This window comes from Myxocyprinus asiaticus, chromosome 40, assembly GCF_019703515.2.
Source record: "Myxocyprinus asiaticus isolate MX2 ecotype Aquarium Trade chromosome 40, UBuf_Myxa_2, whole genome shotgun sequence".
Classification (NCBI taxonomy): Eukaryota; Metazoa; Chordata; class Actinopteri; order Cypriniformes; family Catostomidae; genus Myxocyprinus; species Myxocyprinus asiaticus.
In genome coordinates, this window is record NC_059383.1 from 22,502,021 (window position 1) to 22,571,227 (window position 69,207).

The 69,207-nt window shown below is 38.9% G+C and overlaps 2 protein-coding genes across 4 annotated transcripts; one reads left to right on the forward strand and one right to left on the reverse strand.

The window, feature by feature from the left end:
* The first annotated feature begins 574 nt into the window (after positions 1 to 574).
* LOC127431108 (rho GTPase-activating protein 22-like) lies at positions 575 to 19,609 on the forward strand. 3 transcript variants are annotated; one of them, XM_051681369.1, is made up of 8 exons: positions 575 to 824; positions 8,385 to 8,501; positions 14,755 to 14,962; positions 15,917 to 16,049; positions 16,235 to 16,308; positions 16,427 to 16,548; positions 16,686 to 17,721; positions 18,875 to 19,609. In XM_051681369.1, the coding sequence occupies exons 1-8, from the start codon at positions 716 to 718 to the stop codon at positions 19,110 to 19,112; spliced, it is 2,037 nt and encodes a 678-aa protein (XP_051537329.1). In that variant the 5' UTR covers positions 575 to 715; the 3' UTR covers positions 19,113 to 19,609. The 3 variants fall into 3 exon arrangements, with proteins under 3 accessions (XP_051537329.1, XP_051537328.1, XP_051537330.1); XM_051681368.1 differs by lacking the exons at positions 575 to 824; positions 8,385 to 8,501 and adding an exon at positions 12,424 to 13,283; XM_051681370.1 differs by lacking the exons at positions 575 to 824; positions 8,385 to 8,501 and adding an exon at positions 13,316 to 14,417.
* A 2-nt stretch (positions 19,610 to 19,611) lies between these two features.
* Positions 19,612 to 59,543, reverse strand: LOC127431115 (mitogen-activated protein kinase 9-like). The gene is made up of 12 exons (XM_051681380.1): positions 59,294 to 59,543; positions 40,227 to 40,378; positions 38,110 to 38,239; positions 37,525 to 37,583; positions 36,947 to 37,085; positions 36,246 to 36,411; positions 36,086 to 36,157; positions 28,652 to 28,834; positions 27,902 to 28,026; positions 27,703 to 27,766; positions 27,411 to 27,482; positions 19,612 to 24,463 (listed from the first exon to the last, which is right to left on the reverse strand). Exons 2-12 carry the CDS (start codon positions 40,340 to 40,342, stop codon positions 24,324 to 24,326), a joined length of 1,266 nt encoding a protein of 421 aa, XP_051537340.1. The 5' UTR covers positions 40,343 to 40,378; positions 59,294 to 59,543; the 3' UTR covers positions 19,612 to 24,323.
* Positions 59,544 to 69,207: the final 9,664 nt, after the last annotated feature.

The following is a 69,207-nucleotide window of genomic DNA, read 5'->3' on the forward strand; positions in this document are numbered from 1 at the left end:
AAGGGATGTGTAAAGTCTACTGAAAAGGCCCATTCCTCTTGCCAAATGAAGTGAGCCTCTTTCATAAGGATCAATATATGCTTGAGATCCTGCCAGGCTAGGAATCATAAATCTGGCTTGCAGAGAGAAGGAGAGAGAGGGAAGATGGGAGAGAGACAGAGGAAGAGTGGCTCCTCTCAGCCTAATGGAGGATGGTTCAAAAGTTTAACATGCCGGCCATGCTCACGTCTTTATAACCTCTTTGAATCATTGTGTGCGGGTGAGGGCCGATCACGTCGATGGCCATTAAACCAAATGCTGGGCCAGTCAGCGGGAGGGAGGTGTGTTGGGTGGGGTGGATGCATTAGGGAAATTGGCCCTGCCTGCCTGATACAGTATACTGTACTGAAGTAATTATAGTTGCTGGAGGGATGCTGAGGCCAGGCTTCGCCTTTGCGAAAGTGTGTGTGCGCGTATCAATGCTTGTCTCGAATAGTCTGCCGCAGAGGGTCCATGCCCCGCCCTCTCATCTCCCCCAGCAAAGTGGCTGCCTACGGGATAGGGCTGGGGCTGTATTGATGAGATGGATAAGAAGGGAGATAATGGTAGAGAGACAGATGGGGCTCCGGTCCAGGCCATGGAAGTGCTGGGGAGCCTGCGCTCAGGGACGCCACCAGCGTGGCAAGCCTCCACTGATTAGCAGCCCCAGTAGCCCCAGCCCTAGCCCTGATGATGCATGCCCATAGAGGGTCTGACCTCGGCTGAGGCATCCATTGAAACATTCACCTGCAGGATGGGACTCACCTGCTTCAAGTCTTGGAAGTACAACAGCGCTGCACAGAAAGGTAAGTGAGTGGTTCACTGCTTCCTACCAGCATGTGAGTCCTTCAGGCTCTCCATATGTCAAAAGATAATGATTAACCTGTATAATGAATCAGATATTGTAAAGTTTTGAAAACTTATATTTTGTAAATTATTGCAGCATTATTGTACACCATAAAGATGGCAAAAATGTGTTAATCCAATGCAATCAAAAACAATAATAATAAAAAAAATCAATTTCCTATATAATTATATAATTGTTATTATAGCTTATATTGTGAGAAACTATATACACAATATATATATATATATATACACAATATATATATATATATATATATATATATATATATATATATATATATATAAACAAATATCAATATGATTGTGCTTGCTGAGATTTTAAATAGTGAAAATGATCAGTTGTAAATGTATTATACACCAATTGATAAGATATAGGTAAGGCTAAGACATGACCTTCTGATAAAGATTCTGCATTACATTAGTGTGATGCAAGTTGGGTGGAGAGATGTCAATCATCAAAATTACGACATACCATTTATTCTGAGCAGTGCTCAAAATCGGCTTCGACTTCATAGACATGGTTTGTAGAAGTTTGTGGTTTAAACGATTTCAAGCGCTTTTATAGTGAGAAGAGTAGCAAGGGCGGACTCAGTGCTCTTTTGACCGTGATGTCACTTATGAATGTTAAAACTGAGAAATTATGCTTTCAAGGCAAGGTTGGTATTATGTGTGGGAGGGGCACTCTAAATAATGAGCTAGAAAAGACTTGGGTGAGACATGCAAGCGGAGTTACATATTGCGATTGTTTGGGACGGACTCCAAATCTGCTCGAATTTGCAGGGAGATGTGAAACTAGGTAGACAAAGGATAAATTAAATCCAGAATTATGGCTTTAAAGGGATAGGTAAACTCATTATGTCACCCAAAAATAAAAGTTCTGTCATCATTTACACACTCTTATGATGTTCCAAACCTGTATGACTTCCTTTCATCTGTGGAACACAAAAGGAGATGTGAGGCAGAATGATTTACTCAGTTACCCCTATTACATCTTTTTTGTTTTTCCAAAACAAACAAAACAAAAAAAAGTCAATAATGACTGAGGCAAAATTCTGCTTAACATCACCTTTTGTGTTACACATAAGAAAGAAAGTGATATGGGTTTGGAACAACATGAAGGCAGAATTTTCATAAATGATGACAGAATTTTCATTTTTGGTTAACTAACCCTTTAATACTGGGATGAAAACACAGAAACAAGAGTTAAAGGGATAGTTCACCCAAAAATGGAAATTCTCCCATCATTTACTCACCCTCATACCATCCCAGATGTGCATGACTTTCATCTGCTGAACTCAAATGAAGATTTTTAGAAGAATTTCTCAGCTCTTTTGGTCCATACAATGCAAGTGAATGGGTGCCAAAATTTGAAGGTCCAAAAATAACATAAAAGTAATCCATATGACTCCAGTGGTTAAATCAATGTCTTCTGAAGCAATATGAGAAACATTACTTTCACATTGTTCTTCTTGTGCTTTTGGCGATTCACATTCTTCTTCTTGTGTTTTTGGCGATTCACATTCTTCATGCATACCGCCTCCTACTGGGCAGGGAGAAGAATTTCTAGCAAAAAATACTTAAATATTGATCTGTTTCTCACCCACACCTATCATATAATTTCTGAAGATATGGATTAAAACACTGGAGTCGTATGGATTACTTTTATGATGCCTTTATGTGCTTTTTGGAGTGTAACATTTTTGGCACCCTTTCACTTGCATTGTATGGACCTACAGAGCTGAAATATTCTTCTAAAAATCATAATTTGTGTTCTTCAGAAGAAAGAAAGTCACCCACGTCTGGGATGACATGATGGTGAGTAAATGATGAGAGAATTTTCATTTTTGGGTGAACTATCCCTTTAAGGTGAAGAACAGCTTTGTTATTTTGCAAGACTTTACATGGGAACATAATTGAACAAAAATGAGTCATGAGTTCTGGTGTCTTCATCATTTCAAAGAATTGTCTGAAAATATTACCTCCTTTACTTAGCAAACACAAAGAGCAAGACTAGGCTGTTGGTTTTCTGCTGTATGACCACCAGTAGGATGCACTTCCCATTTATTAAATTACTCAATTGTCAAAACAGCATACCTACAGCCCACCTCCCAGTTTTTATTATTTACAACATTCCTTTCTATTAAACATATCTTGTCCATGGTTCCACCCCTTAAAATTGCTGATTCATTACCTCATTTCTGAAGCTAATCTCTTTAATTTCCTTGCAGTTTAGGTACTTCACTTGAGTTCACATTCTTTCCCAGTATCTTTGGATAGTCCTGCTTGCTCCCTTCTCAATGATTGTCATAAGGGCTGGTCCAGACATGAAAGAGTGGAAGAGATGACATTTGTTTTGCTGAGAAAGCTGTAGGATTATGGGTTACTCACACGTTAAATGCAAGATCAGCATTGGCGTGCATTGTGGCGTTCTCTGCTCTGAATCTGTGAAATGCCCTTTCATGGCATTTCAATGCTATCCTTTTAATATCATTATTACAAAGGCCAGCCTTGACGAGCGCTTGGTATTGATAAACCACTTAGCTGGAATTTTACAGCTCTCATCTTGTTGCGGGAATTGTCCTCTTTGGAATTAATTACTGCACTCTACCAGCAAATGTGATTGGAATCTGGGGCATGCTTTAATTGTGATCGAGACCCATCCAGTGATTAATATTGTCTCTGAGAAATGTATGAAGGAAAAAAATGGCAAGAGTTTTAATTAAATTATAAAAATCGATGCTCTCCTTTTCCCTTGCTGAACTCTTGCGGTGCTTAATGATAAGAAATGATCATCTGATTCTTCTCTGGCTGTCTTCCATTTAGCTCACTGATGAACTTGAAGGACACAGTGACCATTAAAGACTGATAGAGATTTTTTCTCACACTATACAGGAATACTGACCTCCTTAGTTAGCATGACTGCACTAATGAGACTCATACTGTATGTGCATGCAGTAAAGCAGACTTGGACCCAGATTAAAGAAAAATCTATCATAATTTACTCACCCGCAGCTTTTTCCATTTCTCTGTTTGATTTCCAAGTACTCCGGTTCAAACAAATAAGGCTGGGCATAGAAATGGATCGATAATTCGACTTCAAACTCTTCAGACATGTTTTGTAAGTTCTGTTTTCTAGTTTGTGTGCAGCTGTGTTGTGTTTTCTGTTGTTAACATCGCTAAGCGTAACTGCTGCTCTCTTGCACTCTCATGAATGCTATGGGCTATGGACAGCTATGGTCGGTGAGCATTTTCACTAAATAATACATTAGTGTTTTTGCATGTTTCTCAGCAAACCTTATCATATGTCTTCAGAACAAGGCATGAGTCACACTGAATAATTTATTAGTCTTCTGAATTATACTTGTGCATCCTTTTGAATCTTAAAAAGTGGTCACCATAAATTGCCATTGTATGACATCACTGAGTACAACATTTTTTCACAATTTCTGACTTTGTATTGAAGGAATATTCTGGGTTCAATACAAGTTGAGCTCAATGAACAGCATTTGTTGCATAATGTTGATTACCGCAAAAATTTATTTAGACTTGTCCCTCCTTTTCATTAAAAAAAATAATTAAAAGAAGAAGAAGCCAAAACCGAGGTTACAGTGAGGCATTTACTAAGTGAATGTGGCCAATTTTTTGAGGGTTTAAACACAGAAATGTGAAACGTATAATTTTATAAAAGCACTTACATTAATTCTTCTGTTAAAACTTGTGTATTATTTGAGCTGTAACGTTGTTTAAATCGTCATTTTTACAGTTGTTTTAGGGTTTGTTGACATTACATTGTCATGGTAACATAGTTGTAAAATTGGCAATAGTTTTACACAGAAATGGTTAGTAAGCGATTTTATCACACTAAAATCATGTTTACACGTATATCCTTTATGCTTTGTGGCTATACTTTTTAAACAGTGAGTATTTTAACATTCAAAAATTGGCCACCATTCACTTCCATTGTAATTGCCTCACTGTAACCTCAATTTTTGCTTTTTTTTTTTTTTTTTTTTTTAAGAAAAGGAGGGATGAGTCAAAATAAGGGATGGAACGATACAATTTTTTCTCTTCCGATCCAATTCCGATACCTGAACTCTCAGTATTGGCCAATACCGATCCGATACCAGTGTTGTTTTTTTCTTAATGAGTTTAGAACATCTATAATTCACAGTGTGGAACTGATTGGGAGTACTCTTTGAGTAAAGAAACAAAAACCTCTAACAATAGAGTATTTCATTATAAAATAGGAAAACAAAAAACAGTTACATAACAGCTTGTGCAAAATTTTTTTTTTAACTAGTCTGCAGGATGCAGCAGTGAAAATAACAGTAATTCCAGTGAAAGTCTTCAGTAGAAAAGACATTTTAACTTGTATATGGACTTGAAAATGGTTTCAAATCTCTCTCTCTCTCTCTCTTATTTCATTTTAGTTTTATTAGTAGCCTATATCAGTCCACTTTTCAATCACACAGTAATTTTTGGAACCCAGTTTGTTTTTGTTGTAATTTATAATAATAATAATATTAATAATAATAATTTTACAATACATTGGTTATACATTTCAGTTGTAAATTCTTAAGGCTTTTATTTTGAAAGTCCGGCGCTGAGAGCTCCAGGAAGTTTGTGTTTGAGTGTTTGTTTGTAGGCTAATTTACAATAGTGTAATAATCTCATTGAACATCTGGTAAAATGCTTGTCCGTTCTCAATGCATGTTATAGTCATACCGAACTATTGATCATCTACATGTGAGATGTAGTTTGTGTGGAGCGACCAAATATTGCGCTAAGCAGCGCAGCCTCTGCACATGTTTATGTGTGTCCTCAGAGCAGCGCTGGTTCAGTGAAGCGTGGTGCCAGAGACTACTTAGCTGGGCATGCTGACTGTATATTTATTATTAAACACAGCCTTTTGCAATTCACAAAGCTTTTGGATGACTGTAAGAGCCTGAATAAAATGCACTTGGTATATGGACTACTTTAATGGTGATTTGAAGGTTATTTATGTCGTTATTTGAGCTTGACAGCAAAGTCAATGACCAACATGTGGTATCGGATTTGGATCGGGCTCGTCGGACCGATACCAGATACCGACCGGATCGGTGCCATCCCTAGTCAAAACACAAAAACATCTGTAATCAATATTATGCCACAAACGCTGTCGATTGAGCTTAACATGTATTGAACCCGGAATATTCCTTTAAAGCTACACTGTGTGTTTTGGCCTTCTAGTGGTTTAAGCATTGAACTGCAACTTACTTGCGGAGGAACACTGTTATGGTAATTACGTCAGTCGGGCTTCGGCTCTGCTCTTCTGCGCGGATGAATCTGATGGTTTGAGGAGAACTGGTGTAATCATGGATACAGATGATCAACTTATCAGAGTGAATGTCACTGACGACAACAAAACTCGCCCCCTCCCTTCAAAAAATAAAATAAATAAATAACGAAAGGAAGAAAAATACGGATATCCGAAAAATATGTCTTATTAGCGGGTAAGTAGCATATCTTCAGCTGTTGTTTTGACTAATTGAAAACAATTGTTTCAAAATAAATAACGTTACAAAAGTTAGGTAACGATGATATTAGACAACGATTGCTAGTCATATCAGATAAAGTCAAATGGTGGAAACTATTATAACTTAGCTAGCAGGCAGACTATTTAGAGGTTGGCATTATTACCAGCATAATGTTTTTTTATTATTATTATTTTTTTTAAATTATTATTATTATTATTATTATGCTTCTTCAAAAATGAAATAAAGCACTGCAGTACCACAATCCATAATAAAATGCCCCATTAGAGTGGCTAACGCTATCTAAAAAAACTACCGCGCTAATAGAGCTACCTGGCTCACTAACGGTCCAGTAAAATATCTAACCTGTCGAGCAAGAAAAAGTAATCTCTGGGTCGGTTTTAAATCCTTTCAGATCTACGAGTTGTCGCCAACACTGAAAAAGCTAAGCCAATGTTGTGTTTTATTTTTACGGGCTCTGTTTCTTTCCCTTTTTGCTAGCAGACTCTTCTCTGTTCGAGATTTCTTTATTTTGAAAAACGGGTGATTCCCCAGAGGGTTGCCTTTTTGACTGATCCATGGTCAGTGTTGCTCATTTGTCGTGGCTACAAGCTTTCAGCTTCAAACTGCTACAACACCAATCACTGCACATGCACGCGCAGTAGTAGCTCCGGAAATTATTTTCTTTATTTACGGACATGACGATACACGCACTGACGAATGACAGAAGTATGTAATTTCCCGACAAATCTGCCCCTACAGCTCTAAAATGCTGTTTAATTATTATAGGCTTACCACAGTGAATCAGGGTATAACAAATACATTGTTTGGAAGACGGATTGTAGGTGTAATTGATCATTAATTACATTGTGTTAAAAAAAAACGGGGGGAATATTCCTAGGTCTGGATTGCGGTGGAAGTAAATGTCCATTCATGTGTCTCTGAACAATCATAACCAAAACTGCTTGTATTGACAAGAAGGATAAAAATACAGTCATCATGCTCACAAGTTAACATACCACTTACGGAATATGTAAGCATTTTGCATTAAAAAAAAAAAAAATAATAAAAAAAGAGCAATTGTCTTTTTTTAGTAGTTCCCTGAAGAAACTGCAAAACAGATATTTTAAAACATTTTCCACAATGCAAAGTAAATTAAATTAATCAAAGTTACCCTTCCTCTTACTATTGTGTGTTGCCTCTGAGTATCAATCAAGGGCGATACTAGGTTTGCAGTCTTTGGTGGGGCACTTGTATCTTTAAGGGGGGCAACGTTAATTGTTAGTCCGGGGGTGCCCTTAAACGATTCGCTGTCACAGGCCAGGTTCCAGATCAAACTCTCTGAGGGTGCTTCTCAATATTTTGGGGGTGCTCTAGTAGTTAAGGTGAAGATGCAATAATGCACCAACGTTGTTCGATTGAGAGTTCTTTAACGTCTGTTTGACCTCAAGCACCCCCGTAGAATCGGGCCTGCACTGTCAGTCAGGGCGGGGGCATCGGGGGGGGGGCTTTAGACCCAATCATGGTATCAATTACTCCTTCCTCCATTGTAATATTTGTGTATGAGTTTCTCAATTGTCCTGAGTGGCAAAGCTGGCTCAATATCATTGAGCTACTGTAGGGGAGAGCTCAAAAGCTCAAAATATTTGTGTATGAGTTTCTCAATTGTCCTGAGTGGCAAAGCTGGCTCAATATCATTGAGCTACTGTAGGGGAGAGCTCAAAAGCAGAACATCAAGCAAACCAAACATACAGTACATGGAGGCTTCTGTGAAGTCAGTGGACAGCTTCTCTGCCCAGAATAAATCAAGGACTCATGCCCTGCACAACCATCACAAAAGGCTACAACAATCAAGACTGAAGATGCTCAAGAAGGCAACACTCTAATAATGTTCTTTATTAAAAACTGGAGTGTTCGGACAGTGTGGGATAAACAAACTAACTTTTTTTTCCACATATTATATTTTTCCTTCTGTCTCTCAATTAGGAGAAAACAGGGATGTGCTGGTTAGTCCTGGCTCATATTTCTTCCTATCAAACAGCTGCGGTCAGGGAGAGGAGTGGCTGAAGAGCCTAAACAAGGGCATCTGGATACCTTTTACAGGTACACACACACACACACACACACACAAACAAACACAATTAAACATTCAGTAGTCTACGGAAAAAATATCCAGTCTAATCTCACAGTGAAAACGGAAACAGTAGGTTTTAGTTTTGTTTAGCTAAAATCAGTCTGTGCTTACTGAAATGCAAAACACTGCCCCCAGTGGCCAAAGCAGTTAATTGTTGTTGGGCATAATGACCTCCATTTTCTGAGTGTATTGTCCACGGAGGGGCGCCAAAATTGAGTTGTGAAGCAAGTTGTTTTCAGCTGTACAGGCCATAAAATGGTGAGGAGGAATGTATCTTTTTTTTAAACTGAACCACCTAACCCAAACCTAAACCTAACCATCAGTGGAGTTAAAATGTAATGTTAGAGGGAAAAATGCAACCTCCGAATCGCGGTCTTCAGTGATTATGCGAGTGCCATTACTTTCTGGTTTCAACATGGGATCTAAACCCAGGTCTCCCATGCTGCTGGTACAATGCATTTCCTGTCACGCCACAGTGGAAGGTAAATACGATGGAGCCAATACAAAAATGTCTGATAGGAGATGGCTCTTGTCTGTGTGTTGTAATGATGTGGCAGCTCCTAGGCTACTGGACTCTTGAAAACAACAGGCTGACTTCCCATGTGATCACGCTGGAATATCTGACTAATCGTATTTCTATACTCAGTGGTCTCTTGGAAATCTAGGCTTGTGCATGTCATTGTCACACTTAATTTAACTTTCAGTGTGTCTTCAGTGCCTTAATACGTTGAACGTTGAAATTGCAGATCCAGTCCGTCTTCGGGGCTTCAGCCAGTCAAAACAACCCACACACAATACACAAACATTCCAGTCATTTCCAAATCATGGGCCATGCATTACACACTGTAATAACTAGTCTCTTCACAGACTTTGCTTTGTCTACGATGGCGCAAATCTTTTAAAACTCAGAAAAAAACATGCCTCTGGGACTGATGTCATTCAAAACAGCAAAAATTGAGAATTCTCAAGATTTTTGCTAGAAAAACAAACTGAACCGTGAAGGGTGGTGTTTTTCAGCATTGCCGCCTCAATGTCATTGAGAGTTCATGCATTCTAATCTCCTCTATGTGTACTGGAAATAAACCCCTTAGAGATAAACAGTAGATTCTGGATATATTTTTTTTTCTCATGAACTCTCTAGTGGCTCAGTCCACCTCTGAAAATTTGAACCCTTGTCCCTCTCTGCTTCCTCTACCACCTACAGTGTACACTGGAGTAAGTGTGTGAGGAGTTGTAGATGGCTACCCTGTATCCGTCTTGGCAGTGCGCCTGGTTATGATGTTAGTACACCTCGATTTTCTCAACAAAGCCATCAACCCCCATCATATCTTCTAATGCCATACAATAAAGTGGCTTTGGTAGTGCAGGACACAGAGAAGCTACCACAAACTTCCATATAAATCTACTATAAAGAAATAGTTTACATACAAACTAACATTCTGGGTGAGTTGCGTGACGCCGTGCGAGGAGCAGACGTGTGAACGGTGAGCTCTGCGCACTTTGCTAGTTTTAACACTATTTGTGTCATAAACCGGTGAGATTCGATACACCCTGATTCTTAAATGTTCTAGGAAGACAGTATGTCAAAAATTAAAGACATTAAAAGACACTTAAGTGCTCAAGCTGATTCCTCGCAGCGGCAGGCCAGAAGCCCCGGACTCCATTCGGATGGTGAACTGAAAGAAATCCGGCGTGAATTGATGGAACGTGTCGGCAATGCTGACGAAAGTTTTTGTGGACTTGGAGGATCTTGCTGTGATATGTCGATCGATCACTTCCATGGAGACGAAATTCTCTGAGTTGGTTACAAGAGTCCAACTACTATGTTGCTACTATGTTGCTCGGAACTGCACCCAAGAATTTCACACACTATTGCACTTGTGTATATGGTTGTGTGACAATAAAAGTGATTTGATTTTGATTTGATGTGAGATTGTCGGATGTAAAAAAAAAACGGATCAATTATCTGGAGCCATCGGAGAGGGAATTAGCTGCTAATCCACTAGCGACCAAGATAGATTTGCAACACGTTTGGGAAAAACTGGAGGATTTGGAGAATCGTAATCGATGAAACAACGTCCGAATTGTTGGAATTCCTGAGCATGAGGAAGGAAGAGATATGGTGAATTTCTTAGACAAGCTCTTCCCGAGTCTACTCAACATAACAGGCAAATCTAGTGAGCTCACAGAGTTCCGGCTTGGAGACAGGCCCTGATCAATTCTGGCCAAGTTTCTGAGATCATCCGATAAAGATCTTGTGTTATGTGAGGCGAGGAATAAAGGAACTTTCTTGGAAGAACCACAGCATTTACTTGTTCCCAGACTTTGCGAATTCGACAAGAGAGAAACGTGAACGATTCAGGAAATGCAAGAAACTCTTACATCAAGGAAGATTGCTTTTGCTCTGATGTTTCCAGCCAAACTGAGAATAAATACTAAAGGATGGACGTAGAGAATTTACATGCCCACAGCAAGCACGGTCCTTCATAAAAACATTGGCGTGAGTAAGCTATTTGGTGATTTTCTGAGCGGGCATTTTTTTTTTTTTTTTTTTTTTTTGCTGGTTCTGCTAGTGGCTGGAGCTTGTTTTGTTTTGTACCGAACACACCTTCTAGACAATTAAGTGGATGAATCTACATGTTTTATAGATTATCTACTGTTGTGTAATTCTGTCTTAGAAATGTTTGTACAGAAACACCGGTCTTGAGCAATTCAACGGCAAAGTTGTCGCAGGGGCTCTCGTAGGCATACATGGACTGTTTGAGTTTAGAGGGATGGACGCTGATTGGTGCTGTCGTGCACGGCGTTAATGCGCACGTTTTTCTTTTTTCTGTTTTTTTGTTCTGGGGATGTTCTGGGTTTTATTGTTGCACCAATGTGGAATGTGGTCTTTATAATTTCATTTTTGACACACAATTTATTTTATCTTATATGTCAATATGTCAAATGTTAATATGAGTGGATTGCCTCTCTCCACGTGGAATGTGAATGGGTTGGGGCACTCCATAAAAAGAAGGAAGGTTATTTCTTTTCTCAAACGTAAGAAATATGATATAGTGTTTCTTCAAGAAACACATCTTTCCCCACATGAAGCTGAAAAATTTGGGAAGATATGAGGTGGACATGTTTTCTTTAGTGCTGGCTCAAGTAAGAGCAGAGAGAGTGGTCAACCGAGAATAGCCAGACTGGTTCGAACTGACAAAGTCTACGGTAACTCAGATAACCGCTCTTTTTGTGGTGAAAAGAATAGCATCTCAGAATGCTGTTTTGAGATGCGGGTTGGCGCTGTTTTGGCGGCACGAGGGGGACCTACACAATATTAGGCAGGTGGTTTTAATGTTGTGGCTGATCAGTGTGTGTGTGTGTGTGTGTGTGTGTGTGTGTGTGTGTGTGTGTGTGTGTGTGTGTGTATATATATATATATATATATATATATATATATATATATATATATATATAAAGTGAAAAGTGACTCCAGTCTGTCAAGCTTGAAAAAGGACAAAAAAAAAAATGTGATGAACGGAAAAAATTTAAGTCATTATTCACTCTCGAATCAAATCGATAACATCAAACCTCATTGGTTCTTATTGCGTCTCATGACGTCATACCACAAGAAACAATTAGATTTGACGTTATCGACAAAGCCGCCATTAATTTACTAATTTCTTAAAGATTTAATTTGAGAGAGTGCATAACGACATAACTTTCCCTTTGTTCATCACACAAACTGTATCGATTCAAAAGACTTTTAGAGTATGTGCCATATAGATTACTTTTACTGTGGTTTTATGGTGTTTATTTGTCCTTTTTCAAGCTTGACAGACCGGAGTCACAAATCACTTACATTGTATGGCAAACAAACCCTTCCAAAAACTTTTTAATTTCACCTTTGTGTTCCATGGAAGAAAGTCTTACGGTTTGGAGCGATATTAGGGTGAATAAAAAATAATAACAGAATTTATATTTTTAGGTGAACTACTGTTATTTAATGCTCTAACCTGATCTTATCTAAAAGGCATTATTCTACTTAAGTGTGAATTCTTGGGTGCCATTAGAAAGTATTTGGGTCAATCGAAGTAAAACCTGAGCTGAAGGCTAAACTAAAAGGCTGAAGAGTCCATGTTGCTGCTTATATCGCAGGAGAGATTACCATTCCCAATGAATTCCCTATGTTAACTCTCAGACATAACTCCCCACAGCCTGAGACTCCTAAAAGGTGAGAGATACTCCTTTCAGATAATACACAACCACATTTACATTCAGATGCACTGAACACTCACCGGCGTTCCCAAAATGCTGGGCAATGTCTTAGGGACCGTTTTAGACTGGGATTCTCATCAGGGGCCAAGTTACTAGGCACAGATATATAAAAAGCATTGAGGGGTGTGCTCAGTTGTGTCCAATGGAAAATTATTGGATGCAAGCCATGGAAGGTGCAGGAGGACAGAAAGAAAGACAGAGAGAAAGTAAGGAAGAAAAGAGAGATGGTAAAAGGCAGAAGGTTCTAGCTCATTTATTTTTAGTCAATCTGTATATTGTGGTGTTAATGATTCATGGTAAGGGGGCAGAGATAGTGGGAAAAAGAGGGTGTTTGCGCCACCTTGGCCATGCTCCAGTAAGTCTGCAGTGGAGTAGTCTGATACAGGAGAGAGGTGGGAAAAGAGGGACAGAGGAGACAGGCAAAGACAGAATTAAAAAAAAAAACAAGAGAGAAGACAGAAGACAGTCAACAGGATTAAATAAGAGACAAGGTGAGAGGAAGACAGTAAGACATATAGTGAGTGTTTTTGTAAATGTTTAGGCATACAGGGAGGAAACAATCCTAAAATTGAACCACACGGAGATAAGGAGGTGGACTTAATTTGACAGTAAACCAAGGAGGTGCTGACTCACGTCACTGGAAACTTTGGACAATTAAATCCAGACAAACATAACCTCCCCTTGCAGGCGAACAGACATGTCTGTGTTGATGCCACCATCAACAATGGCATTTAACTGAGACACCCACTTCAAGAAGCAGTGTCAGGAACATCCGCTTGTTACTGCACCTCTGCTTTCTTCTTCATTGGTGTGCTACCTGCAAGAATGGATGGAGGAAGCATGTCCATAACCCTGACACTAAGGACGCCTATTGATGTGGGGAAAATGTAAACTATTTGCTATTTTTACCAGGATTGTGGATACCAAAAGTGAACACATTTTGTTATTAGAGAAATCTCAAAGAACGTGATCTTCCACCTTACGACTTCAAATGGATTTGACTTTAATTTGAAACAGCTATGTTGTATATGCATGGATTTCTCTGCATTCTAATTAAAGGAGAATTTTTGCAGAAATGTGGTCAAATTTGTAGTAGTGTGCACTTGAACAATGCCTCCTCTTTCTGGATGAAGACTGCCATCTGAATTGGAACGCTGATATATCCGATAGGCATGCATATCTGAGCTGGAGATTCAGTGTCGCACATCAGCAGGAGAGAGCAAGCTTCCCTTCAATACACCAAGCCTTATCACCTTACCTGCAGACAGGAGTGAGAAAAAAAGTGAGGAGGATGAGAGAAAGGAAAGGGACATAGACCAAACAAGAGTTTGCAAAACGTGACCAGAAGGGATTTAAGAAATTCAATGAGGACATTTGTTCGCTGCCAGTTTCAGGATTGCTACCAAAACTGAAAACATCACTGTTTAAGAAAAGACAGAATCAGAGTGGGGGATGGGATAGTGAATGTGCATATGTCCCAAAAAAAGGAAGACGGAGGATCAAGACACGCTGAAAGAGACAGATGAAAAAAATGCCAGAAAACAAGCAGACAATCCAGCACACTGGAAGCTATCTCTCCCACTCTGCTTACAGGAAGATAAAAAGGATGCTGAGCTTCAGAAGACGTGAGTAGTACAGCTATGTTAGGCAGAGGGAGGCACAAGCAATCTTACACAGAGGTAGATTTTGGTGCTGTGGATGGAAACAATGGACTCTGCACTCACTAATGCAGCACATCCCAGGATAGTTCACCCAAAAATGAAAATTGTCATCATTTACTGAAACTATCATACTGCCTAACATCTCCTTTCACATTCCAAGGAAGAAAGAAAGTAATTTGTAATGCAAGTAACATGAGTAAATACTGAATTTTCATTTTTGGGCGAACTGTCCCTTTAAGGAAGTAGATAAAATGGTTTGTCATGGACAGCTCTATATTTCACCTCCCTGTTTCTATTACAGGTGTGTTTGGTCAGAGGTTGGAGGAGACTGTCCTGTATGAGAGGAGGTATGGGGATCATATGGCTCCTCTGGTGGTAGAGCAGTGTGTAGACTTCATCCGAGAGCATGGACTTACAGAAGTGGGACTCTTCAGGCAGCCCGGCCAGGCTACACTGGTTAAAGAGCTGCAGGAAGCTTTTGATGCTGGGGAGAAACCAACCTTTGACAGGTAAGCCATTGGCATTAATGGAAATAAGATATTGCAGAGTTACCTTTTAAATCAGCTAAATGTACAACTTCTTAACAGAGCAAGATTTTATCTCCTCCACCCCAATTAGATTATATAAAGCTAAGTAAAGTGACGTAGTATTAATCCCAGTATGGAAATTCAGGTGTTACAGCAGCTTGACAAGAACTGATGGACAAAGAAAATTAATGAATACTATAAGTGCATAAGTTGATTTGTTTTGTATAACGCTTTTCACAATCCATATTGTTTCAATGCAGCTTTAACAGAAAATCCTGCCTTTAATGTCTTAAATCCCCCAATAAGAAAGCCAAAGGCAATTATGGTAAGGAAAAATACTGAATAAGATTTTCAAACTCAATGAGTTGTTCAGGTAGTGGAGGAAGAAGAAGGAATCAGATTCAACTGGGGGAGCAAATCCTCGTCTGGCATTACAATAACTGTACAGTACATCTGCCAAATATTATCAATAACAGTATGTAGAATACTAGTCGTGCTCATCGAATACATTAAAATGATGTAATTATTTAATATGTTTGTAAGGCCATGTTTAAACGTAAAAAAAAAAAAGAAAAAAGAGTAATAAAAACAAATAAAAAAAATGCTAATTTAACTGTACAAATGCTTCTCGTACTGCTTTTCCACCATCGGGCCAAATGGTTCTCATTACGAAATCATTTTGTTCCATAACGATATGGGCTCGTTGGCATGGTTACGGTTTAGAATGGACTGGCTGTGCAAGTGACCACTTGTGAGTCGCAGTTTGTAGTTACATTGTACCAAACTATGCTCAAGTGGAAATGCAACAGAAATCCTTACTTTCTGTGCTCAGTACTCTTTCTGCCCGATGGCGGAAAAACCATCTAAAACCACTGTTTTAGAAACTAAAACTTTTGTTAGTCAAATTAGTCAGAGAATCTGTGTTTGCTCTCTCAGCATCACAGATGTCCAAACAGTGGCATCTCTGCTGAAGCTATACCTCAGGGAGCTGCCTGAGCCTCTGGTGCCATTTTCTCGCTATGAGGAGTTTCTTGTGTGTGGCAAAAGGATCCCTTCAGACAGAGAGCAGGTATAGTTAACTTGCTCATTCACTTCTAGGAAATGATTTAAGAGCTTACAATGTTTTGATCTGATTGTGCGCGGCAAAATATAGTGCTCAAGATACAAAATGTAGTATGATCCTAATCAGGTAAGAGTGTCTAAAGATAGACAAGAACACTTGTCTCATGCAATTTCATCCTTATCTGACTTCAGGGTTTGCAGGAGTTGAGGATACTCCTTCATGAGCTTCCAGTGGCAAACTTCAACCTTCTAAAATACATTTGCCAGTAAGGCTAAACTTATATTTTCATCCACAGATCTAGGTACTTAGTTTTATATACCTAGCTATTGGCATGAGCTTTAAAGCACTTTAGATGACGTGATCATGACACACCTCTGTTCTAGATTTTTAAATGATGTCCAGTCATACTCCAACATTAACAAGATGAGCATCCAGAACTTGGCAACTGTTTTTGGGCCAAACATCCTCCGGCCCAAAGCGGAGGACCCAGAAAGTATTATTGGAGGTGAGCAATATTTAGGTCTCTGTACAAGGGGTCTAAGAAAAAAACAAAGCCAGGTAAAGTCTTGGCTTGACTGAGATTTAGATTGACCTAAAGATCTTATATGCTTGAAAGGTGCTCTCTATGCTCTCTTCTTCTAGGGGCAGCAGTTGTGCAACAGTTGATGTCTGAACTGATCCGAGAGCACAGCTCACTCTTCTCTAGAGAGAACTACAGCCCTCCTGAAGCCTCTTTACCAGCCATTCACCCCATTCACAGACACAGTAACCTCATGGAATGGGTGCACGGTGAACCAATGGTCCACTCGAGAGAGTCACTGTTGTGTGAAGATAATGTGCCTCTTACTGATCAGACTGTAGCCTATCCACGTAAACTCTCTATGCCTCTAATGGCAGTGAGGACAGAGTCTTTTCAAAGCCTTTGTGAAAATATTTTTTCCCATCATCTATCAGAGACAGAGCGACAGCTTCAAGAGGACTATTTGCCAACCAGCTCTGCTCTGATTTATGACAACCACAGTCAACAAAGCTCAGCACAAGAATCTCTCCATATAAGACATGTGCCAACACCCGCCACCCCATCACCTGCCTGCTCTTCTATGCCCAGAGTTGTAGAAGCTGGGGTTGAAACCTTTGTGCAGTCAAAGAGTTGGCCTGATATGGAGGAGCCTAACTGGGGGCCAGAGAGAGTCTTAGGGGAGAGTGGAGGCAGCAGTGAAGCCCAGGACAGTACCTTGTCAGTCTATGACAACATTGGTACTGAGAAGCAGAGGGAGGGATGTACAGAGAACAGGGAGAAAGGTAGTTGTATTGTGGAGGCAAAAGTTGGTACTACCAGTAAGATGGACAGCAGCAGCTCTTGGTCCTCCTGTGAGATAGTGCCTTTGGATGGAGGCAGTAGAAGCGGTGAAGCTGCAAGTCCATGCAATAGTTACCCTGTACGCATCCACTCTTTCAGAATAGACTCTGGGGAGGAAGACCCTCACCCTAACTCCCCTGCTTCCTCCTCTGCTCCCACGGATGCACCTTTAAGCACCGGCAGCAGCGAGGTCTTTTTGCCAAATGCCCCTCAAGAACCCCTTGGCATTCCTGTCTCCCATGCCATGCAGTGTCTCATTGCAGGGCTTCGGCAACAGAAGGCAAGGCAAAAGGCTGAGTACAAGGCAAAAATCAACAGGTAGGATATCTCTTATGAGTAGTCCTGATACCTAATATTATTTTTTTGTAAGGAGAAACTGCACTGGGAGAAAACCCAAAACTCTGGTGTTTTCATCACATTAAAGGGATAGTTCACCCAAAAATGAAAATTATCTTATGATTTACTCACCCTCCTGGCATCCCAGATGTGTATGACTTTCTTTCTTCTGCAGAACATAAATTAAGGTTTGTAGAAGAATATTTCAGCTCTGTAGGTCCAAACAATGCAAGTGAATGGTGGCCAAAATTTGTAAGGTCCAAAATCCACATAAAGGGAGCATAAAAGTAATCCATAAGACTCCAATGGTTAAATCAATGCGTTTAGACACAATATGATAGGTGTGCGTGAGAAACATACATTTTTAAGTCATTTTTTTATCATAAATTCTCCTCCCCGCCCAGTAGAGGGCGATATGCACAAATAATGTGAATCACCAAAAACAAAAGAAGAAGAAAGTGAAATTGGAAACTGACTGATCAGGCAGGAGAATTTATGGGAAAAAAAGACATTGTTCTATTGTTCTGTTTCTCATCCACATCTATCATATTGCTTCTGAAGCAGGGGCAGAACTAGGGGGTGGCCGTGGTCATCATGGACCGAAGCCTGGCCACCCCATTGGCCACCCCACTCACAATTGCCATTTTTTGCCTTGGGCACAATTTAGGTTTTTTAGAGGTGGAACCGTCTCTTTACAACCGCAGCACACAGGAGACTTAACATGTGCGCACACCAAGGTTACCGCACCTTTCCACGCGCCTCTACTTTCCACGGCCGTCTGGAGTCTGGAGTATATTTATGTATCCTTATGTGGATTTAGGAGCTTAAAAATGTTGGCACCCATTCACATATTCTCCCAAAAATCTTCTTTTGTGTTCTGCAGAAGAAAGTCAGTCCACATCTGGGATAGCATGAGGGTGAGTAAATGGTGAGAGAATTTTTAGTTTTGGGTGAACTAACCCTTTAATGAATGGGAAGTATTAAAGATATTGTAGTATCCTTTTACATTCTGGTTCAGAACAAACATTTGGTATCTTTGTATTTAAAGCCCTATAGGATTAAATCACAGAAATATGGGGTTCTCAATGTGGCTCAGTGTGAGTTGACAGAATGACCTCTTCTCTTCTGTCTTTAGGTTGGAGCAGAAGAACGAGGCACTTCAGGGGGAGGTTGAAGGGCTGCGATCAACTCTGGAGCTGCAGCGTCGCTGGGTTAGCGTGGCTGAGATCAAGATGCGAAATGTTGAGCGAGCAAGAGCTGATGCTGACCGGCGCAATGCAACTCTGCAACAGGAAATGGAGCAGTTCTTTGAAACATTTGGCGAGCTAAACGCAGAGGCACGAAAAACTAATCGTATTGTTCAGAGTTTTTAAATGCAGTGCTACAAAACCAACATCAGCAGCATATGAAAGGTTTCCATGTTTTAGAGTAATTACACTGTCAAAAAATCAGACTGCGTCTGTCTTAAGCTTGTACAAATGAGGATGCATTCCTGAGGGAAAATATTGCCCCACTTTCAACTGTAGTTAAGTTGTCTGAAAGACTGTGTGGACCAGCATGTTCAATGTGAAGTAATATTAAACTAGAAGGCATATTTATGCCATTTAAATTATAAAAGACAATGGAATGACCCAGAAGTAGGATCAAGTTTTATTATGTCTAGTAAGCATGGATGCCATATGAGAAAAGTAGACCCTAGGAATGCTTGGAAGAGATAAATGAGTTCAGACTTTAAAAGTCGCTGCATTGGGCGGGGGTTACTGTACATTTTTATTTTCAATCCACATCATATCTTGGAAACCATGTACAAAAACATACCATTCATAGATTAAATGTATTTGTACCACATTAATAAAACATAAGAAACTGACAGTGTTTTCATTTGAGCATTTTATTTGACCAGTTGTAACAGTTGTTTGATTTTATTTTTTCCTTTCACATTGAAAAAAAAAAATCTCTTTCTATTATTGTAGATAGTTGATCTTATTTTACGTTTTGCAAATGTTTCAGTCGGGTTTGTGATTCAAAAACAAGAATGGTTGCTCCCATCATAGCCCACTAACAGGGCACTAAAGAAACACGAAAATACAAAACACTTGAAAGCTAAACAAACATTACTAGCACAAAGCAGTTAGATATCTATTCCTCTTACAGTTTTGAGTTTTTTTGATTGAGTTTTTGATTTATGAAGACCAGGACAACTGTTTACTTAAGAAGATGGAGACTGTGAGTGGAGAATATCTTAAGTAAATGAAGACCTGAAAAGTGATCTATTCAAGTCATCACCAATTCCACCTCTATTTATGATTGTCATTGACAAACACACATCGTTGTTTACACACACTTTCTCCCCCAAGGGAAACAGACACCTAAAGAAGAGAAAGTAAGCCCTTGAGAAAGTGAGCCAGCTTTGTTCGTTGTCTTGAGAGTTTTAACGCTGCAGAGATCCTTCATTAATGCTCACAAAACAATTAATGGGCAAGAGGCTAAGAAATGAAAATGATATGAACACAATGCACTACTGCATTATCGTAATACACGATCACTGTGCTAACATTAAAGTGAAGCACCAAATGAGCTACAAGCTATCCTCAATGAGATCAAGAAATGTGACTTTTCTTTTGAGCTCTATAGAAAACTCTAAGAACAATAGAGAAGGTGCTCTGATAGCAAATATCCAGCTTGCCAAGTAAGAACCAAAACTTGATTGTAGGTCCATTACCATCAATTGTTTTGTGCTCTTCAGGCCAAGCTGTAGTGGCGCTGATAGTGAGAAGCTTAAGGCATGAAAGTGATGATGATAATTCAGTCCATCAGAAGCACCTGGAGGCACACAAGCTCAAAAGCACATTCACATCATCCTCCTGGCTTTCATTTCATTGGTATCTTCTATAACCAGAGGAAGCCACAGGTTTCTGAGGTTCTTGAGGACTTATAAATAGGGCTTGTGTTTCCATGCATAACAATGAACTTTCAGTACAAGACATAACATCACTATATAGTTGGAAATATCGACAGGCAACTTTTAAAATGGTACTAGACAAACTGAAAACTGGACTATAGTCAATGTGAGAGGGAAAAAAAGGGAGGAAGATCAATTACACTGAGAGACGGCTGAATCCCATCATAAATATGACTGGTAAAGATTTCCAAAGCAGCTCTCTATGTTGATGACTAGCTGCATTTGCCATAGTATATCACTGAAAAGTACGTTTTCAAACCGTAACCAAGGTAGAATAGACATATACAAAGAAAGTAGTGTAATAATATGAAATTAACATGAAAATCATTCAGTGTTTCAATGAAAGGACATAAATCTTCACTGAAAGGAAAATAAATAAAAACTAGGGATGTCCCGATACCACGCTCATGTACTGGAAAAATGCTCCGATACCAAAAACTGATACCATCTGACATACGAATGTCATTCTGTAAACATTCAGCCCACAAATTAAAATCACGTTATGTCCTAGTGAGATTATTTAACCACAAAAGCTGCGATTTATGGAGATAAAGATATAGTTTGCATGTAATTCAAATGTGAGCACTTGTGAATGTGAGGAGACAGTGTTGTGCTGATGCCTGCTGCTCATTCCTGTTAAAGCTCCTCCAAGGCTCATACAGGGAAGACACCGTCATGAGCATCACGCTCTGTTTGTAGCAGATGACAGTAAACAGAGTGCAAATTCATGTGGTAGTGTGAGGCACATACAAAGTACATACTTGTTTAATTAAATAGTAGCCTTTTGCAGTTTAATAATCACTTTAAGTCATGTAGCGACTAGCTTTTCCAGAGTGGTAATCTGCCATCAAACCTCAGAGCTCCTGGCCAAAACACAGAAACACTTAAAAATAAAAGCTCTGTCAAAATTAAAGGTACATTTATAGAAAAAAGTATGACAGAAATATATCACTATTGTAAAGTTATGTCATATTCACTGTAATACTACTACTACTACTACTACTACTAATATTAATAATAATAAATCAGTATTAATTGTATTTTACTTGAGCAGTATCTAACATCTGTGATGCTCTGTTATGCAGCACTTTATTTGACAAAATATAACTCCAGTGTTGTATTTTGGATTGTGCAGTGAGGCTCTGTATATAAGCACTTCATATGATAAAAAATAATACAATATTATGTTGAAAATTAATTATATTTTCATTTGATTAAAGTTTTAATTATTTCATTTATTTAAACACCATTTTGATGATAAAACTGAAATAAAACTGTTCATATGGAGTTTAGGAAAAACAAAAACATAGGTATCGGACTCGGCGTGTACCAGAAATTAACTATCAGTACTCGTTCTTAAAAAAAAAAAAAAAAAAAAAAAAAAAAAGGTATCAGGACAACCCTAATAAAAACACGCTGACAAGTCTGATTAAAAAAAAAAAGAAAAAACACATGACTACACCCTAGAGAGAGAGAGAGAGAGAGAGAGAAAGAAAACAAATTTGCTTCATACAACATTCTTATGGGCTATTCAAGTTTAAAGGAGATTAAAAGGCAACGGTTTGCATTAGCTCATGCACTTAAACGTACAATCTTACAAGATATGCCATGAACTTGCCAGCGGTGATTACTTTTGGAATGACATTGAGAAGGAGCTTTGATAAGGACATTTCAGATCCAGATGCAAGTTAATTTTTTGCTCATTTTAAAAGGAATTTGCTCACTCTAAAACCTATATGTGCAATTTCAAGTTCCATCGACATACAGTATGTTGTTTTTACAGTACATATGCTAAAGCATATTCGTAGCATATTTGCTGCAAAAGTGTGTTTCCGCAGCACAACGAAAGTAAATCTGAACATTGACACAAAATCTATGTACGTATATATACACACACACATGACTACACCCTAACCATCTGAAATGCATTATTAGATTCTCTATGAAAACGTGTGTACGGTGACTATGTACAGAGGCAGGCACTGCTGTTCTGATTCTAGCTGTGTTCAGGCATATTTCAGTGATCTGTAGTTACAGACTGTAGTCTGTCTTTCTAGTAAGTGTTCTTTGTTAATAACATGCAGCAATATTTGTAACAGGGATTTGTTCCAGAGGGGCTGACTAGCTATGTTGGCTGTGTCTCGTTTGGAAGGCTGCGTCCTCCGGAGGTCGCATACTTCATCGAGGCTTTCTCGTTTCATAAAAGCGAGTAGGACACTTCGAATGCAGCCTTCAAATGCGACCTACTTTCAAGGGAATTCGGAGGATGCATGAGGTGTATCCTTCGTGATGTTCAAACACAAGTAATGGTAATTCCCAAGTTGAAGTACCTCAGTAGATGGGTGCAGAGTATATAATATGTATAATTATATTAATATATAATTAAAATAAAGTATTAGACTAAAAGTACACCTGTAAAATCTATTTTCTTTTCTCTTTACATCATTATAACTCTCCTAAAATGTACCTCATAGCAACTGTGCTGTCATAGCAACCATGATACATTCCGTTTCCGTTTGTCCTACGAAGGCCGTCTCGTTTAAATAAGACTTGTTTAAAGGAGGACGCTCGGTAAACTGCACCCTTCAAAGGACGCGTCCTACCTAGAACGCAGCCTTCCAAACAAGACACAGCCAATGTTGTCCAATAATTCATATCTGTGCTTCTTTTAGGTGATGAAATGAAAGGCAATAAAAGCAACATCGCACAGACAGAGAGAAAAAGAAAGAGAAGACATACTGTAAATGATGGCATTGATCCTAAATATTATTACACAAGCTGCTGCAGTAGGTTACTTTCTAAAAGATGGCAGTTCATATTAGTTCACATGACAGTAAATGTGAATGTGTGAATGCATTAACGCGGTAATCTAATTCATATTTGTCCATCCATAAAGGTAGTTTTTTTTTTTTTAATCTAAAAGAAATGAGTAAAGATGGATTAAAGGGAGAGTTCATCCACAAATGAAAATTCTGTCATTATTGATTCCCCCTCATGTTGTTGCAAATCTTTCTTCTCTGAAACACAAAAGATGTTTTGAAGAATGTAGCGGGTTGCTCTTTTACATGCAATTACAACAAATGGGGACTGGGAGATTTCATATTTCAAATAAAAGTGGTCCATATGACATGTGCACTATTTTCTAAGTCTTCTGAAGCCATATCATATCTTTGTGTTGGGACCAGACAAACATTTTCTTCTATTTTTCTTCTTTTATGTTCCAAGGAAGAAAGCAAGTAATACAAGTTCGGAACAACACTGAGTTGAGTAAATTATGAAAACATGTTCATTTTTAGGTGAACTATCCCTTTGAACAGTGAAATGGATAAATAAGGCCCATTGAAAAGGCAAATCTGGGTTGTTGTTGTTGTATAATATAATCAAGATTTCTAAAAGCTACTATTAAACATCTGCGTTTTAATATGAGAGTTGGAAAAGAAAGAACAGAAAGACAAAAGGCCCCTTAAAAGTGAGAGCGAAGAAAAAGATTGTAAACTTGAAGCCACGTGAACATGCAATCACAGTTCTCTTCAGTCAAGATTACAACATGGCCCACATAGACAAGGGGAAGGGATGTGACATAAGTTTGAAGAGCAGGGGAGGTGGAAGCCAGGCCTCACTGTCACTCCTCTAACGCTCCAGTGAGAGTGTCGATGCAAGAGCTGTCGGTGTCGGAGGCCAGTGTCTGCTCCGTCGACATGGACGAGATGTCGTTAATAGAGGAGGACTGGGAGGCGGTGGCGCTGTTGTTCACCGTGCCATCTATTACACACACACACACACACACACACACACACACACACAAAGCAATGCATCAAAATTAGGGCTTAGCACAGTTTATGTATTTTCCTAATATGATTTTAATACTGTGTATTTTCCTAATACTGTAACTTTCATTTTGATTTGTGTGATTTCTGAAGGCTGGTTTGAGATACAAAAAGATACAAAAAGGGCTGATGTAAACAGATTTGGGTTAGTAATAGTGGCTGACTGATGTTTTTTTTTTTTTAACAGCAGATGCCGATACCAGTATCTAGAGAACAGAGATCTAGAGCAGGGGTTTTCAAACTGGGGTCCCCAAGGGGGTGCTAGGGGCTCTGTGAAAATTTCAGGAAAAAAAAAAACAAAAAAACATTTTCACATTATTTGATATTATTACCATTCATTCTGAAATCATGAGATTAATCATGATTCTTTTATTCTACAGACAGCCACAGTTTTAAACAGTAAGAAATAAAAAATAAATCTGCAAATAATTTCAAATATTATGAAAAAAAAAAATGTTATAAATAAGGGTTGTAATTCACTATTCTCTGTAAAGCTGCTTTGAAACATTATTTATTGTGAAAAGCAAAATACAAATAAATTTTAATCGAATAGAAAATGTCTCATAAAAAATAATAGAAAAAAGATACACTGTGAACTTAAGGCTACACCATGTAACTTTTTTTTTTTTGTTAAAAAATAACAAAATGTTATTAATGAGAGAGTGCAACAAAAATCCATCTTACAAACCATGTCTTTACCCAAATACACTTTGATAAACCTATAATAATGGTTTATATGTTTTAGAGCTGTCAGAATGGATTTCACAGGAAATTGCATACATACAGTTGTGCTCAAAAGTTTGCATACCCTGGCAGAAATTGTGAAATTTTGGCATTGATTTTGAAAATATGACTGATCATGCAAAAAAAAAAAAAAAAAAAACTGTCTTTTATTTAAGGATAGTGATCATATGAAGCCATTTATCATCACATAGTTGTTTGGCTCCTTTTTAAATCATAATGATAATAGAAATCACCCAAATGGCCCTGATCAAAAGTTCACATACCCTTGAATGTTTGGCCTTGTTACAGACACACAAGGTGACATACACAGGTTTAAATGGCAATTAAAGGTTAATTTCCCACACCTGTGGCTTCTTAAATTGCAATTAGTGTCTGTGTATATATAGTCAATGAGTTTGTTAGCTCTCACGTGGATGCACTGAGCAGGCTAGATACTGATCCATGGGGAGCAGAAAAGAACTGTCAAAAGACCTGCGTAACAAGATAATGGAACTTTATAAAGATGGAAAAGGATATAAAAAGATATCCAAAGCCTTGAAAATGCCAGTCAGTACTGTTCAATCACTTATTAAGAAGTGGAAAATTTGGGGATCTCTTGATTCCAAGCCAAGGTCAGGTAGACCAAGAAAGATTTCAGCCACAACTGCCAGAAGAATTGTTCGGGATACAAAGAAAAACCCACAGGTAACCTCAGGAGAAATACAGGCTGCTCTAGAAAAAGACGGTGTGGTTGTTTCAAGGAGCACAATATGACGATACTTGAACAAAAATGAGCTGCATGGTCGAGTTGTCAGAAAGAAGCCTTTACTGCGCCAATGCCACAAAAAAGCCCGGTTACTGGCACACTGTAATTTGGAGTGACAAGACCTATAGTGAAAAGAATACCATCCCCACTGTGAAGCATGGTGGTGGCTCAATGATGTTTTGGGGGTGTGTGAGCTCTAAAGGCATGGGGAATCTTGTGAAAATTGATGGCAAGAAGAATGCAGCATGTTATCAGAAAATACTGGCAGACAATTTGCATTCTTCTGCATGAAAGCTGTGCATGGGACGCTCTTGGACTTTCCAGCACGACAATGACAATGACAATGGCACAAGGCCAAGTTGACCTTCCAGTGGTTACAGCAGAAAAAGGTGAAGGTTCTGGAGGGAATCACCAGTTGTGAAAACAAAGAAACCCCGAAAAAAGCAGAGTCTACAAGCAAAAAGGGAAAGCGACAGAGTTTGTAATAAAACCCGAATAAACATCGGCTCGGCTTTTCAGAGGTGGTGACAACTCAGAGATCTGAAAGGATTTAAAAGTGACCCAGAGATGGCTTTTTTCTTACTCAACAGGTAAGATATTTTATTGATATGGTTTATGTATAGTTGTGCAATCCCACACACACACATCTGTGTGTGTGTGTGTAGTGAAATATTATAATTATACTGTAATCGGTGCTAGCAATCGTTATGTCTAATGTTAACAAATGTTGCCTAACTTTTGTAATGTCATTTATATCAAAACATCAATGTTTCCAATAAGTCAAAACAACAGCATAATATATGCCACTTACCTGCTCAGATGACATGTTTTTGGATATCCGCCTTTTTCTTCCTTTGATTATTTATTTGACCATTCACTCTGATAAGATGTCATGTATCCAGTGTACAACGAACCACATTCATCCACACAGAGGAGCAGAGCCGAACCACAACCAAAACAATATTCTTCCGCAAGATGCATACAGTTTTATTTTTTAACTGCTAGAGGGCCAAAAGTTATATAGTGTAGCTTTAATAAAAAGTAAAATATTTTCCAGAAAATATTTTAAGAATTTCTTTTGGCTTTAGTACAACGACAATATAAAAGCCAATTATTTAATTTAAGTAGTCTTTACAATATAATGTTTACAAATTTTCTCACATAGGGGTCCCTTGCAAGGGAATAATGATATTTGGGGATCCTTGGCATCAAAAAGTTTGAAAACCCCTGATCTAGAGAACTGATATTAGGTGGATTGACCAGAAGTTAATTGCCAATTAAGCACAGTTATTGGCAATGTGGATAAACCCAAAATGTTCAAATGTCGGCCAATGAATCAGCCTGGCAGATATATTGGTCTATCACTAGTTAGTAGTGAGGATTAGTAACTCACCTAAACACTCCTCTTTCAGCACTCCATTCTTGTTCCTCTCCTCCCAGTCCATTACCTCTTTATAAATCAGCTCTGCAGACAGAGAGAAGGCTGTGCCATTTGACTAATGCCTTTTAATTTAACAGTAAAGTAGAATATTTAATACAATTTCCACCAAGTTACTCTGTAAAACTTTTCAAAGCACAATTGACAATGCAAGTTACTTTATCAATTTACTTAAGTAAACATTTTACTCTAAAACAGAGTCATTCATTCTTTGCAAACGGGTTGCAGTGCTAAAGGTCATTTATACCTTTCCATTGCTCAATGCTGTGTTCCCTCTCCTCCAACTGCTTGTCTGATATCTGTGGAGGAGGCTGAACACATAAAACAATCATTAAGAATCCTAGCCACAAGAGAGAGCATTTCACTGGCATTGTATATATGTCCCTCGTAAAACAGTTTTAACTGGACTGGACTAAGCAACATAAAAGAATATGGAGTGTACTGACCGCATCAGCCTCGGCTGGGTCATACCACACGTGAATGTAGGGATGACTAAGAGCCTCCTGCACAGAGATGCGGCTCTCAGGGTCGATCACCAGCATTTTTGACAGCAGGTCGCGTGCTTGACTAGCTGTGTTTAACAACGTAAAGAATAACGTAAAACATCAAGCGTTGTAAAGATTCAAGTAAATATTTATAATACAGTACCAGTCAAAACAGGGCATACTTGACAGAATTGATGCTTTTCATGAACTTAAAAATCATTTGATTTAAAGACTGATGCACAAATACATTTAATGAATGAGTTGGACAGGATAGTGAAGGAGAAGCAATACTGTTGGAAATGCATCCCAGGTGGATGCCTCATGAAACTAGTTAAAAGAATGCCCATACATTTTAAAGAGATGGTGCAAAGCTGATTTTTATGCAAAGGGTAGCTACTTTGAAGAAGCTAAAATATAAAGATACTGTACTTCTGATTTGTTTAACAATTTTGGTCACAACACAATTTCTATATTTCCATTTGTGTTATTTGATACTTTTGATGACTTCACTCTTATTCTAAAATGAGGAAAATAGTAATAATAAAGAAAGAGTAGGTGTGTCCAGACTGGTAGTGTATGTAAAGAAACACAGTTGTACTGCACAGGTTCAGAAGGGAGAAAGGCAAAAAAAATAAAAAGGCCATAAAAAGGAAAAGAGATATAGAGAGATGGAGACAGCGGAAAACAGAGGATGTTAGAGAGTGCTCTTACTTTTGATCTTGTCATGCTCAGTTTCTGAAGGAAAGGCCCAGTCGGGGAAAAGCTCATTAAAACTGACTCCTGGAAACTGGGGTTTGTTCATTACATAGTTTCTAACAGTCTCCATCAAACGGTTCATAAACTCCAGAGAGGGGGTGCCCAGTATCTCGATCACCTTATTCCACTGGTCAATATCTGTGATGAGCTCAGTTAAGGAGGTCATGATGAAAGAGGAGACCTGAAATTTTATCATAGTTTTTTTTATTTATTTTTTTATAGAAGTGTGTGAAAATGTACACATGGAGTTGAACAGGAAACTGAAAATGGCATGTTCTTTCTTTTAACAATTAGGGGCTTTGCAGACTTTGTTTATAGCATTGTTTATACTTTGGCCTGGCACTGCAGGGTGTCCTGTGCACACTGCTGTCAACAGCCCAAGGGGTATTGCAGTGCAAAGAGAATATCAGCTAATCCAGTAGAAACAGCACTGAAGAAGTGCTTTGCTGAACTTAAAATGTATCTAGCCAGGTATGATAATAATAGTTCATGTTCGCTAAGTCAAAAACACTTAAGAACCACTTGTAGGCTTTTTACACTGTCTGTGGCTAAACTCAAGATTTTAAATTTACCGTTAAGATACCAGTTTCATACTTTAGTCAAGATGATGACATTTACATTTGAAATATTTGAACGTTAAATATTTGACATTTAACCCTCCTATTGTCTTAAAACTGCACAATGTAAAAAGTTTTGGTTAAAAATTAACAAATTGCCATTATTGCTTGTGTACATAAACAATCAGGGTTCAAACGATGTCCTTACGTCATTACGTCATGTCCGTAAACACAGAAAAGAAGAACCTGCTGTCACATGTTCCGGCAGGAGAAACTATGCTCTTCACTTCAGTCAAATGCTCACAGTTCAGGACAGCATCGCTGCTGTCTAGATGGATGTATATCTGTTATCCATTTGGTGAAGTTGAATACCTGCTATAATGCTTGTGTCAGCGGTCCTACTCGACCCGCCCCGAGCGGGATTCTAACCGGCGATCCCCGGCATGGGAATCTGACGTGCTAGCAATGAGGCTATTAAAGCCATGGCCTCTAGCCTCGGTCGCTGTGCATCTCTTAAGGCCAGGAGAGTGAGTTTACACACTGCACAGCTATCATATACCAGCTGGCTACCGTTACACTTGGAACTTTTTTCTGGTAGGGCTGTTGAAGCTTATATTGGTTATCATTATTTTATGAATCGAGAATTACTTGTGTGTTAACCGATCGCGATGTATCTACATTTTCCAGTGAAGTTACTGTAACATGTTTACTAATATGTTTGACTTCTGAAATTGACTACTTGTAATTGTTATATTGCATATTTAAGCATATTATTTTCACATTTAAAGTATATTTTATCCCCATCATTAATGAATCCTCATTTTATGCTTTTAGTTTATGGTGTTATTGTGTGCATTGCATATACTGTTGTAGTAGGCCTTTACTGTTCAGTTGCCTTATCAACTGAGGCTGTACAGTATAATATAAATAATGTCTTTCACTGAACTCTTATCAGCCACATCACTAATTTCACCTCTTATTTTGATACGTGTAGTACAACACAAACATTAATAGTAGATAAAACACTTGAATAATCATATTCAAATATGCTGGTAACTGGTGGTGGTTTGTTATCAATGTAAAAGCACTTTAGGTGTAGTGTCAGAAAAGTGCTACAAGTGTAAAATTAATTCATTCAAAATATGAGATAAAGAATATTTTTTATCTTCATCAAAGCAAGTAATATTTCAGTTTTAAATGTTTCATCGTATAATGTAATATCAACATAAAAATAGCCCATTTTGACTACGGCTCTGAGTATCTCCCAGTCATGATCACACACAGGCGATGTCCAGGTAACCTCAAATCATGAGATTCATTCACCAGAAGAGAAGTGCCGAAACACAACTGACTTAAAGTGTTATTCCGCAAATTTCTTGCAATTTAAAGTTTCAACCACAGATGTTGCAGGAGAGCACAAAGTTACGTAGTGCAGCTTTAAGAAACTGCACCCTCCTTTTGTCCTTCGGGTCATTTTTGACCCGTATTGAAAACCAGTCAAAATACATAAATTATTAATAAGTGTACAATGGCACTAAAAAAACTCCCTATTGTACCTTATAAAATCATGTTAGTAAACTTATTTACTAACATTTTACCTGTTCAGTACTACAAAAAATACACTCTCTGTAACTGTGTGGACATGTCCATATATGCACAAACCCCGTTTTTGAGAAAAGTCCGCAATTTGTGTGTAAGATGCAGTACCCAGTGGAGCAGGTGCTGAAGCAAGAGTAATGTATGGGGCTAGGGGCTAAATCTGAGAAAACTTGAAATATGTTAAGGTCAAATTTGATTCATAAATGTACACAAAACTATAAAGCTGTATAACATCCAAAAAGTTCAAAGGCAAAAGGTCACAACTGGTTCTTCCCATACAGGTCACAATTGATCCATTAAAGGAATAGTTCACCCAAAAATGAAAATTTGCTGATAATTTACTTGCCCTCAGGCCATCCAAGATGTATCTGAGTTTCTTTCTTCATCAAAACAGAATTTAAGATTTTTAGGATTTCATTTCAGGCCTCCTCCTCTAAACAATGCAAGTGAATGTACTCCATTTTTTGACGGTCCAAAATGCATATTTAGGGTGCATCAAAATAATCCACATGACTCCAGTCGACAAATAAAGTTCTTCTGAACCCAAACGATTGATTATTTTTTAGAAACAAAACAATACTTATATACTTTTTAACTACAAATGTTCACTTCTGTACATCTCTGTGATGCATGCTCATGAGAGGGATGATGTAAACTCGGTAAGGTCATGTGTCACGTAGAGGAGGAGGCAGGAAGAAAGAAACTCAGATACATCTTGGATGGCCTGAGGGTGAGTAAATTATCAGCAAATTTTCATTTTTGGGTGAACTATTCCTTTAAGACAATGGAAGGACCTATTTGTTTTTAATTATTATTACTCTTAAACAATTAAATACAAAAATAAATGTTCTTTTTTTATTTTGTTCCTTTTGATGGTCTTGACAAAGTCACAACGTTTTGTTCCAGTACCAAAAACAATGCAGTATTTATAACTTTACCTGTCCCAGGTCAAAAATGATCAGCAGGCTGATATTTTATTTCAAAGGTTTAGAGAGAGGGGGTATTGTGAAGACTGGATAAAGCAAGCGAAACAAAGAGCAGAAAATATACAATATGATGATGGGCTAAATCGGATTTATTCTTAATCTTCCATGGTGTCTTGCATCACTGGATATTTTCCATTAGGTAGCGTTTTTAAGGCGATCACTTGAAAACACTGGCATATTATTGACACAGACCCATATCTGAAGAATATCTTTAAGGAACCACAGAGATGGTTTTTTAAAAGACAACGAAATCTAAGAGATGGTTAGAGCTGATATGCCGAATCAGAATAAAGGGACGTTCAGTTATAAGTGTGGGTCCTGTGCTCAATGCAATTTTACACACAAATGTCAATTTTTTAATCATCCTTGTACTAATAAAAAAAAATACACATCAAAGGTGTGATTAGTTGTAATACAAATAATGCTATTTATTTTTTTAAATGTCCATGTGGTTTGGGAAATGGAGGCAAATTTAGAAGACCTTTGAAAATTAGAATAAGATAACATCGTAGCAATATACGATGCATTGGCGATGCATTTTCAGAAACGTAAACACCCTGTTTCTAGTCTTAGATATTGGGGTGTAGAGAGAGTAAGCATCCCACAGAGAGGTTATATAGAAAACCAACTTCTCCGTAGAGAAAAGTTTTGGATGCATTTTTTACGGACACTTATCTCCAAATGGTCTACATGAGGATTTTAACATCAGATCGTTTCTCTAAATATCTTTACTTCCACAATTCTGAAGATTTTTATTTATTTATTTTTTTCTCCCCTTTTCTCCCAAATTTGGAATGCCCAATTCCCAATGCGCTCTAAGTCCTCGTGGTGGTGTATTGACTCGCCTCAATTTGGTTGGCGGAGGACGAATCTCAGTGGCTCTTATCACGTGGCTTGTTGAAAGCGTTACCGTGGAGATGTACGTAGCACGTGTGGAGGCATCCTTGCACACTCACCACGCGCCCCACCAAGAGTGAGAACCACATTATAGTGACCACGAAGAAGTTACCCCATGTGACTCTACCCTCCCTAGCAACCGGGCCAATTTGGTTGCTTAGAAGACCTGGCTGGAGTCACTCAGCACGCCCTGGATTCGAACTTGCGACTCCAGGGGTGGTAGGCAGCGTCAATACTCGCTGAGCTACCCAGGCCCCCCACAATTCTGAAGATTAAATTAAGAGATCTGTATTGTAGAACTGTGGGTATATATGTATATGTAGAGGGAGGTATGTTTGTATGTAATATGGGGACTGTGGTATATGAGAATGTATAATGCATGTGTACGTGCAGTGTATATGGTTTATTAGTGCGTATTGAGATGCATTTATTTGTTTATGAAACCATGTTTATACAAGTCTTTGTATCATCTACAACCACCATAGGTTTTTGTGATTAGGTGGAGTCATTAACATCTAATTGCAAGCACCTGTGGGAACCATGAGATTTTTGTTTGAAATTGACATCACAAAGTCTGTTGTATTGTTCTGAGGACGACTCGTACGAGTCAAAATGTTAACCACATGGTTTTAGATTAAAATGTTGGAGCGGTCTATTTTTGATCATGCTTCTTTTTTGACTCGGCACCTTGCAAAGTTTGTTTTGGTGTGCGTGGGTTCTTACATACACTATATTGCCAAAAGTATTCGCTCACCCATCCAAATAATTGAATTCAGGTGTTCCAATCACTTCCATGGCCACAGGTGTATAAAATGAAGCACCTAGGCATGCAGACTGCTTCTACAAACATTTGTGAAAGAATGGGCCGCTCTCAGGAGCTCAGTGAATTCCAGCGTGGTACTGTGATAGGATGCCACCTGTGCAACAAGTCCAGTCGTGAAATTTCCTCGCTACTAAATATTCCACAGTCAACTGTCAGTGGTATTATAACAAAGTGGAAGCGATTGGGAATGACAGCAACTCAGCCACGAAGTGGTAGGCCACGTAAAATGACAGAGCGGGGTCAGCGGATGCTGAGGCGCATAGTGCGCAGAGGTCGCCAACTTTCTGCAGAGTCAATCGCCACAGACCTCCAAAGTTCATGTGGCCTTCAGATTAGCTCAAGAACAGTGCGTAGAGAGCTTCATGGAATGGGTTTCCATGGCCGAGCAGCTGCATCCAAGCCATACATCACGAAGTGCAATGCAAAGCGTCGGATGCAGTGGTGTAAAGCACGCCGCCACTGGACTCTAGAGCAGTGGAGACGCGTTCTCTGGAGTGACGAATCACGCTTCTCCATCTGGCAATCTGATGGACGAGTCTGGGTTTGGCGGTTGCCAGGAGAACGGTACTTGTCTGACTGCATTGTGCCAACTGTGAAGTTTGGTGGAGGGGGGATTATGGTGTGGGGTTGTTTTTCAGGAGCTGGGCTTGGCCCCTTAGTTCCAGTGAAAGGAACTCTGAATGCTTCAGCATACCAAGAGATTTTGGACAATTCCATGCTCCCAGCTTTGTGGGAACAGTTTGGGGATGGCCCCTTCCTGTTCCAACATGACTGCGCACCAGTGCACAAAGCAAGGTCCATAAAGACATGGATGAGCGAGTTTGGTGTGGAAGAACTTGACTGGCCTGCACAGAGTCCTGACCTCAACCCGATAGAGCACCTTTGGGATGAATTAGAGCGAAGACTGCGAGCCAGGCCTTCTCGTCCAACATCAGTGTCTGACCTCACAAATGCGCTTCTGGAAGAATGGTCAAAAATTCCCATAAACACACTCCTAAACCTTGTGGAAAGCCTTCCCAGAAGAGTTGAAGCAGTTATAGCTGCAAAGGGTGGGCCGACGTCATATTAAACCCTATGGATTAAGAATGGGATGTCACTTAAGTTCATATGCGTCTAAAGGCAGATGAGCGAATACTTTTGGCAATATAGTGTATATTGCAGGTCCCTAATGACCCTTAGACAATAGGAGGGTTAAACACACATTAATAAAATGTTTTTATTTTATTTTACACAGTATAAAATAAACAGAGCTGTTCATTTACATGTTAATGAAACCAAACGTTCACGTGAAAACATTGTCCTTTTAACATTATTTACAGAAGTTTTACTCTGCCTCAAAAGCACAGGCACATCTGCCTGCAGTGCTGATTGATGCACTGTGCGTGCACCGTGCAAAAAGTAAAAAGAACAAATTGCCATGTGCACAACCGCAACAAATGAAGCTTAGCAGAGGCCAGGCGAAAGCCGCGATTATGTGACTTTGTGCGTGCGAACCCTCGCGAACAAGCGGTTGTGTCAAGTATAAACAAGGCTTTCTTCTGAGACCAGCTGTATGCTTTCTAATGCATTATAACAAGGTGTTTGTGGCCCCATGGGGGTTTATGATGGAAATGCAGGCAGTTCATGAGATTGTAATAGAAAAAACTGCTAATGACGAACTGATATAAATACAAATATTGATTCAACAGCACAATGCATATTTTGAGCAAAGTCCTTCTAGCAAGTCAGTCCACTGTCGGCCATCTTTGGAACGCTCTCAGGAGGCTATTTCCAGTCATAACAGTGCAGCTCCTATCTACTTGTATGAGGAAATACCGAAATCTCCAAAAGGGTTGGTCAAGATTACGATCAAAGAACATATTTGAAATCAGCAGATTTTTATCTCAGATTACGCTAAAAACTGCAATTTTCCCGGCTTGAATAGCTAATGCGCATGCATGTTCCAGAGTTCATTGACAGGCGAAGTCTGTGTCTAAAACATGATTGGCTCTTTTACCTGTTCCTACATTCTGCTGACCATTGGGCACTAGAGCTCCTTGGTTGGGGTGTTCCAATTTCCCCCATTCACTTTAATAGAACTGGCCCATCTCTGCTAAATAGTCTCTGAGTTGTCAACCCTAAGTGTAACAGGTTAATTTAAATTTACATTATTTACAAAAAATATCAGTAATTAATTCTGAAGTAGATATACAAAGATGTTGTGGAATTATATTTATCCAAAAGGGGTTTAAAAAAAAAAATGCATTCCTTAAAATATTAGGGGGTACAATAATTTAGGTTATAAGGGTTAAGCAGGCAAATAAAGTTAGAAACCCCTGCATTGTAGAGCACTTATCAAAGGAAGTTGTCATCATACATTAAAACAAATGTCTGTAAGAATGCATGTGTATCCTGGAAGACACCTATGGCTTTGGGGTCTTAAAACTGAGGATGACACATTTTTTAATGTCTTTCTGACTTCAGCCTACAAGTAAATCTACACTCTTTGCAGAGATGGAAAGGCTGAAGAACAGAATGAGGAGGATACGATCAGTGCCCTGGAATATGACGCTCCCTTTCACCATTTCACCCATGATGCAGCCAACTGACCAGATATCCACTGCCAAAATACACACAAGCTAAATATTGCTGAAGTTTAAAGTGTACATTATACAATAAGCAGATTATACTAAACATGTCAATGTTACCATTCTCCTTGTATTTCATGCCCAGGATGACCTCTGGTGCCCTGTAGTATCTGGTCACCACGTAGGGTGTCATCATGAAGTTAGTGCAGGCGGTTCTGGCCAGCCCAAAGTCTAAGATCTTTAAAGTGCAGTCCGACTTCACTACTATGTTACTGGGCTTTAGGTCCTGAGGTGCAGACAGAGACATAAACAGATATGATCTCATGCAGTATACTTGGCATAGTGTGTAATTATCAGAAATGCAGCATTTCATCCATGCATCTGATTATGGTCAAATGACTCAGAAAAGAGCTGGTGATGCGACATGCTGGATGTGCTCTTAGCTCATTGGCTCTCTTGAAAGGGGAGGGGTTTAGCACCATTTTGCCTTGAAATTAAGCGAGAACCCTTCATTAGGACAAGTGATACTGCCAGCTCATTATTTTTCATTGCATGGACAAAACATATTGTTTTCTTGAGACAGTTATGATTTGTGGTCTCCATGGTGAATTCCAATTATTGCCAACCAATTTGCAATCCAATTGCACAGCATTGTATAAAACAACTAAATAAGGACAAATGTAAAAACCTTTACTAAAGATGTTTGCTCAGCATTAGGTTTTGCAATATTATTGCTCAAATGCAGATGACAACATCCATATCCAATGGTCACCTTTTTTGCCAATCAACTGAAAAAAATATGTATATAAAAAGAATGTCACCCTGTGTATGATGCCAGCTGAGTGCAGATGTCTGATGCCACACAGGATCTGGTACAGCAGGTAGGACATCCTCTCATGGTCCAGATCCATGTGGATCACCTGACAAAGACTAGCGTCCATCAGCTCCATCACCAAATACCTGAGCGAAACCAGAGACCTGTCAGATTCAGCAGGGTTTCTTTGCTCACATCAATTACAATTCAACTGATCTCTAGCATTTCCATACATGCATAGCACTGACTTGCATTTGCTATACAAATTCCAGAGTCCCAAGCTTCAAACCTTTGGCAACACTTTTGTTATTACAGCAACAGAAAAAGTGCTGTTGTCAGGAGCTGTAATGAATCTTGATTTAATGACACCTAGTTTTCAATCCTAAAGCTATAATTTTCATGTGGAGCAGTAGGACAGCATAATTCATCAGTTCCTCGTGAGAGTGCATTGTGGCTTCAGCGAAACTATGAACATTAAAAGCCACACCAAGGGCCAAATACACACCAAAGCCATAAAAACTCTGCTTACACTAAAAGACAAGGTAAGCAAAGCACATACTGTAAATATATCATCTCAGAACTTACAAATCCTGGAATTCTTCCAGTGACTTCTGAGGTGTGAAGACGTTAAGTAAACGGATGATCTGGAGGGAAGAGAGAACGAGTGATAAGACTAATCTAGATGCACCAGTATTATCAGGACAGGGTCCCCACACTTTCTGACGGGTGAATTTCCATGACTTTTCCATTCATTGTGGTTACTGTATATTTTTAGAAATCATTTTGATTCAGACCAGAAAGGATTTGTGAACCGGTTTGGCCAATTTATTGAACAGAAATAAATCAAAAGAATGATTCCCTCACAAATTGAACATACTTTTTTCTTGCAATCAAGTTTTACTCTGCACAACACAATGCCAAAGTTTAAAAGCAAAGCATAACTGCAAAAATGTATATTTCACTATGGACTCTTTTATGACTTTTGAGATTTTTCTTCATTTCCAAGACTTCTCTAAAACTTGAAAACACAATTTATAAATTCCCTGGCATTTCCAGGTGTTTCATGACTGTGGGAACTCTGCATTAGAAATTCTAAAGAAATCAGCTTGATAACTAAAGTTTCGAAGTTATAAGCAGACAAAACCAAAAGACATCGTAAAGGAGACGTACATTTTTGTGATTAACACACTTGAGCAGAACCAGCTCTCTGTATGCCCGCTTTGCATGGGTTTGGTTCTGAAATGGTCGGCTCAATTTCTTCACCGCAACTGGGAAGCCAAGGATGGTGTCCAGAGCAGAGCTTAATGGATAGAAAAATGGGCACACAGACATCATTGTGGTCACCATTATTATTTCAATATGTAAACAAAGAAGTAAAACAAATCTGCAACACAACAATCGAAAGGAGGAGGCGAGAACCGGCTTAACAATATAAATAATAATTTAATAATGAACTTAAACCAAAAGACACTAACACACACAGGTGTCAGCAGGTCATCCCCGTCTACCTGGATCAGGGGAGGGGACAAGAGGAGGGAAACCAAAAAAAATGTGGCACCTACACACCGTAACGGCGATCGTGCCAAATTAACAAAAATATTTAAAAAGAGAGGGAAAAGGCCAACACGGAGCGGCAGCGTGAGAGAGAGAGAAAAAAAAAATTATTTACTTGCCGGTTCTCCGATACGCCATAGCCTGGTCCTCGGCCACTCCTTCACCCTCTGGTGGATGACAGCCGTGCCTCCCCGGGTGGATCGGAGGCAGTCCTCCGGCCCCTGGTGGACTGAACACCCCGCCACGTTTTCAGTGGATGGAAGGGGTCTCCCCCGCCCCTGACAGTGGTTCTTACACTCCATTGCGGTCGGCCAGGAGCCCCTCCCCGCTCATGGTCGGCGGTCTCAGACCCCGCCGCGTTTCAGCGGCTGGTAGGGGTCTCCTCCGCCCCTGGCAGCGGCCCTGACCGCTCCAGGCGGTCGGTTAGGAGACCCTCCTCCCTTCGCAGTCGGCGGCCATTCCTCTGCTTTCAGGCGCCCGGGCTTCTCCGTCCCCTGGCGGATGGCTGCGGCTGCTCCGTTGGGGTGGATGGTAGTGGCGAGGACTCTACTACGGCGCATCCCTCCTCCTTCCCGGGTTTCGGCACCAGTGTAACACATCAATCGAAAGGAGGAGGCGAGAACCGGCTTAACAATATAAATAATAATTTAATAATGAATTTAAACCAAAAGACACAAACACACACAGGTGTCGGACAGTTGTCCGTAACTCTCTCTCTGTCGCACTGCCGTCTCCAGTCGGCCTTTATCCCTCTCGGGCTAATCAGCCTGATTAGAAGCCGGGTGTGTAGAATCACGACCCGGCCCTGCCCTCCGCCCTGCCACAAAATCATACTCCTGTTTATGCATAGATTAAGTCTTATTGGGGGGAATCTCACAAAAACCTGTCAAGAACATGTCCGGGTCATAATTCATCCCAAAAATAAAAAAAAAATTTAAAAGGGAAGAAAAATGCTTTTGGCATATTTCTCATAACAGTAATGCAATATCTCATTCTCACTGAATGTGAAATTAATGTACTTCAATCTAATGTAAAGCAGAAAAAAAACAATAACATATTTAAATGTACACATTTAAATTCAAATTAAATTTAAAAAATATTTATACATCATAATTTATAGTGTTTTAAATAAAAACTAATACAACATACAAATACTATAATAAAAAGTAAACACTGTAATGAATTGATGAGAATGTAACACCTTTGCAGTGGATAACGGTACACAGAATTGGGGGGGGGGGTGTTGGTTGGGCATTTTCTTAATTGTCATGAAAAGAAAAAAAAATTAATGGTCAGCAAAACATGCTTCATTTTCTTGATGCAAAATAAAGTTTCTTAATTTTTCTTAGGGGTGAAATGTGTCCTGGACATGTTTTTGTGAGATTTTCCCTATTGTACCTCGCTGTACAATTACATGTTCTTTACTATATACACCATTATGGTGTCACACACCATTATAGCAAACAGTGTTAGGGCCCATTTTCTCCGCTTGGGTAAACAATTTAGACATGCAGCTAGCTGTAAAATCCCCTCATTACTGCAGCAGTAAACCAGGGACTTAATCTCCAATGAGACATTCAAGTCAATGACAGAAACATATCTGCTACGGTCATGACAAATGAAGCCACAGAGGCAATCCATAATGGGATGTCAGATTATGATTATTATCATTAATATGACTCCACAACATGGAAGCAACTCGTATTCTGCTGGTTTAGAGACCATCCACTCACCAGACGATACCCTGGGCACCAGAACCGATGGCACGGAGCTGCTGGTACCTCCGGAGCACGGTGAAGGTGGAGTCACCCACCTGCACGCTGTAGAACTGCCCCTCCCCCTCAGTCATGGCTCCTCCCACTGAGTGCCTCTAGACAAATCAAACCTAAAAGAGAAAGAACCTAATTAATGGAGAAATAAACAGATGATGTGAGATGTTACACTGATGACTGCATCCTGAGCTCACTCCCCCGTGTTTACTGCACCATGTGTGGAGAATGACATTGCCCATGACTCATCCAAGGAGAATCAGATATAATGCGCATAGCCATACTGAGAGACACAGGATACCTATAAAATGCCAGTAAAGAACCAAGCGATAGAGGACAGAAATAAGCAATGATCCAGGATCAGGTCCTTAGATGACCAAAACAAGTCATTCTAAATTAGTTTAAACACAAAAACTACACAGATGTGATATTTTTCCTCCCTTAATGGAAGACTGAACTGACTGAGCAAAGCTGGTATCCTTCTTCCCATCCTCCAATCAGCTGAAAAAAAAAAAAACAGATATTCTCTCTAGCTTTACTCTATAAGTGACTGCTAAGAAAACAATCGCTATTATTACTGCTCATACTTAAGGCCGAAACATACTCTAAGCAAGTATGTGAATGCAGATGTGAGTGCTTGGCCTCCATATTGCCAACGCATGTTCTGGTTGAACATACTTAACATGTGTTCTTACGTTACCGTGGTGGGTGATAGTGTTACCTTCAAACATCTGTGTCATTAAACTGGATGTTATTATTCAGGTAAGTTGTTATGAATCTATTGTCTTTAACTTACTTGCTCAGCAATATTCTCTTCAAACTGTTGCTCTGCCATGACAGTAGTTGACTTAAAAGAGAAAACTCACCATAGAAGTGGACAATTCACACTAATCTCATTAGAGCGCCCCTTGTGGCAACATTTAGAATGCAACAGGTAGTTGCATTGTGTTATGAATTGCAGTCTGACAAACTTCAGAACAGATCCAAGTAAGGCTGAACAATTAATCTAAATAAAATCTAAATCGCGAAATGACAGTGTGATTAACAAATCGCAAGGGCTGCGATTTAATTAAATAAAAAAAATAGTCTGAATGCACTGCCTGCTGTGCAGCACTTACTTGCGCAGCTATTGAGTCTGTAGTGCATAGTGCTTTCTTAAATTCATGTAAATGGGGTCAGTGTGTTACACATGTGTTTTCAGTAGTTTCAGAGCGGTTCTATGTTCGATAAACACAAATTCAAGTGCTCTGAGTGACAGATATGCTTAGAGTTCGGTTTGGTGTGCTAATGTGCGCTGAGCGATGAGCGCATTTCACTGCATTAAAAGGATGATGTCTACTCAATAGGGCTGGGCGATATGTACAAATTATTTTATCGATAATCACCTTAAAAACTATCACGATATACGATTACATCGTCAACCCCTCTGCCGTGGGTCAGTGAATTTTTTTGCTTTATTGATTTTGCTTTAAAAATTTCATTCATTTAATGAAACACGAAAAACAAACAAAAGATGTTTCTAAATTCAAATTGGGTAGCTCAGTGGTAAAAGACGCTGACTACCACCCCTGGAGTTCACTAGTTCGCTAGTTCGAATCCCAGGGCATGCTGAGTGTCTCCAGCCAGGTCTCCTAAGCAACCAAATTGACCCGGTTGCTAGGGAGGGTAGAGTGACATGGGGTAACCTCCACGTGGTTGCTATAATGTGGTTCGTTCTCGGTGGGGCGCGTGGTGAGTTGAGCGCGGATGCCGCGGTGGATGGCGTGAAGCCTCCACACGCGCTATGTCTCCATGGCAATGCGCTCAACAAGCCACGTCATAAGATGCGTGGGCTGATGGTCTCAGACGCGGAGGCAACTGGGATTCACCCTCCGCCACCTGGATTGAGGCGAATCACTATGCGACCATGAGGACTTAAAAGCACACTGGGAATTGGGCATTCCAAATTGGGTGAAAAAAGAAAAAAAAATTATAATTATTTAACCACCTTTCCAGATCCAAAAATTAACCCTCTTCAAACGGCCCCATTTGCCATCACGCAAGCATCCATCAACGACAACAGGTGGAAAATTACTAAAAGCCTACAAATTAAGAACTAAAGACAATCATACATGTAAAGACAATAATAATCATAATAAATAAAAATTGCAAGACGTAATAATGCTGCCAAATGTGTGTTCTTATCGAATGTGTTTGCATTGCGTTTTAGTAATACAGTTAATGCTGCCTAAAGAAAATAAAGTAGAACTCAATTTTAGGTTCAAATTAAATGTGTCTTGTATTATTTTATGATTTAATCACTTTCGTCTTTGTTTCTTTAATACAAAGATATACATTACTGAACCTGCAGAGTTGCATTCACAATGCATGTTAACAGCAAACTGCTCCGTGGAAATAAAGCGAACTGGAAAAAAATTATTGCAGAAGAAATTATTAAAGAAATAAATTACTACTGAATAATAATAATAATAAATTCTTATAATTATTACTGCTATACAATAATATATTTCTAAAACAATTTCTTAACATTATAATTATTATATTGCAAGTTTTATATTCAAGTTGACTGGGTTCTAAAAAATAATGCTGAAAAGTGAGTTGACCCTTTCGCAAACTGGACAAAAAAAATAATGTACACATCGGACAGATGCAATGTGATTGTGATGTGTATTGGTAATACAGTTAATGCTGCCTAAAGAAAAGAAAATAAAACTCAATTTTAAGTTTAAGGTGAAAGCGTCTTGTATTACTTTATGATTTAATCACTTTCATCTTTGTTTCTTTAATACAAAGATATACATTACTGAACCTGCAGAGTTGCATTCATAATGCATGTTGCAAACCGCTCCGTGGAAATAACGCGAACTAAACTCACAGAAATAATTTGCAGCATTCTCATAGATGACATTATTCTTGCAAACAGTTTCCAGATGAATGAAACAGAGAGAAAAAAAAAAAGAAAAAAAAGTGAAAACTCTTTACATGCACCTGTTCCACGAGATTCGTGCTGCACGCCTCTGAACAAACAGCGAATCAGACACGGGTATTGACGGCTTTTCTTTTGCCTGTTCTTAAACATATAATAAACTGTGTTTTTTTTTTTTTTTATGTTTATCATATTGCAGTTCAAATCACAATTCCAATATTTTTCAAAATAATAGCAATTCGATTTTTTATTTTTTTTGTCCTAATCGTTCAGCACTACAACAATACGTGATATCGAGCATCTGTGTTCAAGCGCTTGCGTAGAATATGTTTCGGCCATTAGGGTTAGGGATTTGAACAAACCCCTAACACAAAGTAATAACCTTTGGCATGTAATTCATCCTGCACTATTGGTACTACGGACATTCATGATACCAAAAATTGTGCTGCTTGTTAAGAAGAGATGTGACAATATTTTTCTAAGTGCTCAGACTTTAGATTTTCTCCTGGTGGATGATAAACCGAAATAATCCCATAGTCTTATATTGAAGAAGGTTTCGAGCCATTTCTATGGACCATACACCTTAGGAACCGCATTGTTTATTTTTCTCTTTACTTCCTCTCATTAATTTCAGTGAGATTTTCCCCAATGCACCGATGCCAACAACTGATTTATTCTTCTTTCTATGTCATCTTACAAACTCACAGTGGGTTTTTAATATTTGAATCTTCTGCTTCTCTTTCATGTACTTTCTTCTGTTTTGCAGAAAGCAAGAGCAGACACCGTCATCACAGCAGACACTGAATCTTTCTTCTTAGTAGCAGACATCTTTAAATTTCGATGTATTTGTGATCGTCCATGCTACCACATAAACAGGTTATCCTCTGGGAATCAGTCTTTCTGATGGTTCCCTCAGCTGCTTTTCTGTTTTTGTAGTTGTTTTATGTACAGTATCAAAGAAAATCCCCCAGTGATTTTAAACTTCCATTATAAAACATTCAAGAAGGCAAAGCAACATCCTTTAGTGACTCATCAGAACACAAAACCAAGATGAAGTGCTGTAGTTAAACTGCTTTTGTGTAAACAGACAAACAAAGCTGGCACTGATATCAATGAGCTGAGACTTAAAAACTGTTAAGCTGACTCCTTAAAGCCATCTGATCCAATTTCATGATGGCTTTGTTCTTAAAATGATCTGTTTAAAGCGGGCCCAATAATCCAATATTGTAATGGAGCAGACCTGCAGCATCACAGTGTTAGGCATAAAGGATACGGCTACGGGGACTGACACAGGAATCAGTCATATGACTATATTGTTATTCTATGTTCAATAATAATAAGAAGTTTTCAATTCTTCAATTCTTTATAGTCAATTATAAAATGGGTCATAATGACTGGTCATTACAGAGATCCAGTCTCACTAAAACACAGAATATAGTAAAAGCTAGGGGTGGGTGATATGACCAAAATCTTATATCACGATGTCACTAATTTTATATCACAATCACGATATTTATTTTAGTATCACAATATTAGTTACATAAAAAAATAAAAAAATAAATTTGGTTTATACATTAAATAACTATATTGTAATTGTTTTGAAAAATCCAGTCATTTATTTACTTACTTTATAAATGAAAACTACGGCAGGAGTCAATTAGAGTTATTCAAGAAGTGGTAATCAACCTTACCACTAAGCTAAATTTCACATTTCAGTCTGATGTTGTTGACTAGTATTATTATTATAAAACTTTCCTCAAGAAACTTGAAATCTTCTGAAAGCAATGCAGCAAAGGAAATAATTCATGAGTAAAAATGATCCTTCATATCCTTGATAAAAAAATAAAGAAAAAAAAAACCACTTCATTAGGCTCTTTTAAGTCATCTTTGTAGACAATATTTGAATATCTGAAAGCAAGCCGGTTTGTTTTCTAATATCTAACCTTCTTGACAGATGATACATAATTGTTGGCGCATGACACATCGTTTTAGCTATTTTCCTCGTCAGTGTTTGTTAGAATGTCAGTCTCTCTCATTTGAGAGTTTGACATTCACCATAGTGCTTTTAGGTTAAAAACTAAAAACTCAGTAGAAGTTTTTACGCAAGTTTTGATGTTTGTGCCACGATAGAGAGAAACCGGATTGAAACCGGACTGAGTAGCGCCAGTGATCACACGCTCTGCGTTCTCCTGTCTGTGGAGCACAATCTGGAATCCTGCTGGACTCACGCACATGTTCATGCTTCAGAGATCAATCACGTGAAACACAGCTGCTTGTGTGAGATGAGAAGCATATTTAGAATGCGAGAATAAAGGCCTGTTCACACCAAGTCTGTTTTTTCAGTGCGAATGTTCGTTATGAACAAGCTTTTGTATGGTAACAATGCACAGTGGGTCCAAGAAATCATCTGCTGACAATCCAAAAACATTTTTACGGAGAGTGTTCAGATTTTTTTTTTTTCTTCGGACTGCGATGAAAACTGACCGACCAATGAGATAACAACTTTTTGTCTGTCACAGCATTCAGCGTGTTGGTGGCACTAATCAACCGGCAAACACCAGCATACGTGCAGCTGATACACACCCCTGAAAATTATGTAATTAAAAATAAATAGTTGCAGTTCAGGAACACTTTGTACTGCAAACATAAGCCTGTTCTGTTTTTGAAAGTCTGCTTATGTTTTTTTGTCTTAATGTACATTATTTAATATGTAGATCACTGTGCCTGTTATAATCTCATGGCATTAAAAATAGCAGGGAGGTTTGGCAATTCGTTTGCACTGAGCTCGTAGAAAATCCCTGAAAAAGACTCCTTACATGTGTGACGAGGAGGAGGGCGTGGCTGGCCATAATGATGAACGCCCGGCACTGAATCAGCCCAATCAGCCGGGAGAGGGATAAAGAGGATCCGGGGACACCAGTTCGAGAGAGAGAGCTGCACACACACCCAGAGAGCGTGTTTATTAAAGTCCGCTGAAAAGCGTGTTTTGAGTGAAAATTAAAATAACCTTTTGAGTTGGATCTCCCACTTCCTCCTTATGAACTTGTTACTCCGAAACCCGGGATTGGAGGAAGACATGCTGTCATGGAGTCCTCGCTGTTGATGGAGGGTCACGATGCCGAGGAGGTATGGTCCAGTGGTACTGGAGTGGTTCGCCAGAAGGCAGAGAAGCCGCTGCCGTCCGCCAGGGGGGCCGAGGAGCCCAGTGCCATCGGCCGGTGTCGCGGACGACCGCTGCACAGCTGGCTGAGGACCAGTCGACAGCGTGTTCGGGGACCGGCGAGCCAGTTTTTCTCTCTCTCTTTCTGTCTCTCCCGCTCGCTCTTTTTCTCGCCCCTCTCCATCCCCTAAACTCTCTCAGATTCTCAGGAGGCGGAGAGGACCATCGGGTGGTGGAACGGCAGAGATGTGTGTGTGTTGGGGGGGGGTAAGCCAGTCCGGATGGCACCCCGGCCTGAATCGGGCTGTAGAGGAGTGTGACGAGGAGGAGGGCGTGGCCAGGCCATGAGACACCAGAGAGAAAGAGAGAGAGAGAGAGAGAGAGAGAGAGAGAAGCCGTGTGTGTGCGTCAATGTTTGTGTTGTATTTAAAATGTAATTAAAGTCTTTTTGGTTGATAACCCGGTTCCCACATCCTCCTATCTGATGAACAAGAGGCTTGTCTGCCACAACATGCTATATACTGTCGACAAACGAATTGCAGAACCACACTGCTATTTTTATTGCAAGTGTAATATAACAAAGTATATCAATAATTTGAATAAAGACCGAGAGCCAGGGTATTCTTTTATATTGCATCGTATTTTATAATATACCTGTTATTCTTAATGTACATAATGTGTATTTATATCACTGTACTATATCAGCTGAAGGTGCGGACGGGAGACTCTGTGTGAAGAGAGCTTCCGTCATAGGTTTGTCTCACAAAATCGTCACTGATTTGGTGTGAACAGTCCTATTGTCATTGAATTTGCTTCAGCGGCCTGAAATTTCACTTGGGCGGCCCCTGAAAAATTGTCTGTACCTGAAAAACCCTGTTTCTTCAATTCTCTCAGTCTCACTTCCTCCTCCATTTCTCCGACAGTACGTGTACAGCGTACGTGTTACATGAATAGAATGAGGTGCACATTTCTTGCCACACGGTTACTGCAATACAGATGATATTCCAACATGTATACCAATTGCCAAATTTCAACCGGTTTATCATATCTACCGGAATATGATATGAACTATGCGTGAACTGACCGGGAGGAAAGAGTATGCCACTTTTATGTACATGCAAATGGGAACGCAACTTTCTTGCAATAAGCTGCTTTCTGTTGTCCATGTAAAAGTAGTGAATGGATAGGAATGTATAAATAGGAACGATTGAGTCTGTTAAACTCAAGAGAAATCAAAGTGAGGTTGGTACCAGGGCTGAAACGTTTAGTCGACGTTATTAACAATGTCGGCAATAAAACATTTTTTTTATTTTTTTGTCATCTAATATTCATTTCATCTCATTTAACGTAACAAGAAATCACATTAAACTATAATGATGACACGCAAGAGGAGACCGCAGCTTACACCTGATTGAGGACAAAACACAGCTCACAGTCCAGATGCACTCAAAACTTTCCAAAGAGCTTCAGGTAATGTCGATCGCAAAATATGAGGGAATTATACAAAAATAGACAAATAAGTAAATACAGAAGCACTCTCATTGTGAAATAAAGCAGAGCCAGAGCTGCCATTCCATTAAAGCAAAACCTGTGCTTTAAAGGAAACACTCCGGCACTATATCTTTAATGCATTCTTTATTAAAGTTCAAATAATAAGGAAGCAGGTACACTGCAACAAAATACGTTTTGATTTGTTGTTGTTTTGGCTTGTTTTCCTAATATATATGAAAAATTTGTTATCTGAGAATGTTGAATATAATATTATATCTAAAAATGCTTAAAACAAGATACATTTACCTAAGAAGCAACATTTAAGACATTTAGACTTGCTTTCAGAGAATATATCTTGAATATTAGTATATTTTGACTCTCACAGAAGTATGAAGAAGTGAAAAAATACATATATACAAAGACACTTATGTTCAAGATACATTCTCTGAAAGCAAGTCTAAATAACTTATATGTTGCTTATAAAGTAAATGTAACTTGTTACGTTTTTTTCGAGATTTTTAAATGGAAAACAAGCCATAAAACTTGATAAGGATCTTTCTTGAAATGCAGCCTTTGATTAGACTGATAACATAATTGGACATTTCAGTGTGAAATAGTTCAGGATGTTTCCGCACAGAGAGTCCTCTTACTACTCTTACAAATCAGAATCAGAATCTGAATCAGCTTTATTGCCAAGTATGCTTACACATACAAGGAATTTGTTTTGGTGACAGGAGCTTCCAGTGTACAACCATACAAAAACAATACAAAAACAGCAGTAAGACATAGATAATAATAAAAAATAAAATGAATTATACACATACGTACAGACACACACATACATACATACACACATACACATGGGTAGTGCAAATCTAATACAATCTGTTATGTACAGTGCAAATGTTTTTTTGTTCAGAGGAATGAAATGGCAGAAGAGGTTGGATGTGTTGGATAAATATAAAAAAGACTAAACTGTGTATTGCACATAGTTATTGCTCAATGGGGCAATTTAACTGTTCATAAGATGGATAGCCTGAGCGAAAAATCTGTTCCTGTGCCTGACGGTTCTGGTGCTCAGAGCTCTGAAGCGTCGGTCAGAAGGCAACAGTTCAAAGAGGTAGTGGGAAGGGTGAGTGGGGTCCAGAGTGATTTTTCCAGCCTTTTTCCTCACTCTGGAAGTGTATAGTTCTTGAAGGGGGGGCAGGGGGCAACCAATAATCCTCTCAGCAGTCCAAACTGTCCTTTGTAGTCTTCTGATGTCTGATTTCGTAGCTGAACCAAACCAGACAGTTACTGAAGTGCAGAGGACAGACTCAATGACTGCTGAGTAAAACTGTATCAGCAGCGCCTGTGGCAGGTTGAACTTCCTCAGCTGGCGAAGGAAATACATCCTCTGCTGGGCCTTTTTCAAAATGTGTCAATGTGTGTCTCCCACTTCAGGTCCTGTGAGATGGTAGTGCCCAGGAACCTGAACGACTCCACTGCTGCCACAATGCTGTTTAGAATGGTGAGGGGGGACAGTGTTGGGGCGTTTCTCCTTAAGTCCACAATGATCTCCACCGTTTTGAGCGTGTTCAGCTCAAGGTTGTTTTGACTGCACCAGACAGACAGCTGTTTAACCTCCCTTCTGTATGCAGACATATCGTCATCTCGGATGAGGCCGATGACAGTGGTGTCGTCTGCAAACTTCAGGAGCTTGACAGAGGGGTCCTTGGCGATGCAGTCACTGGTGTAGAGGGAGAAAAGTAGTGGGGAGAGCAAACATCCCTGGGGTGCACCGGTGCTGATTGTACAGGTGCTAGAAGTGAGTTTACCCTGTCTCACAAGTTGCTGCCTGTCTGTCAGAAAGCTGGTAATCCATTGACAGATAGACGTGGGAACAGAGAGTTGGTGTAATACACTAATACTAATACACACACAGGTACGGTAATCTCTGCTTCGGCTGATGCATTTGGCTGGCCACTCTTTTCTTTGTGAAGCTGCATGAGAGGGAAAAGCTTGAGCTAAAAAACATGCACATTTCTCAATTTTGCTTTCCCTCCCCACACGCTCCACAGCCATGCTGCTCTCTGTTGTACATGAGTCAGCTTGTGCCCAGCCTGAATTGCAGTCATGCTGCTAGGCCATGCTATGCTAAATCACAGTCAAAACGGCCTGGCCTGTTTTAGCACGCTGCATCCAGCAGGTCCACTCGCCTGAATTTTATCTCTGCCCGATAGCTATTTCAGGCCAACATGTCCCCTTACAGGAGAGGAGAAAGCATAAATTTTTTAGCACATCTCTGGTCGTTATGGTTGAAATACATCCCAATAAAAGTGGCAAATGGGATTCAGGAAGAACGGCCAAGAGATATGATCCAGACAAAATGAGATGGCCGTTGACAAGATTGTATGAAGGTAAAAATAGTGTCTAAATGATTTGCATGTGCAGAGTAAGATTTGTAAAAGCGTAAATGAAGTTAAAAGCGTGAGATAAAAATTTGCATGCACAGGGTAAGATTTGTGAAAGCGAAATTAAATGGCAAGCGTAAGGAAAATTATTAGCGATACTTTAATGCTTTGTATAAGTATAATTCATGTGTTGTGAATCTGTAATTTCATATTAACATGAAGTAAATATGGTATGTATTCTTCTGACTTACTTTTTTTCGCGCTTACATTTTTGATACTGTTTTTGCACCTAAACAAGGCCAAAAACATTGCAAACCTGCAATCAGTGATATGCAAGCCAATTAAGGGTGTCATGAACAGCAAAACGGATTGACCACGTAGAATCAGTCTGTATGTGTAAACTAAACTATTGCAAAAGTGTAAATGACTTGTGTTTGTGGCATAAATATTTTCCAGAATTAATCCCGATACACACTGTTCCGCCTTCCCTTTGTTGCGCTCACACTTTTGGCACAAATTTCTCACTGAAAAGAGTTTTGCAAGCGCAAAGGGGAAGGCGGGTCTACCTGCTTCTAGTAACCAATCGAATGAGGTTTTCGTTGACCAGTTTACTCTGACCTGATTGGTTTAATAACGTGACAGACAGCTGCTTCTTCTTAAGGCTCAGCATCGTTCCTCTGGGTATCTCTCCTCTCTTAAATATTAAACTGAAATTTTAATACATACACGATTTAATTAAATTTACTATTAATTATCATTGGCAATGCATTTTGGTGAATAGATGGAATTAGCTGGTATCACAGAACTCATGCAAGAAAACAAATGAATAATGTAAGCCATATATTACAAAGCTCTGTGAACAGATAGATAGATTGATACTTATATCATTTTGTTTTTTAGAATGAGTTCAATGACACCAGCAAGTTCCATCCATCCACCCATTTGTCATGCCAATGACAAGTGAAAGTAATTAAAATATAATTACAATAATGAACAGCAACAAGAAGAAACATCTGAACACCAGATTGAGATTTAGATCAATAAACGGTGTCAGCTCAACTTTACACTCGCAATAAAAGAACATGTATGTATTAATATTTCAGATTAATATTTAAAGGGGTCATGTTCTTGATCTTTTGACATATAAGAGGTCATAGTACTATAAAAAACATACCGTACGTTTCAGAAATCAAAACATATTCATTAGTCCAAAAAATAAATAAAAAAATAAAAAGGCTTTATTGAAACCAATATTCCTAAATGACTCGTTTTCTACTTCCTCGTCTGTATTATGTGATAGAGATAAATACATCAGCACAAGTCTGCTTCTACATACACAGGTCAATGCCTACAACTTCATCATCGCCTCTTTGGCCCGCCCACAGGTTCACGGTTATAGCGGTGATGAGACGAGTGTCGGCACGCAAGGATAAACACAGGGATTATTGGAGCAACAAGAGGTTTGAGATGCCTGCAAAGATTTCAAAACCTTGTGCAGTGCCAGGTTGTGGAAAAATAGACTGTTTGCATTTGATTCCTAATGATCCTAACATTAGGAAAGAGCGGCTGACGTTTATTTTTAATGAAGTCCCGGATCGCGTCAGTAAGACAGTGTTTGTTTGTTCGCTTCATTTTACTGTGGATTCTTTTTCAAACAAGACACAGTTCGACGCAGGTTTTGCAGAGAGACTTAAATTAAAAGTTGACGCAGTGCCAACTATATTGGACCAGACAGTAATGTCGCAACAGACAAGTGTGAGTATCCATGTTAATTGTATTGCTTCACATGCTACAGACTGTTAGATATGTTCTTTAAGAGTATTTGAATGTTTTCACCAAAATTTCCAAGCTTAATATTAGAACTATACATGAGAAACTATTCGCTGGATTTATGTTGTTTAGTTTTCTTTTGATTTGATCCTAGTGATTTCAGTCGAACATGTGTATTAGTTTTAATGCGTGCTTCTTGTATCTTGTCGCATCCAACTTTTAAAAATAATTGCCTGTAGCATGTTCTCATTGTTTTACTTGAATTTTGCTTTCAGAGTGCCACAGATGCACCTATAGAGTATTGATAGCAATCTATTTAGACAATCTCTTTTCTTTTTAAGGAAAACATGACTCATTGTAAGGAACAACGTATGCATTTGTCACTACACTGAATATATTATGAATGATGAATATATGAAGAATGACAGTGCGACAAACACCGGTAAGTTTTATCCTGTATACGTTTACCGTAAGTACAGTATATCCTTTGACAGTTGCAAATGTGCTAGCACCAAGTATTTAAACTTTAGTTGGCACTGTCATGCATTACAAAGCATTTTTAAAACACCGTTATGTCGTGTCTTTGTTTAAATGAGAATAAAAAGTAATACCTATTACACAAATAGACAAGGAATAAATATAAATTAGAGTGATTACTTACCATGCTGTCACAGACTGCAGTATCCGTGTTGTTTGTGGAGGGGGTTCATTTTCTTCAGATTCAGGATCAGACTCAAACATGTATGGCTGAATTCCTCCGGTTGCCATTTTTAACCATCCAAACTTTTTAAAACAATTCCACATGCGTAAAGGCGGGGGGCGTTGAAACTTATTCAATATGCAAAGCTGTTACCCAATTACAGCACTGGGCATTTACATTGAAGTTTTAAAGGAGACACGACCCGAAAATGGAGCTTTTTAATCAGAGGGTCAAAAACAGGATGGAAAATCGATAATTATTTCTAAATTATGACTATTTTTGATGAAAAAATCTTACTAACTTTATAAGTGGACCTCAGTGAACATTATAAAAAAAAATAATAATAATTCACTGCATGACACCTTTAAGAGTGCAAAATTATTTTTAGTGAGAAATTTGTGCCAAAAGTGTGAGCGCAACAAAGGGAAGGCGGAACAGTGTGTGTCGGATTATTTCTGGAAAATATTTATGCCACAAACACAAGTCATTTACACATTTGTAGTAGTTTATTTTACACACGCAGACTGATTCTACGTGGTCAATTCATTTTGCTGTTCATGACACCCTTTCTTTGCTTGCATATCACTAATTGCAGGTTTGCAATGTTTTTGGCCTTGTTTAGGTGCAAAAACAATGCCAAAAGTGTAAGCGCAAAAAAAAGGTAGTCAGAAGAATACATACCATATTTACTTTGTGTTAATACGCAGTTACAGATTCACAACACATGAATTACACTTATGCAAAACATTAAAGTATTGCTAATATTTTTTTCTTACGCTTGCAACTTGATTTACACCTTTACAAAACTTTGTGTGCACATGCAATTTATTTTTATAACGCTTGTAACTTCATTTACACTTTTACATATCTTACTCTGCAAATTATTTATGCACTATTTTACCTTCATAACAAAGACTCAGAATTGTTGATACGAAAGCAACGGCGCACGTCTATGCCTATTTTGTTCGATGAGATCTGTGACTGACTCCTTAAAGATCCATGATATCAAAATTTGAATTTTGTGTCTTTTAGCCCATGTCTGTTACCTCTGAAGCAATATTTATGCTAGTGTACTCTTATGGTACACACTCATTCTGTCCTATCAAATGCTCTCTTGAATGAGAAAGCCCCTCCCCCTAATACTACCTACTTCCGACCACAAAGTGACCCTTCACTAAGCTCCGCCCCCCTTGGTTGTGGTTGCTCTGCAGAACTCCCCATTGGAATGAATGGGAGACTGCCATGTATGATGTGGTTTTTGGCCAAATATTCTCACAAACGGAATGGACAATATTTTTACGTGGGCTGGTATGAAGAGTGACATTGTAATGCGTATTTATCCGAATGTTTTTTTTTTTTTGTAAAAGAAATTGTTAAATTACGCAGTAATTTGATTGAAAACTGTGGAGACTGTGAATCAGAATCAAGGCAAACAATTATTACAGTCACTTGAAAAGAGACAAACTTCATTTAATAGCGATTACACATCTAATAACATCAGCTTAAGTGAACAGAGAGTGTTTATAACGTCTCATAGCACACTCATTTTTATACTGTGAACTGTTTATTTGTTATCGCTTTTACTATGACTTGAATCAATACATAAATTAATTAAAGTTCAGTTAGTAGCTTTAATTTACCTTGGAGCAAATGTAGGTGTCGTTGCAGATGTTATATGTTCATTTGGGAATGAGGACTGAAACCGTTTATTCCAGAACATGCTCTCCTGCAGATTCATTTAAAGATTATTAAAAAAAAGAAAAACACTGCAGGTATCCTCTCTGGGTAACTCGTGTCACTATTACAAATAGTCCGACAACAAAAACTGTTTTTTAATTATTTTGATAAAATCCCACTTAAAAGTACTGAAAGACACATTACTTCCATAGGCTGTCATTGGAAAATAGCAAACGCTGTCAGAGTAATGGCGGCAGGGCAACAGTTGCTAAGACAGGATTGGTCAGAAATGCTTTTAAGGTGGGGCTTAGTGAAGGGTCAATAGCAAATAGCAAATCACGTTCATGCCTGAGACATAAACCAAAGGCTATTGGTTTTTAAAGTAATAGTTCACCAAAAAATGAAAATTCTCTCATCATTTACTCGCCCTTGTGCAATTCCAGATGTCTATGACTTACTTTCTTCTACAGAACACAAACGATATTTTTAGAAGAATATTTCACCTCTGTTGGTCCACACAATGCAAGTGAATGGTGGCCAAAACTTTGAAGCTCCAAAAGCACATAAAGGAATCCATATGAATCCAGTGGTTTAATCCATATCTTCAGAAGCGATTTGATAGCTTTGTGTGAGAAACAATCAATATTTAAGTCCTTTTTTACTATAAATCACCACCTTTGAGTAGTTCCGACCAGTAGGTGACGATTTGCACGCAGAATGCGAATCGACAAAAAACAAAAGAAGTATAATGTAGAAGTGAAATTAAAAGAGATTTATAATAAAAAGGACTTAAATACTGATCTATTTCACACCCACACCAATTATATCGCTTCTGAAGATATGGATTAAACTACTGGTGTCGTATGGATTAATTTTTATGCTGCCTTTATCAATCTTCTACAGACATGTTGGAGAAAGAATCGCCACTGGCTAGTACATTTTTGTTTTTACTCGCCAGACTTTTGACAACATTTAAGTGTAATGCAACTGAAAAGTAAAGAAGATATTAAGAAAAACAAGAACAGGGAATAATCACATATATATATATATATATATTCGTTTTCATATATATGATTTCACGCAATGTAGTATGCAAGAATGTAGATTTTATTTTCATATTTCGCTTCTGATCCTTTTAATCACATTTTAACTTGTGTTCAAGTGTACAAATTTCAAATTCTGTCAATTTGTATGATATCATTAAATTGCATTTTTATAATGATACAAGCTGTTGTCACTGTTTGAAATTTAAACAAAATATTCACAAGGTTGGAACCTAATGAAAAAAAATGAATAATTATATTATAAAAAATAATAATAATTTAAGTGCTACTGTATCAAAACTAAAATGCCAAAAAATAAATAAATAAATAAATAAATAATAAAAAAAAAAAAACATTTTTACCAACCCTTGCATAGATGCAGCACAAAACTATTTGTTAAATTCTTTCATATGTACAGTGTTTTCTGAAGTTAAAATATTTTACACTGTTCCCTTTAAATATTTACAGGGCTCCACAATAAGGACTGCCTGATGGTGAGAGAGATACGGGCCAGTTGCTACAACTGTCACTTGCTGGGCCAGTGCTGCTTTAATAACGTTAGTACAAGCAAACAAGTGAGAGAGCACAAAAATTATGAAAAGATTAGCAAAATCACACAAAATCTAGTTGACATCATTAAATGCAATGTCGCATAGCACGAAATTTGTTCGCATATGCGAGTGATTTACTCACTATGTAGAGGTCTGGTGTATGTGCTTTTGCAGCTTCAAAGTTCTTGCCACCATTCACCTGCACTGTATGAACCTACAGAGCTGAAATATTCTTTTAAAAATATTGGTTTCTGTTCTGCAGAAGAAAGAAAGTCTTACACATCTGGGATTGTATGAGGGTGAGTAAATGATGAGAGAATTTTCATTTTTGGGTGAACTATCCCTTTAACCTGTTTCAAAAGGAAATATGTCAAAACAGGAAGAAAAAAAAACAGCATTTTCATGGAGTCTTTAAGACAATTTGAGGACACATGAGTATTTTGACTATTTACTGTAATGCCTGTCATGTGGAACAAGCACATGTAAAGAGCATTCACTCTTTTTTCTCAGATTCATTCATTTGAAAACTGTTTGCAAGAATAATGTAATCTGAGAGAATGCTGCAAATGATCTCAGATCATCTCAGGAGGTGCTGTGAGTTTAGTTCGCTTTATTTCCACGCGGTTAGCATGCATTGTGAATGCAACTCTGCAGGTTCAGTAATATATATATTTGTATTACAGAAACAAAGACGAAAGTGATTAAATCATAAAGTAATACATGACAAATTCACCTTGAACCTAAAATTGAGTTCTATTTTCTTTTCTTTAGGCAGCATTAACTGTATTACCAAAACACAATATAAACACAAATTCAAAAACAACACACATTTGGCAGCATTATTTTGGGAACACAAGGGAATTTATTAGGCTTATTTATTATGATTATTATTGTCTTTACATGTATGATTGTCTTTAGTTCTTAATTTGTAGGATATTAGTAATTTTCCACCTGTTGTCATTGATGGATGCTTGCGTGATGGCAAATGGAGCCGTTGAAGACGGTTAATGTTTGGATCTAGGAAGGTGGTTAAATAATATTTTTTTGATCACTTCGTTATTTTATTGCATATTTCGTTTAGTTGAAAGTGCAATCTGAATTTAGAAACATCTTTTGTTTATGTTTTTCGTGTTTCAATAAATAAATACAATTTTTAAAGTAAAATCAAAAGCAAAAAAATGTACAGACCCTCGGGAGGGGGGTTGACAAAATAATCGTATATCACAATATTTAAGGCGATTATCGATAAAATAATTTTTACATATCGCCCAGTCCTATTGTCCACTACAGTGGACAGAACTTTATAAGCCATTTTTAACCATTCAGGGTGTGATGTTACTTCCGAACCACCATGGATGATTACATTTTACCTAAAATATTATATGACCCTTTGGAATGTTTACAATTTTGTTTTATTGCAATGGACAGATTTTTTAACTTTCTCAAAACCCAATATTGAAGTGGGTAAATATAACTATTGTATAAAAAAAACATTAAGATATTTGTTCCTTTGTGGCTTAATTCATGCATCAGAAGGTTTAGTTAATGCTGTTCTCTTAAAGCAATCATGACATGGGGGAATAAAATTTTCCTTTCCTAATTTTCAGAACTCAAAACTTCTTCCTCACTGCAGAAAGAGCATTAGTTGAAACCAAGATGCCAAAACGACTTATTCTCTACACACTGTGTAGAGACACATTGTCTCCTCCACATTGTGGTTTCACACCGTGGTAGATATTTGCATCTGACCACCTCCACAACAACACATCAACGCCTACTTTATCTTATCACACCAGTAGCCCCGCCAAGTAGCGGTGAGTAGTGAAATGGCAATGAGAGAGCAGTAGGGCTGGGCGATAGGACGATGTTATCGGATAACGACGATGTCTTACAATGATCCTGATGCCGATTGCAACACTCATTGATAGACAATGATCGACAATATCGGGAAATGTCAAAACCATGAATCTGGGAAGTCTGCAAAAATATTAAACAGTAGCCCAGGGTGTGAAGCTAGCACCCGCCAAATGCGACAAGGCTGAATCCAGTTTGTAAGCTCCTCGTCCAAATGTATTTCATGCGCGGGTAATTTTGCTCATCTACCCGCAAAAGGTGGGTGACCTGTAAGACGTCTCGGAGTGACACATGGCAAGAAATACTGTTAGACACAAAGACATGCGCTTAAAGAAATACACTTTATTATATTTTAAAGAACAGACAAAAGAAAAGCCGTCAATGCTTGTGTCTAATTCGCTGTTTGTTCATAAGTATGCAGCACGAGCCTGTCATGTGGAACAAGCGCATGTAAGAGTTTTTTCTCTTTTTTTTTTTTTCTCTGTTTCATTCATCTGAAAACTGTTTGCAAGAATAATGTCATCTATGAGAATGCTGCAAATTATCTCAGATAATCTCAGGAGGTGCTGTGAGTTTAGTTCGCTTTATTTCCACAGACTAGTTCGCGGTTAACGTGCATTATGAATGCAACTCTGCGGGTTCAGTAATTAATATCTTTGTATTAAAGAAACAAAGACGAAAGTGATTAAATCATAAAGTAATACAAGCAAAATCAATAAAGCAAAAAAATTAACCGACCCTCAGCAGGGGGGTTGACGATATAATCGTATATCGCGATATTTAAGGCGATTATCGATACAGAATTTTTTTACATATCGCCCAAAAAGTGAACCTCAAGGAACATATTAAAAATTTTTTAAAAAGGCATGTCACGACCCCTTTAAATGCTAGTAGTATGTCAACAAAACAACTTTTCATTTCAACACATAACTGTCAGTCACAGATCCCATCCTGTCAAAGACACCTGTGCATCAGATACTGAATTGAATGACAATCCATAAACAAATAATAGAATTCAATTTGAATTAAATAAAAACACCGACAGTGCACCACCACCACCACCACCACCACCACGTTGAGTCAGATCAGACTGCTGCCATGTCTCGTGCACTCCACGAGCTGAAAACTAGTCCCTATTCTCTTGAATAACATATGCATAAAATACAGCTATGTCTTCGCTTTATTTTCTTTCAGATATACAAGTTAAAGGTTCTTTTGCGAGACCGTGAGTCACGCTTGTTTCGGCCTGAATCAGCGCGAGGCCAGAACTCTGCTGCAGCAGCAGATGTGTCGCGCGCTAACTCCATGTCAAACTCCCAGCAAACTGCCACACAACAGCACGAGCGCACAAACACACGATTTAAAGTCACTTTTCACCCCAAAAGTAAAAGAACGTTCATATTACCGTTAAACATATTCAAAGCGCGCATTAGGACTGAGGTGAATGAATTTTCCTCCTCGCTTACCTCCTCTTCTTCTCCTCGCTTTCCCCACTTCACTCCCATACATACGCCAGCAATCAGATCCTCCGAACCGCGGAAGTGTCGGCGTTTATCGCATCCACACCAAACACCGTCGGCCAAAACGATGGTTAAGTCAGATGGCCTCTCTTTTAAGAGATTTGACTGTAACATCTAGAGTATTGCACGTCTGTCAGTGGCATGACTGGCAGCAGGGGCGGAGGTTGGTGGTGGGACAGTAATTTTCGACGGCTCTCTCTCTCCTCTCTCGTGCGCGCGCTTTGGGCAAGGATGACGTAATGGCGCACTCGGCAGGTCAAGTTGTAACTTTTGATGCTGGCTGAAAAGTAGCAGGATGTGCAAAAGGATTCGAGTGTACCGTGTTGGTCTGTCAAATTGAGATAGGATGTGTCTAAACCCTTTCTGACAACATAAACAGCATCCTTAAAGTATGCTCCAGGCCAATGCAATGCATGCTCAGTGCACGCACCCTTTATTATGATTTTTTGAACAGCACAATGGTCCTTTGACATAGAAGTTAAAAAAAAAAAATAAAAAATCCACTTACACTGCAGATTAGTTTGCTTTTAAACTGAACAAACCTTTCCCCCACTTAGTGATAACGATCATTCATGATATTGATGAATATGCTACTGTAACATAACATTTACAGAAAGCGCTCCTTTTTACACGCAGTTTACATACAGTTTGTTTATCTTTTTTCTCGCTTTTACATATTTTCACTAAATAAAGTGTAAAATGGATCTAATATATATATATATATATATATATATATATATATATATATATATATATATATATATATATATATATATTACTTATAAATATTGATATATTGTAAAATTTGCAGAGTAAAGTCTTAAAGGGATAGTTCACCCAAAATGGTAGTTTCTCTCATTTACACACCCTCATGCCATCCCAGTTGTGTATGACTTTCTTTCTTCTGCAGAACACAAATTAAGATTTTTAGAAGAATATCGTAGCTCTGTAGTTCCATTCGATGCAAGTGAATGGTGGCCAGAACTCAGAAGGTCCAAAAAGCACATAAAGGCAGCATAAAAGCAGTCCATATCTTTAGAAGTGATTTTTTTTTTTTTTACTGTACAGGAAATCTCTACCTTTGAGCAGCCCCAACTATTAGGTGGGAGAATGTGGAAGTGAAAGTGAATGTGTAGATTTTCAGTAAAAAATTACTTTAAAATTGATCTGTTTCTCACCCACACCTATCATAACACTTCTGAAGACATGGATTTAACCACTGGAGTTGTATGGATTATTTTTATGTTGCTTTAATGTCTTTTTTGGACCTTCAAAGTTCTGGCCACCATTCACTTGCATTGTATGGACGTGCAAAGCTGAGATATTCTTCTAAAAATCTTCATTTGTTTTCTGCAGAAGAAAGAAAGTCATATACATCTGGGAAGGCATGAGGGTGAGTAAATGATGAGAAAATTGTCATTTTTGGGTGAACTATCCCTTCAAATCTAATGTGGCCAAATAATTTATTTTAAAGAAATACAAAGTTTTAAAATACAGTCTTTATATATGTAATTAGTGTAATTTGCAGTCATCTGTGTGAGAAATACTATGATGTCATTGAAAACAACTAATTCATTACATTGAGTATAAAGAAAAATCCCTGCAAGCAAGTCAGTCATGTCTGGACCAGTCTAGACCAACAGGAAAAGTGCTTGTTAATAAAATTTGATGCAGCAGTCCCACTCTATTTTATTATGTTGCACTATTTGATTATTCAGGATGCCTCCTTTCATACACTGATTTTTTTTACATTTTTTTTTTTTATCATACAATATATGGTAAGTTCTTCATTCATTGTCATACTGGTGTGCATTAACTACTGTACATTAATGTTGCTGCACCTCAAGCAACAAGCCAGAATACCTAAACCTATGATTAAGACTAAACTATTAGTCTATAAATTGCTAAATATTTAGCAATTTAATGTGTTTATCTAATATGTTTGCATCTAGTCAGATATTGTTATCCAGAATAGATGTATCAATGAACTGTACACCGATGCAGTTCACATACAGTACATTTATGCATACGTCATTTCATTGCGCAACACTAGGATATTTATGTCCTATGTTATTTGTGTAGGTGTGTTAAGCTGATGTACATCATGTGAGTAAAAATCATTGTTGAGGTGAGGAGGACACCCACTGGGGTTGAGATTGAGTCCTGTGAGTACACTCAGGGGCGTGTTTACGATTTCTGAGGCCCCAAGCAACCAACCAGCCCGGGGCCCCAATTTAGAAAATATTTGTTTAAAAAATTAAATAAAACTGATTTTAAATTATAATTTTAAATGAATCCTATCAACCATTGTAGACAAGTACATTCAAAATGTTTAATGAAATAAAAATCTAGTTAAAGATAACACATGTTTTCCAGTTTTTCTACAATACAGTGATAAAAAAGCAATACATATATTTTTACATTTATGTATTTATTTTTAATGAACATGGTGTGCAAAACCTTATATTTCACTCACTAACATTTTGGAATTCAGTTGTCATTGTATTATTATAACCCACCAATTATTTATTGTTGTCGAGTTTGTCATTATAATATGATACAGTGTTATTTTTATAACTTTGAGGTTTTGTTGTATGCAATATATTTCTGTCTAATTTACTTTACGTTCACCTAGAGGCTGCAGTGTGTTGTTCAACATGTTGCAAAAGGCTGTATTTTATGTAAGCATCGTAGGCAACTTTTGTTACAGCATTGTAACGGTAAACACACAAGGCCCGGCGGCCCATCAGCACACAAGAGCAGAAGGGGAAAACATTGCCTTTTATCAAGCGCTGAAATTTGCTTTGTGCAGAACAATCTGGAATTATGTTAAACATTGTAACAGTCACCTCTTTGCAATCTGAACTTGTTCAGAACGTTAAATTTTTGTGAGACCTGAGCTAAAAACAATCTAGATGCAGCACAACGATTGAAACGGAACGCAGGTGTCTCGATGTGCGTTTTTGAGACCTTAAGTTATTTTTAACTTGACACAGTGTCTAAAAATGTGCCGGTCCTGCGTGAGACACTGAAGAAATAGCGAGACGTGGTGCAGCGGTATGGACGTTCGCCCAGTGCGTGTTTACAAATGAAAACAATGGAAAAATAGAGCAGACGCACGCAAAAACACGTTTGGTGTGAACGGCCCCTAACTCGTTCGTTCGCGCGAGTGTGTGAGAGAACGTGGGCGAAACAAGCTCGGAAGGACTGTATATTTTTCCTTTTTTTATAAATTACAAACCCGAACACAAAATCCTACTCGAAAAAACTGACTTAAAAACCCGGCGGACCTCTAATGTGGACCGCTCAGAGAGCCTTGACAGTATTGTGTTCGCGCAGCACGTGTACCCAAAACAACATGTCACCCTTCAAGTGGTTTTTACTGAGCTTCCCAGCCTGGGCGGAGGTGGTTTGCGTGGTGGTTAAAACCGCTACTGAGTAGCTTACACTGGTCATGATATTTAATCATGGAAGTGGAACAACTTCATGGATTAGGCAATATGCTGTAGGCCATTTTATCCAGCTCTCTAACCCAATTGCCTCATTAGAGCAACACTTAGTTCCTCTGATTCAATCACAGTGGAGACTGAACAGGATAGGAGTGTGATGGGAGAAAAGACTGCAGTAAAAAATTGAAAAATCCATTATCAATTCAAATTTACAGGTTCATTTCAGAAAAGAGCAGCGTCATCATCCTGTAGAACATCTACTTTTGGGTTCCATGGAAAAAGAAAATCCAGTCACATGGTTTTGGAACAACATGAGGGTGAGTAATTGATGAAAGAATTTTCAGTTTTGGGTGAACTATCCCTTCAGGTAATCATAAACTCAGCAAAAAAAAAAAAGAAATGTCCTCTCACTTTCAACTGCTTTTATTTTCAGCAAACTTAGCATGTGTAAATATTTGTATGAACATAAAGATTCAACAACTAAGACATAAACTGAACAAGTTTCACAGACATGTGACCAACATAAATGGAATAATGTGTCCCTGAACAAAGGGGGGATCAAAATCAAAAGTAACAGTCAGTATCTGGTGTGGCCACCAGCTGCATTAAGTACTGCAGTGCGTCTCCTCCTCATGGACTGCACCAGATTTGCCAGTTCTTGCTGTGAGATGTTACCCCACTCTTCCACCAAGGCACTTGCAAGTTCCCGGACATTTCTGGGGGGAATGGCCCTAGCCCTCACCCTCCGATCCAACAGGTCCCAGATGTGCTCAATGGGATTGAGATCCGGGCTCTTCCCTGGCCACGGCAGAACACAGACATTCCTGTCTTGCAGGAAATCACGCACAGAACGAGCAGTATGGCTGGTGGCATTGTCATGCTGGAAGGTCATGTCAGGATAAGCCTGCAGGAAGGGTACCACATGAGGAAGGAGGATGTCTTCCCTGTAACGCACAGCATTGAGATTACCTGCAATGACAACAAGCTCAGTCCAATGATGCTGTGACACACCGCCCCAGACCATGATGGACCCTCCACATCAATCCCGCTCCAGAGTACAGGCCTCGGTGTAACACTCATTCCTTCGACGATAAACGTGTGTCCGACCATCACCCCTGGTGAGACAAAACCGTGACTCTTCAGTGAAGAGCACTTTTTGCCAGTTCTGTCTGGTCCAGCGGAGGTGGGTTTGTGCCCATAGACAACATTGTTGCTGGTGATGTCTGGTAAGGACCTGCCTTACAACAGGCCTACAAGCCCTCAGTCCAGCCTCTCTCAGCCTATTGCGGACAGTCTGTGCACTGATGGAGGGATTGTGCGTTCCTGGTGTAACTCGGGCAGTTGTTGTTGCCATCCTGTACCTGTCCCGCAGGTGTGATATTCGGATGTACCAATCCTGTGCAGGTGTTGTTACACGTGGTCTGCCACTGTGAGGACGATCAGCTGTCCTTCCTGTCTCCCTGCAGCGCTGTCTTAGGCGTCTCACAGTACGGACATTGCAATTTATTGCCCTGGCCACATCTGCAGTCCTCATGTCTCCATGCAGCATGCCTAAGGCACGTTCACACAGATGAGCAGGGACCCTGGGCATCTTTCTTTTGGTGTTTTTCAGAGTCAGTAGGAAGGTCTCTTTAGTGTCCTAAGTTTTTATAACTGTGACCTTAATTGCCTATCGTCTTTAAGCTGTTAGTGTCATTAATTGTTTATGGTTCATTGAACAAGCATGGAAAACATTGTGCAAACCCTTTACAATAAAGATCTGTAAAGTTATTTGGATTTTTACAAAATTATCTTTAAAATACAGTGTCCTGAAAAAGGACATTTCTTTTTTGCTGAGTTTATGTTACAACTTTGGTTTTGTAACATTGTGTTCAGCTGAAACCCAGAGAGTTTATATGTATTCTTGCTGTCAGAGTGTAGGAGGTGGAGACTGTTATAGCCAAGTGTTTCCTAATACATTCTCCACACTGCAGGTCATTCACTCACAGGTCATCATTGTAATCTGGGTTTCGTTCTGGTTCCTCTGGGTCCATAACATCACCATTTGTTATGCACATGTTGACCTCGACAAGCAATTACCTCAACTGAAAAGCATGCATTTTCCTCAAATACTTTAAAGTGATTGAAAATACTTTCTCACATACCTATCTAATATGCAGGCACAACAGTAACAGTGAGTTATAATAATTAAAATTATGTTGAATTGCATTTGAAAGCAACTCTCAGAATAGAAATTATGTGATGTGGTTTCCCTCTGTTGGGTATCCCTTTTTATAGATTAGGGTGTTCCAATCTTAAATCATAAACTAAACTAAAGTTTACAAATTTCAGACTCCTGCTCTTCTGCTAAGCATGGCAGTTAAAGCCATGGCATACGTATACAGAAATACAAAATTGTTGATTAATTTCGGCATATCTGGCAGTTCCTCATTCCAGGTTTAACACACTGGCGGCAGCTGACTTAATTAACTTCAATTAAAATTATTCAGTTAATGGCCAGTGTTAAGTTACTCAAAAGAAGAAGAAGAAAAAATTTAATTCAGTGCAAATAACTAATTACTACTCGAAATAACTAATTACGACCGACATTAATTTCCAGGGGTGTACCATTTGGCGAAATTGAATTGAATTGAAAATCTGTCATTACAGTATGTGATTCGGATGTCATTAATAATTGTGAATGTGAAATCAGGCTTAAGACAAAGAGCGAATATGTTTATGTTGTAAAGGAATTGAATTAATGTGGTAATCTGGCAGGCTTTTGAAATATCTTTTTATAAAATTCTCTTGACATTGTCTAAGAAAATTATCATTAAAAAAAAACTTACACACACACACACACACACACACAAAGTAGAGCGTTTTCATCACTGATATATATATATATATATATATATATATATATATATATATAGAACTGGATTGCTCATGACATCATCAGTGAAGCCGCTGTGCCACCATATTGCTATGCCCAAACATTCCAATGTCCCTATTGACTTAACCCTTGTGTGTCAATAATAAAAAGTTACTCAGAGGTCCTGAAAATGTCTGTGTAAAAAAATTGCCATAGTAATATTATATATTAATATTATTTTCCACTTTCTATAAGTAAATTTTTTAACCAGCATCAGTCCTGATCATATAACTACCAAATATTATTTAATTTTCAGGATTTTAACCCTTAAATGCCAGTTTGTTTATATAATGCCATTGTTGTTTTTTTTAATGAAAAAAAAAAAAAAAAAAAACCCACTTAGGACCTTAGAGGACAAAATGTCCACATTAAAAAAACTGCCATAAAAATATTATATTATTTTCCACTTTCACTGACTTAGATTTTTAAACCAACATCAGTCCTAAACATAACTAGCAAATGTTAATTCATTTTCAGGATTTTAACCCTTTAAATGCCAGTTTGTTTACATAACGGCACTGTTGTTTTTTTAGACACACTCAAATACACACAAATTTCTCAATACACTCATACAAAACACACTCTGATGTCCATACCAACACACCCACACAATTTTAGCTGCATAATTTATTCAATTGGCCTGCAGTGCTCTATAATACAGCAAACAGAAAATAGGAAAAAAGCATGTATTTGCTCCATAGGCTAAATGGCGCCATCTGGTGGAAAATATTAAAAATTTAAATTTTGAAGCCAGGTCTCTGGAATGAAAGCATAATATCATAGAATTTATGATTTTATGTTTAATGGCACTGGGATAAAATATTGCAGTTATAATGGGTTTCAATGGGGACCTTTTTGTCCTGAAGGTCCTGAGTGTAACTATTCCCTCTTTTTTGCCTTGACTTTTATGTTGAAATTCTTGTTTAGTTCCTCGTTCCTGTTTCCTGTTAGATTTGTAGTGCTTTGTAGTTTCCTTTCATGATTGGTTTTCCCCAATTGTTTCCCCCAGGTGTTCCTTGTTCCCTTGTTTGCCCTTGTGTATTTAAGCCCTTGTTTCCCCATCAGTCTTCACATGTGTTGTTCTGTTCTGTTCTGAGTAACTTTGTTTATCTTTTGTTTCATTAAAAGCTGCATTTAGATCCTCATTCCTCATAAGTCATTCAGAAAGACTGACCAAAAATGGATCTAGCAGCTGTCAGAATTCTGCTTCTGAAGCAAGGGGACCATCCAGTTGAGGGTCATGTCCGTGAGTTTTTAGAGCTAGCGAATTTAGTGCACTATCCAGACTGCTCTCTGGTGGTCTTCTTCCGGACCGGTCTGAATAGTGCACTAGAGGAACTGATGCCTCCGGCTGATCCTCAATGGACACTCTGCGAATATGTGGAGAAGGCTCTGGAATTTGCAGATCCCTTTAAACAGTGGATTACGGTGGGAACCCCGGGCCAAAACCTGCATCTTCTGCTCCATCATCCAAGCCTGCTACGGCTCCTTGCTCCGAGCCTGCCACAGCCAACGAGCCAGCGCCTACACCTGTGGCCTCGTCCGCTCCCGTGACTACACAGAAAAGGACACTTTCTCCCCAGTCGCTGCCAGTGCTCACGACCACGGAGGTCGTCGCTGCCAGTGCTCACGACCACGGAGGTCGTCGCTGCCAGTGCTCACGACCACGGAGGTCGTCGCTGCCAGTGCTCACAACCACAGAGGTCGTCCAGGACTCTTAGCCTCGAGCCTCCCATGGCTCCGCCTCCCACGACTCCGCCCCTCGAGCCTCTCTTGGCTCCGCCTGCCTTCGTCAAGCCTCTCCCAGCTCTGCCCTTAGAGTCTTCAACAGCTCTGCCCGCTCCCCCAGAGATGACTCCTCCAGCGGCCCCGCCCACTCCAGTAGAGACGACTCCTCCAGCGGTTCCGTCTGCCTTACCAGAGACTCCTCTTGCAGCAGCTCTGCCCACCCCTCCTCCAGTGGCTCCGCCGCCTGACCCAGTCCCTGTCCTGTGGCCGCCTCCCAGGCCTCCTGACCCTGTCTCGGCCCTGCGGCCGCCTATCAGGACTCCTGACCCAGTCCCCACCCTGAGGTTATCTCCTTGGTCTCCTGGCCGTCTGCCGGATATGCTCTGGTCTTTGTCTCCTGGCCGTCCACCTGATCTGCTCTGGTCTTTGTCTCCTGGCCACCCGCCTGATCTGCTCTGGTCTTTGTCTCCTGGCCGCCCGCCTGATCTGCTCCATCCCTCCGGCTCCGCCTTGGTCTCAAGCCTCCCTGACTGTGCCTTGTTCCTCTGCTCCCCTTTCCCCTTGTGCCCCCTTGAACTGCCCGTTTCACCCCTTCCCCCACACCCTATGGAATTATTTATTTATTTATTTTTTTTTTGAGCGTCTGGAATCCGCTCCTTAAAAGGAGGGCTCTGTCACATGTTCCCTGTTTTTTGTCTTGACTTGAGTTGAAATTCTTGTTTAGTTCCTTGTTCCTGTTACTTTTTTAGTCCTTTGTAGTTTCCTTTTTCATGAGTGGTTTTCCCCTGATTGTTTTCCCCAGGTGTTCCTCGTTCCATTGTTTGCCCTTGTGTATGCCCTTGTTTCCCCTGGTTTCTTTGTCAGTCTTCACATGTGTTGTCATGTTCTGTGCCTGGTTCCGTTTTGTTTCGTTATATTCAGAGTAGCTTTGTTTCTTTTGTTTCATTAAAAGCTGCGTTTAGATCCTCGTCTGCCTCATCACAATTTTGTATACACAGTGTATTATAGATGTATTATAGGAACTGAGGTTGAAATATAAAAATTCCCCCAAAAATACACACCTTTGGCAAAATGTATAATGTTGGCATTACCACAGCCAAAATGATCGAAAAAATGAGAGACAAAAATGTCCCTAAGGTCGCACAAGGTTTAATAGGAAATCATCTCATTTCAGCGAGTAAACACAGTCATTCAATCACCGATTTTATATCGGAAATCTGCCTGTACATCCCTACAATGCAAACGTCCTACACATGTATTTATTTAAAGTTTGGAATTTTTCCTGTTTCTTGAAAGCCCGAGCAAGTAATGTATAGCCTGTCTACTGTAGCCTATATAAAACAGTATCCACCACTAACAAACTTAATCGGCAAACAGATCAACTTAATGTAAACAAGTTAACTGAGGTAAGATACAAACAAACATTTTCAGACTTATTTGCTGTAATAGTGTTTGTTCAGAGTTACTTGTTTTATGTTTTTATCTAGGGTGACCATACATCCTCTTTTTCGGACCTGAAAAAAGCGTCTGGCCGGGATTTCTAAATTTGCTAAACTGTCCGGGATTCAGCTTTAGTTGCATTACGATGTGCATCTGGTCTAATACTTCATTGTGTGTGCGCGCATATTTGCATTGCTTTAACCCCTCTTTGTAAGTCCCGCCTTCTCGCTCACCAATTGGTCGATTATAAGAGGCTTGCAGCAACTATTGGCCAAATTCTTGCCTGTCAATCTCTCCGCTAACGCGCTGTTGTGTTCTGCATCAAACAG

Bases quoted from the DNA above. Each gene is read 5' to 3' on its own strand.
- LOC127431108 (XM_051681368.1), top strand. From the start codon at position 12,935: ATGGAAAATTATTGGATGCAAGCCATGGAAGGTGCAGGAGGACAGAAA. The intron at 16,549-16,685 runs GTGAGCAATATT...CTCTTCTTCTAG, and splicing joins CCCAGAAAGTATTATTGGAG to GGGCAGCAGTTGTGCAACAG. The intron at 17,722-18,874 runs GTAGGATATCTC...TTCTGTCTTTAG, and splicing joins TACAAGGCAAAAATCAACAG to GTTGGAGCAGAAGAACGAGG.
- LOC127431115 (XM_051681380.1), bottom strand. From the start codon at position 40,342: ATGACTGAGGGGGAGGGGCAGTTCTACAGCGTGCAGGTGGGTGACTCC. The intron at 37,584-38,109 runs GTACGTCTCCTT...TCTTCCCTCCAG, and splicing joins AGTGTGTTAATCACAAAAAT to ATCATCCGTTTACTTAACGT. The intron at 24,464-27,410 runs GTGAGTTACTAA...TGTGTGTAATAG, and splicing joins GCTGAAAGAGGAGTGTTTAG to ATGGCACGGTGAACAACAGC.